The 72,089-nt window shown below is 34.1% G+C and overlaps 1 protein-coding gene across 6 annotated transcripts; it reads right to left on the bottom strand.

Annotated features, from left to right (window-relative positions):
* Nucleotides 1-35,862: 35,862 nt before the first annotated feature.
* LOC123566011 (follistatin-like) lies at nucleotides 35,863-46,809 on the bottom strand. Of its 6 annotated transcripts, XR_008372184.1 has the most exons (9): nucleotides 46,240-46,805; nucleotides 43,589-43,783; nucleotides 43,156-43,374; nucleotides 42,536-42,766; nucleotides 40,850-41,110; nucleotides 39,760-40,184; nucleotides 39,100-39,270; nucleotides 37,772-37,846; nucleotides 35,863-37,038 (listed from the first exon to the last, which is right to left on the bottom strand). XR_008372184.1 is itself a non-coding variant. In XM_053550231.1 (8 exons), exons 1-7 carry the CDS (start codon nucleotides 46,331-46,333, stop codon nucleotides 37,782-37,784), a joined length of 1,236 nt encoding a protein of 411 aa, XP_053406206.1. In that variant the 5' UTR covers nucleotides 46,334-46,803; the 3' UTR covers nucleotides 35,863-37,038; nucleotides 37,772-37,781. The 6 variants fall into 6 exon arrangements, 2 of the variants coding, with proteins under 2 accessions (XP_053406206.1, XP_053406207.1); XR_008372186.1 differs by having other exon boundaries at nucleotides 39,100-40,184; nucleotides 43,152-43,374; nucleotides 43,585-43,783; nucleotides 46,240-46,809; XR_008372183.1 differs by having other exon boundaries at nucleotides 39,100-40,184.
* Nucleotides 46,810-72,089: the final 25,280 nt, after the last annotated feature.

The raw sequence follows: 72,089 nt of genomic DNA, 5'->3' as shown, positions 1-72,089 counted from the left end.
AAAATAAGTGCATTCTCCACTAAAGAATCGAAATATTAAGCTTAACTGAACCTATAAAACAGTATGTATACAGCGGTGTATACGTAACTTTGTTCAGATACTTTTTTTTTCTTTTTTCCAGCCAGTCTCTTGGTGCCAATATTAGGACAGTGTTTTTATTTTGAAAGAACAATAAAGCAGTGGCTTACTTTTAACACGTTTTAAGCAGCTTATAATTACCTATCGTAATTAGCCCAAAGAGACTCCTTTCAAAACAAAAGTTATTTGCCATATATGGATGGCATGCCGTGGTATATATACCATGTGTTACAATTAGGACTACAATTTTAATTTAGTGACCGTAATTAAGCTAGATCTATCAAAAGTTTACAAGACACGCTTGCGGAAGACAGTTATCTTAATCAAAGCCAAAATTCTTGTCATACATGTAACACATTCATACAGGCGCTGCTTTCTAATTAATTTGGCACAGGAGGTTATATTCTTAATTTCTGGCTATAGTTATTTGAAGTGAATGCAGATACTGTTTAGAATAAGGTATTCTTATGATATTATATATGCAGGTTAATTTAAACATAAACGGGCTGTCTACTAGCTTTTAAAAAGCTAAAGTTGCGTGCTTCTGTTCTACAAAAGAGTCAATATTTATAAAATGCACTAACCAAACAATCGACATCGCACCGGTGAGAATTCAATGCACACAATCACATTAAATACCATCAAAAGATCGATGATAACTTTAGTTATCTATCTATACACTCGACTTATAATATAATAAAGAGATAAGATAAATATTATCAAAGAAGTATCAAAATCTAGATTTATAATAGTCCCCTTGATGGTTTTAAGAGTGCTTCTGATGCATCACAAGGCATGTTTAACAAGCACAGTACAAAGAAACAGGAACGACTATAAGCTATACTGTATGCGGATATAATAAGTTCTCAAATAGTTTCCACGATTTGTTAGCTTAATATAACAATAACATCTTAACATAAGTTATGATGAGATTCATTTTAAAGACGGTTTTAGATACTTCACTTTAGACACACTTCACAAAGACAACATAGTTGTTAAGTCATTTAAAACATTATAGTTGCTGTTAATAAATATTGCGTGGTAAATACTCATCGTTATAATATGTTATCAAAGACGGTGTAAGTATATCTGCAGCGCAGTCGTATTGAGATGCATTTTGCTGTTTGAATTCCCGCGGTTTGTAAACCAGCCATTCCTTTTAGAATGCAAGGCAACCGTTAAAAGGCTAAATAAACAGATTGTGTATCAAAAACTGACATGTAATATGATTTTATTTTCTTCTCCCGAAACAAGTTACTGAATTGTTCGATCAAATGCTTTTTTTCTGCCGCTTTACACCACAAATGACAGGATTATATATGATTTACTAGAGCTCTTGTTATACTAAGCTACTAATTTCACAAAAGTGTGGTTTCTATTGAAACAAAAAGAATAGAAATATCATACACTTTCATGCTAGGGTAGAGGCACTATAGAAATATGTATTCATTAAAATGGCAGGACAAACATTTTATGATCGCAGCATCTTCCTGTGGTTTATATTCCGCCGACCAGTTTGTTTTAGGATTTTCATTTTTCAAAATCCAAAGTACAATTTAACAGGTGTGGCTAAATTGGGAAGGTGAACTACATTGGTATGAATATTCAGATCTACGGAAGGTCATTGACATTTAAAAAACAAGTTGTATGAAATCTCTAACTCTCTACATAATCATCATCTCTACGGAACAGACAATCCGATATACAACGTTTTTTTTTTTCACATAAAGACTGTCTATTTTGATTGTAATCATTTACTGTTTATACCCTGGTCACAAGAACGCCACGAGCTCCGTACGAGTAAATTTTCAGTCGAATTTTAGCAAACTCGTACGGCGTCCGTACAGACATCGTTGACTCTTACGAGCGTCGTACGGATTTTTTGAACTCGTAGAGGATTCGGGAACTCGTTTCACCGAGCTACCGAGTTCTCTACGAGCTCGTAGAGATTTTCGAATTACGGGCATCGCACGATGTCCGTGTGTGGATTTGGAAAATTGCGAGGCTTGCCGATTCTAGCACGACTATCGCAGGTGACTGGCCCGGTCAAGGTACGATGTCCGTACGATATTAAGAACACCGTGTGGAGAACGTGCGATGTCCACACGGGGCTCGCAGGGTGTACGATCGCCACACGGGTTCCGTACGACTTCCTTGGTGATTCAAGGTGGTATAAATGGAATTTTTCAGACGACGCCGAACTGATTTAGTCTTGACGCATGGACACCGTGCGGAGACCGTACGAGAGCCGTACGAACCCACGAGCATCGTACGAGGTACAGCCGGTCTCCTAGCGAGGTCCGCACGACTTGTCTGCGTCTGGGTGCAGATATCCTACGATTTCATCCTCTAAATATCGTACGGGGGCCGTAAGTACTGTGACCAGACGCTACGGTTGTACAGAGACCGTAAGAATTCTAAAACTGGTGGACTCGTACGATTTTTTAAAACCGTACGGACATCTTACGGTTTTGTGACTGAGGCATAATGTAGAAACATAAGCGAGTGAGTACAACATGAGAAAACGGAAACTACTACCTTTTTCTGAAATTATACGTGTCTTTAGATAAACAGGTTGTCAATAACTTGCCATAATTTCAAAAATATCAAAGCACACAAAGATATCATTAATAAAAGTGACAAAAGTAGAATTACATACAAAAACCATATTACTTTCTTGAAAAGTTTGAAAATTTTCGAGACAAATGAATAATTTTGGCGAAAAAATAAACTTTCCATGATTTTAATGAACATTTTCACGAAACGTTTATTTGTTCGCGAAATCTTTAAATTTTTGGCAATATTTTTAAATTTTTATGATAAAAGTTTTCATGAAAATAAAAGTTTCCGTGAAGGTAAAATTAGATCATCAAGTTATCCTAAAATTGAAAGAGGAAATTAAAAAACATTTCTTATAAACAAATCATTGATATACAAATGTTCATGTAAGCAGTCATTTCATGAAATGAATGGAAAGATTTGGCGTAAATAACTTGTTATCGTATGCAGTACTTGGCATTTATGTGAATTGTTTTCACCTTATAGCGAGATTGTAGCTTAAGTGAATGAACAAAAGAATGTAGAAACATTTTTACTTGACACGAAAACTGATTACATTTTCGAAAACATATTTTAATTTTCATGAAATCTGACTTTCATGAAATTTGACCAGTTATCAAATCTGACTTAAGAGCTCAATCTAATTAAATGTTAGATCTGATAGCGACCCATCCAAATTAGTCTTTCTGTATAATCAGATTTCCAATATTGCTTTTTTATTTCCACTAACCTATATTTTATTTGAATCTATCAGACGACTTATATCAACAAGCGTTTGGCTTAAAGGGACTGGACTCCAGATATTCGCTGACATTATCTTTCTTTAGAATTGAAGTTTCGTCCTATTATGAACATAAAAACATGAGCTTTTATGTCTAAACTTTCTTAAACAATGCGAAATCAAGAAAAAACCATGCCCAAGTGGGAATTGAACTCGGGCCGCAGCGGCAACAAAAACATTTCCCGCGTTCTTGATCAATACACCACGGAAGAATACGTTCTTCTAAATGATTAAATATAAAGTTTTATAACTAAGGAAGTTTACATCCGGTACACCGTTACCAACGCTTTTAATTTTTGAATGGAAAAATAGAAAATTAGCTTATACTCATAGGTTTCCATGGGATATAATCTTTTTGTTTTATTACCTTATTTCTTTGAAAAGTAAATGGAAGAAAAGTTTAAAAAGGGCGCAGCCATGAGATATAATCAAATATCGAAAACTGGACTCCCAGGTTAAATATAGATGTTTTCAATTTCTACTTTCACGTTCAAAATGTTGAAAGCAAAGCTCTGATTGTCTAGTGGAAAAGTCGTCTGAACCTGACCCTGTATGGGCTGTCTTCAGATCCAGTGCGGATGATTTTAACCAGATTGACCGGTTATCGTACGCAGGAATATGCCATCATAGTTTTTATGTCATTTTATCCCATTATAACGTTTATAGCTGGTTTGTAAATCTTAATATTTAAGTGTATTTTGTGACTTTTCAAAAAAGGGTTGAAGTCATAAAATTAAAAATTCATGTGGTTTCACTTTTGGATTTTGTTGCAATTATGAAACGTTAACTGCAACATAATATTCAGCTAATTTCAGCGGATTAACTACTATCATGCAAAGGATCATTTCTTATTGTTACTGTATACTAAACAGTTACTGAAAAATAAATTATATGCAGTCTATTTACTTATTTCATAACATAATTTCAGTTGAAAATAAAGTTATGATTTTGATTTTTAATACAATACCAAATGGCGGGTAAAGTATGCTTTTCGGCGAAAAACTGGAATATATCGGTGGAATAAAATCCTCATAAAGATATATGCTCTACAACTTCAGATGTAAAAGAAATTTAATATCTTAAATAACTACATTGTATTACTATGACAGTGATGCGTCAAGACACAATGAACATTAGCTGAATAGGTATAATTTGGTTAAAACCATCGAATGTAATCCACTTTTAACTGGTAGTATTCCATTCTTCATATACAAGAATGAGGTTATAGATCAACGGGATTTTTATTGAAAGATGAATACTTTACTCAACGTAAACCAACATTGATACGAAATTTTATATCATCACAACTGATAATCTCCCCATCTTTCTAAGTCTGCATATTGTAAATAAAAAGATCTGGTTTTCACACGCATGTGCAGACATAGTTTTTAGATTCGCTGATCTTTTTACAAATTGATGTGTAAACTGCAACATTGTCTGTGAGAGATTTGGAGCAATATAGAATTCGTTTATCTTCCTAAATATTGTTGTCTACAAGAATAGATATTAAAAAACCTGAACAAATTTATGCGTCTGGCATTTTGGACTTGAATAAAATAATTATTATGTTTAGCGTGAAAGGTCTGGGAACTTGTCCGATGATTTATTTCTCCAACAACTTGCGATGAGGCACACATTTTCCTGGCAGTTATCTAAATCTATATGTTGACATATTTATACGATGGTTACCCTTAGGCTTATTATATAACAGGGGTTCTCATACAAAAGTTGGACGGACTCAGTGCTCCCAAACGATCAGAAAATAAAACAACACTGAATCCACTTACCCTTTAATACTTGTTAAGAATATTCTATCCTTCACTAAGTCTTAAGAAATACAGAAATAAAAGAAAATAATACTTTCTGTTTGATTTTTCATATAGATCTGCTGATGACCTAATCAGTCTCTAAAACACTTATATTCAACCTATTTAAGTAGATTGGGAGGGTGTTAAAAGTGGGAGGCAGTCAATATTTAACTAAACCCAAGGTGCACAGCTTTACATGCTGTACAACATTCCTATAGTAACCGGCAAAATATTATGCAATTAATGTATAACTTTGACTATGAAAAGGGCTATGATTCTAGTCAAGTAGAACAAAATCCAAGTTGCACGACTCTACATGCTGAATAATATCCCTATATGGTTTCATCACTCTAAGTCACATATTACGTTTTGAATATGTGAGACACACATTTATTTTAGGCATTATGTTTACGGAGTCAAGACGATAACGTTCGTCTGAACAAAATCCCAAACAAACCCTCAGATGCACAAATTTAAATGCTGAATAACATGATGTTTTATGACTCATTTCGAGAAATGTACGATGGACATCTGGAAGAACGGACGGTCAGACGTACGGACAGGGAGAATCTAGAACTTTCTTTTTTGCCTCTGTGTGTGTGTGTGGCGTAAGGGGTCACAGAAACCAAGAAGACCTGCTGTTTGAGAAATACCAAACAGTAGATTCATATTCGTCCGAAGCTACAAACCTACATCAGTGATCAGTGTCCCTTTTTGTAAAGTGGCAAAAGACATTGCCTTGAACATTTGTTGTTTACCCGATTTGCCGCTTAGCTTATCACGCAAGACCGGATTAACCCGGGCAATGACGGTAGGCCAAGCGAATGCTTAACCGGTTGCCAGCGGCGAAACGACTTGGCCGCAATTGTGAAACGTGCTGGTCTTAAATATTAAAGGTAGTTAAACTTAAGAGTCATTTTAACACTTCATTTTATTTAGCAAATGCTTCATGCTTTCATATTTAACGTTCATCGACTATAATGTAATTTCGAAAAAAACAACAACAAACAAACAACAAAGTTATTTAACGCCTTTCAATGATCTTAATTTAAGCGCTGTGTGAAAGGATTTGTAACCTCGCTTTCAGTTCTTAAATCAAATGTGAGTTTTTGAAAAATAATCAACGTTAATTACAATAAAATGAGGTTAAGAAAATGGTATACGTACCTTAACGTAGAAGCATCGAACTTGAAAATCTGAAAGAAAAGTTATTAGTATATAAAAGGCAAATGCCATAAACTCATAATTATTATGATAATGGCACCATCACAATAAAATTATTGCATCATATCAAGAGCAAATAAAATGATATTAGTAAAACGGTATGAACTATAAAAGAAGTTATGTTCTACCAGTTTATCAACTTTAAATAGTTTAGCTTCACACTTAATTAAGGCCCTTACAATGCCACAAAGATATTCCAAGTAGATCTATTGTAAGGGTAATAAACACCGTGAGAAATTCTCACATGAAATTTGATGCTTTTCTAATAGCTTTGGCAATACCTAGAAGTGCATTCTGATTTTCCTCTAAGATATGTTAATGATAGAAATATATTTACCTACATGCTACGTGGGTATATTTGATACATGAGCATTATTTAATATAATATATCTCATAAGCAATTTACCAAACAGTTATTAATTAACATGCAAGCAGCCTATACAAATCCTTGTAGCAACATCATAGTAGACTAGAGAATTAGATAATTGTAAACACAATTTTGTTCTTTGGACAAATTTGTATTTATAATGGGATAGATTTATTAAGAAATAGTTTTAACTGGGGGCTCCGTTTTACATGTATATATATATATATATATATATATATATATATATATATATATATATATATATATATATATATATATATATATATATATATATATACATTTGTAATATTAAAGGATTAGGTGACGGAATAAAAAATGTCCCCAATGATCAAATATCATTTAATTTTGATATGCAAGATATGTTTTTGCTTAAAAGTTTCAGCAAAACAAAACCATTCAAATATCATTTGAAGTGTTCCGTAAGAATTCAAAGCGTACTGTATGCGTAATTGACCCCAGATGGATCTAAACAAAGTTTAAGTTAGCAAAACTCCATTAACTATATCTGATAAGAGTGTCCGGTATCTTTTATCGTATTTGTATTTAAACATAACAGTAATCACTTCTTAGGAATATATATAGTTATTTCAACATATATCTATATTTGTACAACTGAACTTCCGTTTTATTATTTAGAAACAACGTACTAAATTTAAAGAAAATGTTAGGCAAAATTTAGATGGAAGACTTTTGATAATGCTTGAATCAAATATACCAAATAATGAGACAACTTTTTGAAAACATAGAACGCAGCAAAGCAAAATAATAGCAGACTCAGTTTACTCGAGTCTGTTCATGACAGGTAATGATTAATATCCCTCACTCCCCATAGTACCGACTGAACCTGAATCCTATTATTGTAAAATTAAATGTACTCCACGATCCAAAAGGACCAAATACCGGTACATAAAATAGTAATAGATAATTTCACTTATAAGCACAGCTTAATCGGTTATGATTATGTTGACAAATCTCTTTTCGGAAAGATAGCGAAAATCTAATAAAGCAATGAAACAATTTCTGATATTTTAATTTAAACCAATAAGTACATTTCAGTGGCATAAAAGACATTTGTGCAATGTCGATCAGCTCATTGTTCCGAAAAAAAAAATAACCATTAAACTGTCACCTATAATTACCTTCCTCATTTTTGTGCTGTAATTATGTACAGATACTGTGGCCCGAGATGAAACAAGTGACCGAGTATTGCAGTGGCAATACAGTAGTCCCCGAACGGTGGAAAACTTTCAATAGTGACCTTGGACTTTGACCGACAAGCATAGATCATGTGTTGACATGGGGACTATTTCTGTGTAGCACTAAGATAATCCATCAGTGCATATAAGTTATGGAGCGGAATCAATTTTTACTTGATCTTCAATAGTAACCTTGACCTTTGACATACAAGCATAAGTCATAAACGTGCATAATTTATATATTGCCCTCTATTCACATACCAAGTTTTATGAACCTAGCTTGAAAACTTTTTGAGTAATTGCAGGGTCCTGATTTGCGGGCGGACGGATGAACGGATGGCATTCCTATAGTTCCCTCCGGTGTAATCGGTAGGGGACTAATAAACCAGGCGATAGTCCAGGAAAAAGTTAAAAAGTTTCCCGTTACTTCAGTTCAGTGTTGTTATATTTTCTCCTTCTTTTGGGAACAAGGAGTTCATTCACTTTTACCGTAATAGAATTACATTAAAGCCAATGTTTGGGGCGGGAGGAATGCTTCACATTTAATTTCATCCTCTCATGAACAGACGCAGTATAACGGAATCTACTATTATATTTTTTGCTTGCAATTTATGCTTCCAAAGGATATTCTTACAATTTTATTGTTAGATTTATCTGTGAAAAGGAAAATCTTTTCAAAATAATGTGTAGCCCAATGGATATGGACGGACAATTATTAAGATTACTAGACTAACAGGTTGGGACTATATTTCAATAAAAACGTTAGTCCCCTTGCTTGGAAAAACAGACAGAATACTTTAAATATAAATGGCAAAGGTATTGTCTTCTGAGGCGGGATTATAAACGTGTTATTGAAACTAATCTGATTAAAAGTGCATCCTTCTAGAGTATAGTGTATACTACTTTACGGTATTTTATGCCTAACAGCAGTTTCCTTCATGTAGAATTTCGTATTAAGTTTTATATAGTCATTTATGTTAGCAAGTAACCATGCATTCAGCTATCAAAAATACATTTCCGTTGTCTACTGAACTAGCGGATTCAGGGTGGAAGGGGGTGAGGGAGCGTATTCAAGATGAACTGCAATTGATACACAAATACCCACTCCATATATTCTGAAGACAGACAAAATATGTTAAAATCACATATCAAAAGCCTCAACAATAAAGATGAACAAAGTACGTGATGGTTCATAATTATAATAGTTGTATTATCTTCTATCAGCGAAAAGTTCGATTCGTTTATTTCTCTCAATTCATGATAACATAACATTATGAGGTACAATACAATATTTATAATATATAACTATAACGAGGCATTTGCATGGAATTTGTCAAGACAGCAGGTATAATACTAGCACTAAGTTCCATAATAATAATATTTTTGATGTTTATGTTCTTGCGGGAGAGTAACAATTTTGCAACAGTACACAATACAAATATCACTTAATTAAGTTAACAGATCCGCACATTTTATCCAAATTTATAGCATTAAACAATATAATTATGACTTTTCGGTGAGACAGAAAGCTATCAAAAGTTTTCAAACATTACATATATTAATTTTTATCATAATCTACTTAAACCTCTGGATGATATTTTTTAACAAAGATACATATTTTTTTATATTCTATAGTATTGCAATTCATATTCATGACATATTAAAAATATAAAATATTTGGAAATCTATGAAACTTTGGTTTTATATACTTCGTTCTTTCATCAGCAAGTGTTGGACATTCCTAAAGATAGTGGAATTCGTCACCAATATTTGAGTTACACAATATACAAGTTTTATGATTAAACGGTACTCCATTCCAATTACCAGTTTCAACAGGTAATTTATGGTTTCTTGTTCTGAATTTAATCATGAATTTTAAAAAGTTATGTTGACTATTAACTAAATATTGTTACAAACCAAAAGTACGCTTAAATAGTCTATAGTTCCTACAGTTGCTGGAGTTCTCTAACAAAGAAAACCATTCATTAATAAATAAATCTGACAATTTCTGTTTAACACTCATGGTAAGCCATTTTGTATTGGGAAATTCGTGCGTTTCCCATACATTGACAAGTCCGTAGGAAAGAAGGATATTTTTAACATTTACAATCCATGAAAAATTATTTGGGTTACTATGTTTAAAATGACTAAGCAAAATAGCATGGATACTACTTGTTAGTTTCATTCCTATAGGTTGGATAAGTTTTGCCCAAAAAGATACAATTCTTGTTTTAATATCAAAAGACAATGGTTAAACACTTGTTTCTTCATATATCATACAATTCGAAGTACAACTTTTTAGATTTAAAATGTGTTTTTAGAATTTTAATTGAACTCTTTTTATAACATCTATATCCAGCGAAAAGGTGCGTGGCATGTCTACATCAATAAGAATGTATTTTGTAAATTAATTATCGACAAGTGCAAATTGAATGGCTAAAGAGGATGTTGACCATTATGCGCATCAGTATCCTTTCTATATAAACACTAAAACAATTAAAACACTTTCACACAAAAGCAATATCAAATTTGTATGTAAATTACCCTTGGTTTAAAATTATAGGTGTTGTGTAAGTTTCCATATGGCTTGTTCTATTGTCGTGAGAATGACAACATCGACTGACGAATACAAGATAAAAAGCCGTCATCGATATCAAAGTTAATGGATTTTTGCAGATACAGACTAACCTGTTTATAGTGGTCATAGGAAGGACTGAATGAAAGCGACCTCTATAGACAGGTGACCATTATATCCAGGTTTTCGATATAGGACACCAACACTGGTTTAAAACAATATATCATTTCAGCTTAATATGTAAATAATATATTGTTTATTATAGTGTACACATTCTTTTATTACGTTGCGCATAAAATCCTTGTTATGTCAGATACATCGTTATGGTATAATTAACAAATAATCAAGGTCTTCGAGTTGTTTATCGTCTGATTAACCACGGTTCAGAGTTCAGATGCGTAGGAAATGAACTGGTTATACTGGAAATGGTTAAATACTGAAGCATCTGAACGATGAACCGTGGTAAATTAGACGATAAATCACAAGAAGACCTTGATTGTTTTCATTCTGACATGCTCATTGATATATTCCAATAAATATTATGCTGGACTTCATTTACGCGAGGAGTAATGTATCGGACGTCATGCTGCAATTTGACGTCATAATTGACGTGATAATGCTCTCTTACCGGTCCGGCTCTCTTACCTGTGAAATCAAGCTCTGTATATTCTGCGATAAACAACGGTTGACGCGCGGACCGTAAGAGAGCACTATGACGTCAATTATGACGTCAAATTGCCGTATGATGTCCGATGATCGTTCAGATGCTTCAGTATTTAACCACTCGGGCTAACGCCCTCGTGGTTCAATTCCTACGCATCTGAACTCTGAATCATGATAAATTAGACGATAAACCACTCGAAGGCCTTGATTATTTGTTAAATATACAGAGCTTGAATTTTCTTCTTTGTTTAACTGGAAATCAAATCGAACCATGTTAGAATACAATATATAACACGCAACTGATGGGAGCAATTTCTTAAATTATATAATGGCTTCCTCTTTTCTTTCTTCAGTAATTGATTTAATTTCGTAAACGATGATCATATCTTTCAACTAAAAAACTGACATTTGTTTTAAGCATGGTTTGCTTTCAATTTTTGCATAGGTTTTTCATTGTGAATTAAATTTAAAAAGAGACAAAAGGAAGGTAAGAATTTGACTTCGTTTGTATCGGTGAATCAGATGAATATCTATACGTACATGTACAAAATGTTTGTGGGTAATTATATTAATTAATCTTGACGTGATTTATCGTAATAATTACATTCACTTTATATGGAAAGAAAAAAGTGCTTACTTTCGTATAAACATACGAATGTATGTAACATGCGCAATCTGACGTCATTCACAAATACTGTAAACACAATGGCGTCGTTCGAAAGGTTCATCATAATTAGACACCAACATTTCAAAAAGAACACTGAATTTTTAAATTAATTTTCCTGACGGTAAAGATCAAGAGTAAATGGACAAAATATGATTTTTCACTGGATTTAAAGATATTTTAAATTAAAAAAAGAGCTGTATTTTCATCGGAAGGCGAATAACAACTGAAGGCGTTTGGGTCTCTGACTGTTCTATTTAGATGTTGAAAAGACCGATATCTTGAAATTTATTTTGATTTTCTGATACTCATGAAAATCAAACCACTCATTTTCGAAGCAGGCTAACTTAAAAATGTAATACTAGAATTGAATGGGTTTTTTTTTGTATGTTTATACGAGTATAAAATAAGAAAGTGGAAACTTAAATGCTCGCTCAACATGACAAAAATGAAAATATTGCAGACTCGGTTTGATAGAGCCCATGGAAATGCAATGCTACCGTTCAGGCCCTCTAGCCCCGGGTTAAGCAGAACTAAATATTTACAATGGAACCTTGAGTGTGCGATTCATAAATCTGCACGAAGTCGCAATTTTGTTTACATCCGAATAAATATTTAAGTGCTTCAAAAATTAAGAGGATATCTGCGTTTATGATGTAGCATTGTATTGCTTTGATGTTGATTCAAACGTAATAATATAATAACAGGATATAAATAAAACATAAACGATATAAACTCATGTAGCAGATATGCATTTCTTAAAACATTGAAAGAGATAGTAACAGATGTGTAGGCAGATAATTATTATTAGATTTATTATCATGTACGCCAGACACGCAAATTCGCTGGGAGTATAGCTCTGACACAATGTAATCAAATTTAAATATTACTAAGACTGTGACTCAATGCAGACTTGGAGCGCCGGTATAAATTACAGACTTCGGTACATACCGGATTAACTAAATTGGAACGAAAATATCTTAAATGTATATATTTTGTAACCATGGTGATACTAACCCTAACCTTTAGTCAGTATTTTATGCATATGGTACACTAAATGCATGCGGACATGCAAAAATATGCATATATTTGCCGTGGGCTACAATTGATAATCACTTTCGGGCATGCACAGAAGACCGCTCCAAGTCTGCAATGAGTTACATCGTATTACTAAACGTTAATACTTCTATATATTTACCGTGATTTTGTTTCTAAAGGAAATTATATCTTACCTATTATCTTGCAAATATTGTTATTTGTAGGAAGATATCGATTTCTTGCATTCCAGATGGGGATTTCCGGTATTTTTACCGGTGCTGGAAAAATCCATCTTACACCCCGGGGTGTAAGATGACTCTCGTGCTTTAAATGACGTATTACAAACTACATATATGTAGAAGATTTATGTAGTAGAAGATTTATGTAGTTATTTATGTTTTATTTCGAAAAAGGGAATATCCAGTACCTTGACAGTTCCTCTTTGTTCCTGATAGTATATTTCTCGGTTCAAAACACGTTATTTTATCAAACATTCATAACGTTACGCTGCAATTGATAAAACAAAACCGGAACTAAACATTGTTATGTCTTTGAAACGTCATGACGTTTTTCCTGTTTACGAACGTTGGTTTCCTGCGTTTTGTTTAAATACGCTGCTATAAGAAATAGTCCTAAAAAGAAAGCCGTTCGCCTGATTTTATTTTTATTATTATATCTTGATATCGCTGTGCAAGAAAAAGATTCTGTCACTGGTTATAGGTGCAGATGGGAATATCCGGCTCTCGGGTAGCTGTTTAGGCGGTAACTCGGTAGGAACCTCGTTACCGCCTAAACAGTTACCCTCGAGGCCGGAAATTCCCATCTGCACCTATAACTAGTGAAAGAATCTTATAATCACATTGTCCATCTGGAAGTCACTTAATTGATTGTTTGTAGTTATAACATCTTCATACATTTTAAAGGGGAATTTTCACAGGAGACTAAGCTTGTTAACAAAGAAAGCACAAAACCTTTGACGTAAACATTTTAAGGCCTTATAATTCGTAATGAAAACATTTATGCTAATTCCAATACAGCTGCTTTACGTATGAATATTCGCTGTGAGATTTCCCCCCCCCCCCCCCCAGATCTTATTCGTGCTTCATATAAATGCAGTCAGACAGGTTCTGTACTCATAGATAAGCCAAATTTAGCCTAAGCTCATTAAAAATTAGTTTAGTTATTTTTAGCATCAGTCTTGGTGTTTTGATATGCAATATAATGAAGCTTGGCAATGTGTACGTCACATTGGGATTATTTCTTAATTATCAACGTTTTACTCTTATGGTTCTATTCTTTTAGAACTAGACGGCATCACTGGATAAGTCATAAATAGATTCTCTGCGGAAATGACATCCACAATGCTGTACTAATTGTAGTTTTGGTCATTGAGAAAAACTGCACAACCTAATAAAGGAGTTATTGGAGCCGAAAAAAAGACCATTGATCCGTTACAAGTTATTGTAGGCTAAGGAGACTAGTTAGTTTTCATCACGTGTCTTATTGAACAACTGCTTAATATATTTTTAACCGTTTGTACTTTCTATATTTATCATTTATTGTGATCCTGATATAGTAGTCGCAACTTGACCGCGAAGGTTGACCTTCGGTTGATTATTCCTGTCGAATATTCCATTGTAGAAATAAAGGGTGATTAGGATAGCCATTTATATCTATATGGAGCTAGTTTGTTTACAGTGCAGTATCAAAGTATGTATACTTACATTTGATCAGTTAAAACTTTCCAATACACTAATTTATAATTACAAAAATTTACAACCATCGGGTTTAAGTTGAGTCCACTATATCCGATATAGAAAATAAATCTTCATAATGATATTTAAGGGAGAATTATGTCCGTTTATGTAAAGAGCAATAAGTGAAATGTTCTACCGTGCAATCTTTATTTATTAAGCGTATATTAAATCGATCAGACTTTAATAGATTTTCTAAGACATTTCGTCCAAGTCTACGTCTATTATTAGATGATAAGCCTAATACCGACATCAGTCTATTTCTGATGATGTCTTTAACACGACAAGGTTTCATAATTTTGACTTGTCTCTAGAGATTTCTTTTAATTAGAATGATGCTGGCTGGTATGATCCTCTTTCCAGTAATAATATATAATTAATTTATTCACAATAACAAGACGGGACTTCCGTCAACAGTTTCATCTCGATGACGCAGACAAATTTCTAAGGGTCGAAAATAGAAAGCAATAACTGGATTTCATTAGCTGCTGTATAAACTAAACCCAAACTTGTTTTAACGCTACAGATAACCTGATCAATCCATTTAATCTGGTGGACAATTTAGGACTAACTTTTAGTGATCATTAAGTATGCGCCAACACTGCAAACAGTAATTTAGTATATAGGTTATAAACGCACTAGAAAGCTGACCTTCTTTATATAATATATTTTAAAGCATTCATTAGGACCGTTTTTTAAATGTATGTGGCTTATATTTTCAAATGCCCAGTCTCCCTATTCAGTATTTGTAAAACCATAGAATAATTTTCTAAGATAGGGCCTTTTATATTCCAAACGTACTTACAGTCATAAATCATGGACATATACTATGTTTTAACTGTTTTAACAGATTACTTACTTATACTGTTCAATATGTCAAATCTCATCTCTTAATTCAAGAAATAAGCCATATATAGGCTGTGAAAATGTAGCCATATGTAATACATACAAAGCAGTGAAATAAATGTGATACTGTTTTATTCTTTTTAACAGCAATATTGCAGCACAGCTGTCATTTTTTGTACCCTATTCTAATCAACATAAGCAAGTTCCGTCCTCATTTGGCCAGGTTAAAGAAACACTTTGTTAAATGAGCCCAAGATCATAACCAAAAATTTTTGGATGTGTTTGACTTGAGTTTCAAAGACAATATGACATATTCTGTTATTATATACTGTGTTGCAATTATTTCATGATGAAACTGGTGCATTAGTAATACTTAAAGACTTGTTAGTCAAAGTTCCAGCAACAGAAGGCAATGAAGTTATGGCAAAGGCACAACGAGTACTACTGGGATCCACTTTTTAATATATGCATTTTTTGTTTGTTTCATTTTCCTATTTCCTATCTACTGTCTGTAAACTGTATGTAATCACACTTTTACAGATCAATCGTTCAAAATGATAATTCAGGTATAGCTGAAAGGGGGCTGTTGATATAAAACCCCAATCTCACTGTGACATATTCAGAGCAGGTATCAGTACGTTTCCCACATCTATGGATTGCCAAATGTTTCTCCGTTTTTGGAATATCAGGTTTAACCTATGGCTGTAGTAAGTTTCAACTACGTAGTTTCCGGTGTGACATGCAGCAGATCAGCAGCAAAGCGGCTAAAAGTCACGCTTTCACTACGTATGAATGCGTTTTACTAGACGTCTGCTACGATTCGTTACGTTTTTATTACGTTTCAGTACGTTTTACTATGAATTATCAGGTAGAATCAAGAACCAAAAACGTAGTTAAGTGTAGCTGCTTGCAGTAATACATATTAATACGACGTGATATCTACCAAACAAGCAAAGGCGAAACGTATCTGCTCATAGTAAAATGCGGATTTATACGAAGAGATACCAAACAATACCAGTCAAAACCTAACAAAACGTAGAATAAAAGGTAGCAAGACGTTGTAGAGACGTATTAAAGTATAGATAATACGTAGTATTACGTGAAACGTAGTCCGGTTCGGCTATACGTTGTTCGTTTCTACTACGATTTAGTGTGTTTTAACTCATTTTACTACCTTATAGTTGGTATGTGCTACGTATATCGAAATCCAATGTTTTTTTAGTGCGGTTGCGTGTATAGCCGTATTAATGACCGGAGCTTTAAGTATTTCAGTTCCTGTATCTCTAACAAATTATTTTGATATCTGGTTTAGCATAAGATCCAGATTTTGGGCATTACATTGTTCCTGTCTGGCCTTTCTTACACATCTTTTACATCATCGTCTCGGTTAATCTTGAAGTTGGTTAGTTTTATTAAGTGTACGTGGAAATGAATCAGCTTCAGACGTGTATGATATTTTGGGATTTTCGTAGGACAATTACTGAAGTACGTGATGGTTATCAACTAGTCTAGACATTTATTGACACGACGGATTACTCACAAAAGTGTTCTCATCAATACGGAGACGTGGTGCATCTTTTCACAGACATAAACAAACTGAACTGCAGCAGCTAAACCACCAGTCGTTTGTAATGCCATGTTGTTTTTTTTTGTCAAGGTTTTCGTGCAGGTATTGGCTTGAAAATATGTCACAGCTGTTGCAGTCTATTTTAGATATCAAACGTTTTACATTTTAACACAAAGTAGCCTCTCTTTAAAACAAATCAGTACTTTAATCGGACCAGCGATTCGTTTAATTATTTTGTATTTAGAATAATCTAAAAATGATGACTAAAATAACAAACTGACGAAACGTGTCACATGCTTTGAACATATATATTATGCCTAAAACCCTATTATAACAACTGTTATTACAGCATGCAGCGAACCGCCTCGATATCCTAGTCGTAGAGCATCCACTTCAATTGCGGGAGGTCGTGGGTTAACACTGCCTATTCACTTCATACCAAAGACGTAAAAAATCATCGCTTAGCGCTAAGAATTAATACGATAGTACAAGGACTGGTCAGCCCGGTGTCTGTATACTGTGAATGGGTGGGGTATCATGTCACGTGTCTACGGCGTGATATTTCTTTGAGACAACACTATGAACTCGGACATTACGCTCACAGGTTAAAGTGAACACCGTCGTTTATTTGACTGGAAAATAGTTGGAAAAGACGCGCTAAGACTGGTCCTTGAGTATGCTTGTTGTTTGGAAACTTGCTCACGTCTTGCACCGTTTTTATCTTTATAAATTTATGCTGAAAGATCCTGTACTTGCATTTCTGTGTTATTGTTTTCTGTTATGAGCTAATTGGATAATATCGTTATTTTAGTCAATATCTGGTAATATCATCCGTGCATTTCACTGACCACCATTATCCACAATATCTTTCGTTGGTGAATACTGTCAGGAGTTCTAAGACATTGAAAAGTTATCATTCTTATCTACATCTACAAAGAATATATTTCTCAGTTTCTTCACATTTTCCACCGATTGTTTCTCACTTAATTAATTGTTTTATTCTCCTCTTATCTATTTAGTCGTGTATAATTTATATGAAAATTCTGAACAGACTTTTGCCTCATGTTTCATGTAATTTTTCTTTTTTCCTGTTTTATTTCTTTTTTTTCTGTATAATCTATATCTGTTAATAAAAATGTTTAATTTCGTACAGACATAGTAACAATATTATTGCTTTTTAAATGTAATCCAAAGCTTTCCCGTATTTTTTTCTAATAATAGATTTTTTAACTACTTCTTCATAATTTAATCTTCTGATATTGCCTAGTTTTTAAACTCTTTTCCTTGTACTATCATACTGTTTATGCCACTAAAATAATAGGTAAGGCTAGATTTCTCGGAAGCACAGAGCACCACAAACACAGCCTCAGAGCCATGCATTTGCAAAGTAGGCCCGCAACAAAAAGAATCTGTAACGGAAAAGCATTATAGACGGGTTGCTTAAAAAAATGCAACAAGTACATATCAATTTTAAGGATTAATTTGTTCACAATACGTCATTATGCTAGACTGGCTATAGCCAAATATGTTATCCTCTTTAAATAAAGTTATTATTATTATTTTAATCTCAGTAAGGTAATTTGAGACCTGTTTATATAAAAAAGCAAAAATGTACATACTTACATGGTCTCAGTTAATATAATGCTTTTCTACAAATACGAAGAACAAATCAAGACGAAAGCTTACTAAGATAAGCGTAATTGATAGAGAATAACAGGCTCTTGTCATTTGACATCTTTGTCTTATATGGACCGGAAGAACCTCATCCCTTTTGCACATATCTACCGAGCCTGATAACATTGATATCAAAAGACAGTAGTCTGTTATTCTGTTTATTAAATGATTCACATAACCTGCCTAGAACATCATATTTCCCTATCTTATTTCGTAAAATTTGATTTTTGGAGAAAAATAACACATAAATTCTTTTTTTTTCGGATTTCCAAATTCATCCGGCCCTGAAACATCTGAATGAAACAATACGGCAGCCATGCTGAATTTAAATTCATTCTCTTATACAAAGCTAACAGTAAAAAAAACTGCTAAAATTTAATCCATCCGCTTGAATATACCAGAACATTTCCACAATGTTTAAACATTTGACTCAGACTGCGCTGAAAGTTTTGCTTCCATGCTCAGTAAGAGAAACTTTAATTTCTAAATTTACAATGTTCCAAGAATACCCTTTTTTATCAAAAATAAATGCCTTAAATTAGCATCAAGGATTCACAAAAACTATATTGTCTGAAATGTATTTCGTTTTCCCAAGAATTATTCCATGTAAACATTGTGATGTCATGTTTAGGAAATTAGAATTTGCCCGTATTTCACACTAAGCTATTTCAGCATAAGATAATAATTTAAACATAGACAATCCTGTTAAAATGCATGCAACATAACTATCTATATATGTATATGTCAATTAACTGTTTTTGTAGTGCTGCAATCACAATTAAAAGTTATCATGTTACATCAGTTTTTTTTTTTTATTACATATTGGTACCGTGCTTACATATACATGTGTAATCATACAGTACTGTTTATACACTCAAACCGTTTTAGATACTGTTTGGGAGTAAATTGCATATATTTTTAGATACAAAGTTTGAGCATGCTATATTTTAAATTAAAAAAAGGATCGTACTGCTACGTCGAATACGAAACTTGTCTTTGATGATACAATATAAAGCCATACCACATGAAACAATCTTACAGATCTGGTGGAGTAAAGAGTAGGTACCCGCAATCGTATTTAACTATGTCACCTACATCACTTAAACTCTGACAAAATGTCTACCATAAATTAGACATAGGGGACCGTTACAAACCGAACTTTTGATGCTATTTAAACACTGTTTGTTTAACCTTTTATTTCAATAGTAATCTGTGTGCATAAATAAACAAATGAAATTCTTTGATGATAAGTTAAAGTATGATTATGCACAATTAATTCTAACCAACAACCTGTTAATTGTTTGGGTTGTGCAAAATCTAAATATTTACTTCTTTTTAGAATAAAAGGATAAAAGAAAAACATTTATGGCCCTATCAAAGGTTTCATTGTCAATTTCTGTATTGATGGCAGTGCTTTTGAAAAGAAAATGAACTTATTGTTTGCTTTTGACAGCATTGAAGCTACAAATAAGACTTTACTTCAAAATCTGTTGAATTGAGGAAGATTAAGGTCGAATACTTGCCAATACAAAAATCCTCATACAACTGTTATTTGGTATTGTTCAGTATTTTGTAGAGATCAAATAATAACTTTATAGATGAAAGTTTGTCATATTTCTCACAGGCCTTAGTTTGCTTATTATCAGAAAATGGATTTAGGAGACAGGTTGTGTTCTTCGGTATACTCATACTACTGCAGCATGGGCGGGAATGTTCATCCAATCAAGGCACTATTCAATACACTTTTTTACAATATGGCAGAAAATAATGTTTGATTCAACATATATTTTCATACATGTTAACGCTAGAAAATATAAACACAATTTTGATTTTCCAAATCTGTCTGGTTGTAAAGTATGAAGGCGTTTTGTATATGCTGCATGTTCAGCGGAGTTATTCTTCGTTCAACAACTTCTTTTCATGGTTTGTCAGATCAAGGTGCAGTTCGTATATTAAGCAAACTTTATTTAACATACAGTGAAACACCGCTCGCTCGAGCATCGATGACTCGAGCACCCGGGATCGCTCGAGCAATTCTTTTAGTCCCGGCCGATTTCCTTCTATTTTCTATGTAAAATTATCATGGCTGGGTCGAGTATCGATAACCCGATCGCTCGATCATGACATCTGTATGACTTTGCGTGACATAGCTGTTTTTGCGTAAGATTATTTGATATTTTGGTTTTCTATTGTTTTTTTTTAGTTTGTGGAGACATTTTCATTCATATCGATTTAAACGAGACTATCAATACAGTCAAGTAAATTATAAGGATATATCAGTTTTCAACTGTAGGGATATAAGAATAAATCCCTAAGCGACAGAGGGATGGATACTGATTGCAAATATGATAGGTAGAATGTTTTGCAAACAAAATCGTATTCCGACCTTGCATGAGTAATGCAGTCAAACAATTAATCACTTAAATTATAGGTTATTTAATGCATTTATAGAACGACCACACTTGAGAAATGGTGATATCAATTGTGTTGCGTACGGTACATCTTAAGCGGGTAGAAGATAGTCAAATTCCACAAAAATGCATAGATAGCAGTGCGAGAAAAGTAATTCAAATACAATTTTAAGCAATGTCAGGGGAGAGAAGAGCAAATGTGTAACATAAACTTAATACTTCGCCCGGAGGCATTTTCATTCTGCTAATTTTGTTGTTGCACCGTTAACCGGTTCCCCATCACACCAAGCTAGTTCTCAAAACGTCCCAACTCGTCCTAAAGTATTATAAAACGGGCAGCGATCTGGCTAGAACGTTTGTACTTTGGCCGGAATATATCAATAGTGCGATCGTAGTTAGTTCATAAACAGTTCTCGATACGTCCATCGCGTCTTTATCCCGTCTGAAGTCCGTTTATAGTAAGTTCTGTTCGGACAAAAATACCCGTTAACCTCATGTGGACACCGTTTTTAGACAGTCAAAGTCCGTATGTAGTCAGATTAAAGAAGTTCGTTACTAGTCCTACCTCGTTTCGAGTACGTCGAAATACGTCATAACTAGTTGTTAACTCGACCAACTCGTTCGCAGACGGTTTAACTCATTCTGAGTACGTCCTCATCTCTCCCTTGTACGTTCAGAACGTAAATTGCAATCACGTTCTGGCCCGACGGCTCTTAAAAGCCATCGCGTTTCGCCCAGTTCTCATGCTCGTTTGTCTCTTCAACCTCTCAAGACACACAAAAATCCACAGCAATAGGCAAGTATCAAAGTGACTCCATAGAAAAGTGAAGTTAAAACAGTAAAAGACCAATGTCTCACAGAAGCCGATACACAGTCTCCTGAGTGAGCCACTGAACGTGAAAGTCGAGAGGATTTGCTTCGTAATTTATTCCCTGCAACTTCTGACGACTCTGTCTCCAAGTCCGAAGATGAAGGTTGACAGAGTAAGAAACAAACAAAAAAGCAAAGGCATAAACTTGGCTAAACCTTGTGCCTAAATCTTGAACCTGTACGGCAACGTCATGTATTTATACCCTAACTTGTATAATTGTACTGAGTCGAGATCGACGTTGTAGGAACTGTGAATAGTCGTAATAAACGTACTAAAAACGTGCGGAGCGTACTGAGAACGTATCGTAAACTCTTAGAACTATTTTGAAACGTATTGCAAAGTTAGTATTTTATTTTGATTGTATTCAGGCGGAATAACGACGCATTCAGAATGTAATGCGGTCGAGTTGAGTCTTTCTGTGAACGGGGTAAACGAGCTACAAACGGATCCGCTCGATGTTCACACACACTGAAATTGACTCCCGATCGCATTATGTCATACCACGTATCTGGTACGATCGAAGTACGGCAGTTCAGTTCTTAGTACGTCCATCTCGTTTTAAGTACGTTGTCAGTCCGTCTAACTGTAGGACGAAATGATCGGCAGAAAGATTTGAGTAGGCTCAAAGTTCAGGAGCACCATTCCCGTTCAACCCAGTCCGAGACAGTCCATAAAATTCTTAGACAGACTGTAGAACGTCGCTACTACGTCTGTTGCGTTGCCACATAGTTTGAGCCCGTTCGGCTACATTTTTTAGAACGTACTGAAAACGGGCTTGGTGTGATGGAGGTATTAAGTTCCCCAGTTGACCGTTCCAAGGCGGTGCCCCACTGTTTATTTGTTCGTTTTGTCGTAGTGTGTTTGCTTTGTGTGAGAGCGTGTGTGTTGGTCTTATGCGCGTCCGCGTGCTAGGCAAACATTTGGGGAGGCTGCGTTTTTGGAACCTGACTTTCCCTGTTGGATATTTATCCTCGTTTTTTTTTGTGATAAAAACATGTAATCAATCGGTTTATGGCGTAAGGTTAAACGTAGATAAAATACATTCTTTTGCAAATCTGAGCCGAATCTAAATGGATGGATAAACTGACTTCTGTTACATTAGGTAAGTTCATTGACCTGCCAATCTTTTAAAAGCTAGGGAAATCAAATCAAGCATTATAGTTCTCAGACTAAAACACACACAAGTTCCCTCTTAAGATGACAACTTCATACATTACGGTGTTAAAAGTAAACAGTCAAGAATTTAATTAACTTAAATTTTTAAAGCATACTATTCTACAAAATACATGTTACATCATGTGTTTCATATATATTTAAAGTGCCTATTTTCTTTATTTTCCTATAGGTTATGGTATTCTTACAATTATACTGTATCGCTGTAAGTGTTGATCAATAGTGCCGATCTTTTTGTACGATTGGTGTCAATATAATATTCCATTATCAGTTTGGGCGGTTCTGTTTTGCGATTGACAGTTTATAAATATCGAACTTCAAATCCTATGACTAAGCTTTGTGCGTAGGTAAGCTTTTATGATGTTAAAACCGAGCACGCACGACAATTGTCGTTTCATTTTTAAACCTTCTTACTTAGTTAAACAGTAGAACTTTCACCATGTGCGTGTTACTTATTAACTCAAAATTTCGAGATGATAGCTCGCAGTAGGCAGTTAGTCAATCAAATTTCGAGATATATATCTAAAACAACGGCTCTATATCTTACTAACTAGCTCAAAATTTGACTAAGGTGCTCGAAAATTTGAGATAAATAACTCGAATTTCCGAATTTCGACTTTTTGACTATCGTAATGGAAGTAGATATGTAGGTCCTGACCTAGATCAGGTACTTTTGGAGGTCTTCTGACTTAAAGTATAAACATATCGCATTGTTACTATATCATTTTAAAGGTTGCACATACCTTGCTATTTGTGTATCTAGCACATTATTTTTATCAGTTGAAACAATGTCACGAGAAGAGATTTATAACTTTTAGAACACCCCTCGTTACGCATCAAGTCACTTTTGTAGTCTAAATTTCAGTGGATATCTACAGATTTATCGGATGAATATGGCAAAATATTAGCTAAATTTGTAGCTGTTGTGGACAGCAGATTAAGGAACACCCACCCGGTTTATGTTTCTCCAAGACAATTTTACTAGATGTGAAATTGTTAATAACGTTGTCTAGCACGCTTTGCTTTTACTAAAGGATGTGTAACATTACATCGGAGAAAGAATTAATGTGTCTAGCAGTGTTTGGATATTACATAGAAATTCTGGAAAATCTCGTCTTGTTCTGACGAGTCAAGGTTATAGATGATTTATTGACCTTCTAAAGAAGTCTGCGGTAACGAAGCACATGGAACATACAGTATTTATCTCGTATATTCCTGAAATTGGATATTTAGACGATGATATTACATACCCTTTCACAGAACTCTTGTTTCAAAATTCATAAACCTGTTTTTGGACGATAATTGAAACACATTCCAGCTTTATACTTATATGTATCAGAGCCGTCCACAATCGTTCTACTAGTAGATAAATTATGCGTGCACTCAATTGTTTTAATGCATTTATTATAAATCCTTAATTTCTGAGTATAGAGAACTCTTCCTGCAATATTACATATATGTTTGTCTTAGTTTTTCTTTTTTACAGATCTTGGCTGGCCTATTTATTGTGTGCTGTTTTGCTTATTTCACCATTTTTACTTTTGTCGGGTAGGGCGAGCTTTCATCTTTCTACTTTAAGGACTATTTAAAGTATTGATTTTTAAACTTGAAATGAAAGCATGTGATGATGATACGCTGGGCAAGGCACACACAGTTTGTTGGTAGATTGAAAATTAAAGTGATAAATCGACAACGAAGAACAGATCAGACGTGATGTTTTGTATTCGAAGCATACCTTAAAAACTAGTCAAAGTACTGCCGCCGTTCAAAATCTAACCATTTGCCTCAAACCCCATACCTACCCGCCCGCCACATTATCATCCCCACCTCCCCAGCTCTACCCCGCCACACAAGGTTTGCTGAATTGGCTGATATATAAGTACGATAAAATTCACTATGAGTACTGATTGGAGGAGTGATATTATTTCACATGTGTGTTTAACTAATTGGTCAAATTCACTTTAAGCTCGTATTTTAACTTAACTTCGACTGGATTGGCTGTATTCATATGGTGGCACTCGACCTTCGTTGATCTGAAACTTCGAGCATATATTGTTTGTTTTTAGGAGCCCCTTTTGTTCAATTATCAGATAATACATAAAAGTAAATGAATTTATATTTCATTTTGCAGAAGGCAAAATCTTTGCAAAGCAAACGTTTAATTTTATTTTTTGATCCTTTCGGATCGTGTATTTTTGCTATGATAGAGTTCCGCTTAAGCCAATGCTAGGGCTGCGAGGAGTGTTTCACATTTCATTACCTCTCATAAATTGAATCAGTAAAACCTAGTCTGCTAATATTTTGCTTAATTGCATTCTATGCTTCCAAAGAATCTAGAACCTTATAGATTTTTGACAGCGCCTGTCTACTAAGTCAGGCTTTTCCAAAAATAGTGAATTGTAAAACACGAGCATAAAAGCGTACTCTATGAGAGAAACATGTTGCAAAATACTATTAAACAGCAGCAGCTTCTCTTTGTATTTCGTCCAAATCTATAAAACATCTCTTAATCATTTATCATTTGATCAGAAAAGATACCAGACAAGTCTTTCTAAATGTAATTTATAGATTTATATAAAAACGGTAAGTTTAAAATAAACCAAACTCGCTTTAACATCCCTTGTGCTGATATAGCTGTTAAACTGAAACAGCATGTAAAGGAACAACCATTCAAAAACTCGAAGTGCACTGTTAGAAAAGAGATAAGTTTCTTCGTCATCGACCAAAGTCAGTAACCGAAAAGAACGGTTTAAATAAACGTAAGTTTAGCTCTTAATTTTGGTGTATATTCTCTATGTCAAAATTTAAGGAAATAAGTTGTCTAGCACTCATAATAAAGTGCCGTAGCAGTGATAATTACCAAAATTCCAGAATAAGATACAAATCGCAATTGTGGATTCTAAAGAAAAAATGTCAAAAAGACCGTGGACGCACGCCCCCCATATACCTTTACATTTGTTAAATGTACCTTAGACATATGAATATGAAAGTACGCTAGTTTTTATGCGACTAAACAAGTTTGAACAAACTTTTAGAGAAACATCCGATGTTACCTTAGTCCGACAAAGCCTTGTTCGAAACATCAATAGACTTGTAGGTAAAAAAATATGCCATGTTTGTGGAAACACAAATGGTTATGGACAGTTTACAGGGGCAACGCAGGTTGTCTTTGCTCTCGATTCACCTAGAGGGTATAAATGTTTATACACTGTCGTGTGACTTTGAAGCATGGTTGTGGTAAGAGTGAGGCTATATGTACCAGAAACCAGTTTAAGCTTCCCACTGGTGGTTTTGCCAGACAATTTCAAGGAGGTACCCCACTGTGTTTCTTTACTTGTTCGGTTTATCCGCATGTGTTTGCTTTATCTTTGTGCGTATCTGCAGGCTGTGGGATGCGCTTTGGGGAGGGAACGTTTTTTGAACATTGCTATCGATTTTGGATATTCATCCTTGTTTCTTACAGCTGATTAAAACCTTCTACAAATAAATGCAGATGTTTCTATTAAAACAAAATTATGTTTTGTAATCATGATAATTCAATATTCGAATATCGTTCAAACCTTGAACTTGTCGGAAGAAGAAATGCTATCTTAACTGCGCTCAATACTTCACAAAAACATGTGTGATATAATCTTTTAATCGTGACTTAAACCCTGGTATCAAATGTCTAATCACTGGCTTAATATAATACTATCATTTATACCTCTAATTCAGCATTATAAAATTGTACAAGATTTACCAACATAAGTTTTGATTACGTATTGAGCAGTAGGGATAAATCAAAAGATAATATATTATGGCATTGTCATATTGTCTGCCGTGCACTTTAACTATGTTCGTAACCGAATTTCAAAAGAGTTTCAAATAATACCTGAATACAAACAAAGACTTGAAGACCCTCCTGCAATGTTAATGACCTTGCTCTAAATTGAAGTTATTAAGTCATTTTAAACGGCTCACAGAACGCTAAAAACTACAGCATTTTCAAAATTAGCAGAATGAACAATAATAAAAATGATCAAACCCTTGTAGTGGCACGTGTTTCACACAAAATAAACGATAGGAATGTGTAATATATTTTGTGTCTACATAAACCTTGTAAATAAAACAAAATAAAACATAAAGACCACAGGAAAATGCATTCGGGTACAGGAGTTCTAGCACTGACACGCTTCCAGGACGAGTTTTCACTAGGTCCAAACAAAAGGACTAACATACTGGTTAAGTTTGTTCACTTTGTTCTCTACGAAAGACCGGTAGTGACTTCACACTTCAAACTTCATACTTCACACTTCAGACTTCAAACTTCAGACTTCACACTTCACACATACACCTTGTAAATAAAACAAAATAAAACATGAAGACCACAGGAAAATGCATTCGGGTACAGGAGGTCTAGCACTGACACGCTTCCAGGACGAGTTTTCACTAGGTCCAAACAAAAGGACTAACATACTGGTTAAGTTTGTTCACTTTGTTCTTACTTAATGTATGCCTGACTTCAAATATGAACAAAATAGATAGATACAAGTGTGCTTTAATAGCAATATATGTTGAGATAAGAACATGACATGTTTCGTTTCAGAAGTGTAATAGGCTACTTCATTAAGTTTAACAGTACCTGAAGAAAAATAGCTTTATAACATTATGTCAAACAGGGGCGAGATTTATTTTTTTTTCATATAACTTTTTATTCAATTTGTACGCGGTAAAAACACAAATACCACAGGGATCCATAAGTGAACATGGGTTTACGGAGATGTTTTGTCAAAATCGTTCATAAGGCCCTTTTTGATGTTGTCTAGAAGTATCAGTCTATGCCTCAGGTCTCAATTGTTTCTGTATTTGAGAGCGATAATTGACCTAGACATTTAAGACTTCCGTGAAAGCCCCATCACGTTATTTACGTTAAAGAAGTGGGAAGGATTTATAAAACTATAATGTAATGGGAATTTGATTTTGTTGATATGGACAAACCAGGAGCCAGAGACATTTTTAGTTTTATCTTTTTTTTTTCTTTTTAAATATTTTAGCCCTTGCTCGTATTCCTATGCGTTTGTTTTTCTAAATTCCATGTTTGAGCAAAATACAAACTGACTGGAAGGGGCTAGTATATATTTATCTGAACTGCTTTATTACGTTGAACTTTGTCAATTTTCGTCCAACGTTCTGCAGAAAATACATTTAAACAATTAACCGTTTCAAAACAACACGGTCTCTTGTACAGTTTTATAGCCTTTTAAGAAAGTTTTGAAGTTTTGGAATAGTAGAATTTGGATTATTCAATGACAGAAGGTGATTAGGGAATATCAACACTTTTATTGGTAAATAAAAACAAAAACAGCGCAAATGCTTTGGAATTATTGCTATTTTAAAAAAATAATTTGCTCCTTTAGGCCATGTACATTTTACATTTATTTCCCTGAAACGTGAAGAGACATTTCTATGTACAGAAAAGGAAACAACTTTTATATGATTTTTTTATACTTTAATCATTTCAATAGATTACCTTCCGTCCTGACGTTATGCTGTTTAGACGTTATATTTAGATTTCGTTAACCGATTTACAAACTGAAGTGTAACACGTTAATTTACCAGACTGTGGTTTGGTTAAATGCCAAGGAGAGTAAAATTCATTCATCAGCTGGTTGTGAAATCGTAAATAATTTGGTCTAGCAGGGAGATAGTCTGAATGAAATAATTGATGTTCTATTATATCAGCTGCTAGCAACTTCGGAAATCATATGTCATGATTTTGCACCTCGATGAAACACTTCTTTTCAACAATATTTTTTTAAAAGCTAGACACAATGAATGCAGTGCATTATGTTTACCTTTTGAATGAAAGATTTAACTTTAACTTTGAAGTCACCTTTAACATTTTTGTCTATTAGTTTTATAATGGACTAAGGCAAGAATTTTCTGCAGAAAAAAAGCTCTTGGGATCTGGTGCTTAATATATATACATATATTATGCATTCTCATAAAATTAGCTTTTGAGATTAAGTTGTCACAAATTCATACTTCTTATTAATGCAGTCAAAACTAATATACTTAGATACAGCTCTTTTCGAAGATATTTTAGATCTGTAGACAGTAGACTAATAACTTCCCATCTGAAATTATTTTTTCAATTCCAACAGGTTTACCCACACGGCTTTATCCTTTGAAGATTGGATTGAATTCATTGATTATGTCATGAGCAGATTTTCTAAGCGGATATCGCCCATATTGATGTCCTACTGTGAATTTGTTCATTGAGAAAAACTGTTCCGTTTTAATAAATATATCGTATTCAACTGTCAAAATACCAAAAAATTGCATGTCGTAATACAAACGTTAGATTTTATATTCACAGGCATAGGTATTACTTTAACACTCATTTTTATTTAAGTTCTATAAATGGGTTTGGGTTCAAGGATTTCCATTACATTAGGCAAACCTTAGTTTATAACGATTTTAACCTATTTAGGATAGATATTGATTATACATAAAGCTATATAGGACTTTATGAAAAAACCTGTGTACTATTTACTTTAATATCTTTGTTTTACATATGGTGGAACAGAAATCATTTTCTTGCATTGTTTTAATCATACTCTGGGTAATTACTACTAAAACTGCATGTAGGCCTAGCCCGTCCGCTTGAAAAAAGCGTAAACCCTAAACAAACAAACAAACAAACAAACAAAAACACAGCAAATAGGCCATGGTACACGGTTTAATCGTACATTTGGTCTCATTTAAACAATTTTTCCAGTCTGACATATGGATGTTTTCTGTTGCAAGTTATATAATATCCCTGTAAATATGTATATGAACGGTGATTTGAAAGTTAACAAGAGCTGTCCCTAAGACAGCGTGCTCCACCATTCGGCGATTTGACAGTAAAGTGAATTTATGTCTCATTAAGAGACCTCTACTTTAAAAGGAAGATACACCAAGATATAAAGTTACATCCAGAAAGCAAAAATTGCCAAAAGCTGCAAGTATGAAAGTGGCATAGTTCTGTCAAAAATACAATTAGAGTTATGGGGATTGTAACCACACATGCAGATGATGATTATAAAGGAATAATTTTAATTTCAAGTCATTACCTTTTAAAGTACCAAAGATATGTCTATAAACGAAACTTTCGAAAAAAAAAATTAACATGAAAATAATTCCAAGTATAACAACTTGGTGAACTTGACCTTTGGTATAAAAGGCTCAGCCTCTGCACATACTTTGTTTGTATGCTGGACAATGTTTATTTGAGCTTACAGTAAGATATAAGCAATAGTAACAAAGATATGACAGAAAAACAAAGGTTGCCGAAAAACCTAAGAATAACATCTTGGTGACCTTGACCTTCTGTATAATGGGCCCAGCCCCTGCACATACTTTGTTTGCATGCTGAACAATGTAAGTGTGAAGTTACAGTAAGATATATGCAATAGTAGCAAAGAAAAACAAAGGTTGCCGAAAAACCAAGAAAGCTCACGCCGACGCCGACGCCGGGGCGAGTAGAATAGCACCCCTATTCTTCGAATAGTGGAGCTAAAAATGTAATGTAGGATTGTTGAATATTAACTAAACAGGAGCCTTTAAAACAGCTTTTGTCAAGTTTGATAAAACAACGACTCCGGTACGTTAAATATACTCCATCTGCAGGTTTGCATTAGTATGTTTTACGCTAACTTGTCCAGGTTCGAATGCATGTCCTCTGTAACTATCATTCTAAGCTTCCTCTCCCAATTTATATCACATCTGACAATTGATTGCACCAAAGCATCAAAGCACTATTGTGCAAAAAAGACTTTAACCAATTATTTCAAATTGCAATTATCTTTTCTTGCCCATCCCTGTATAATAGCTCAGTTTTATCTATAATGCGCATTATGCAGACATTATCCATACCCAGACAATCAACGGGAATTGTAATATAACGTTGGACCGACATACAGATATTTGACAGTTTGAAAATGTTTTACTGCCAGCAAAATGTTTTTGGTTTTAGAAGCGAGTGTTGTTAAAAACATCGGAAAAGAAGAAGAGAAATAGAACAACAATGGTGTTAATACGTCAGGACACATCACATGGAGTTTTAAGGGCTTTTGTTAAAACTATGTAGTAGGGGTGAAGTAGTAGCATAAAACTTAGATATGAAGCTGTAAATGGTTGTCGGTATTAAAACTATATAGAAAAAAATGAATTATTAAGTGTACTTTTAATTGAGAAATCACCATGTAACAATAGTGGTTATTTGTCTAATTGTTGAGGAGATCTGTGCATTCCCTTTGATATATGGGACAGCTGAAGAAGAAATATTATGTATTTTCTACCTCAACACAAATAGTGTTTACAATATTAAAAGAGATGTCCATTGAGAGGGCTATAGTAAGTTTTACGTCTGTGTTAGAAAAAATTGTATATTTGATATATTGATAACGTTATAAGTAAGCACAGATAGTGCTTGACTCCCTTTTCATGCTATCATTGTTATAATTATTGTTGAATTGCTGTTAATAATAGAATTTGGGTCATTTATGAACGATTTAGGTTAATTACAGTGTTTTGCTATATACAATAGTTAAAGGGAACCAGATACTTGTTAGAGCAAGTACTCGTCGTAAAATACTACGTATAAATTTGTACCAATCAGAAACAAGTTCTATAAATAGCACCAATCAAAGCTCACGTCTTGATGACAGAGAGATCATTCTGTATCCAGTGATAGAAGAAGATACACCGAGGAATTCAACTAAAAATTTATCCCAGTACCTTGATGAGGAAGTTATTGCAACTACACTGTCAGAACGGATAAATTATTAAAAAGAAAACGTTTGAAATCCATAGACTAAAGAAGAGTTGCAGAATTTCAACAAGGTTTCGAGCTATAGGGCCAGAGCATAGGAGTTTTACCTTAACCTTTAGCCTGCTGGCGGCAAGTAATTCTGCCTTTACGACCAGTGCAGACCAAGATCAGCCTGCACTTCCGTGCAGTCTTATCATGGTTTGCACTGTTCGCTATTCAATCAGTGAATTTTCAGTAAACACCCCTTCGAATAATAAATGGTATTGCCCAAATTGAATGATGGACCAGTCCATTTTAGAAATTTAGCAGGGTAAGGATTAAGGGTAGTTGAATGCTATAGACGATAACAAATATAGGCTGAGCATAGGAAAGCTGAGACAGAGACATAGTGTTTGGTAATCTACTGAGACAGTAGCAGAGTTTCAGCTTATAGACGAGGTTCAGCTTTATTGCCGAAATACAGCCAAGGCATCGGGGTTATACCTATATGGTAGTTGAATGATATAAGTGATAGCATATAGGCACTGAGCATCCAGGAGTCAGGGCAATCTTGTTGAGTTGCAGCTTTAATTAAGAGAATATAGGCTGAGCTTCTATGCGATAGGACTCGTACGTTGTTGTTCAAAGTCATTGTCTGAAGGGAACTTCGACACAAAGACCAGTGAAGTATAGTATCTCCAGCCTATAGGAGTTTAAGCTGCTGATTTTGAGTTGAAGGTTGATAGTTGAAACATTGAATGATTTTTGCCTGATCCCTGAAATTATCTAGCTCATAATTGAAATCATTTACAAATCATTGGTACACGAATCATTTAGGCAAGGTAGCCAGGGAAAAAATTCATATACGAGGTATTTGGTCTCACCAGCTATAGATACGTTTTAACAAAGGACATTCTACATCGTTTGTCAGCTAGTCTAAGACATAGTCACCTTAGCGATTGGTGATCATTATTCAAGATACTAAAAGCGTTGGCACTTCCCTGGGTCATACATATAACTCGTATCCTGACAGTCTGCCATGAATTTACGTTCACCAGCAAAATAGTGATACGGGACTTTACAGAGTAAATCCGCCTTTTGGAAATGCTTGAAGTGGGAGAATTCCTGTGATGTTTCGATGGCAGAAAGGTGTTAGCAAACAGTTTAGCGTGACAATGCAGGTTTCTAGAATCACTGGCATCTCTAATTGAGTGTTTCTGCTGCAGTGACCGGGTTGTCGACATAAGCTGCGAGTTTGTGTCATTGGAAAAGAGTCTGATAGTTGCATTGATATTGATGACAATGTTATTAATAAAGACGATGAAAAGAAGGGAAAAATAGAGCCTTGATGCACACCTGCTGAGATATAAACTGTATGTGAAGAACCTCCAGGAAGGACCAGTTTCCGCTTTTTATCGAATAAATAGTTACGAAACTAATTTAACAGGCAACCAGATCAGATCGATAGACTCCAGCTTGAACAAAATACCTTATGTTTTACTTTTATTCATTGACTAAATGATAAACGATAAACGTGGTTTAAATAATTTTGTAAATACTCAAGTGACCAAGAATCTAGTTGAATCATTTAATTGGTTATCGTAGGAATGTTCGACGTGGAAATAATAAGAGTTACACAAAAAGCTTTTATGTTGAAACAACGTGGCTTTCAAATTCGTTTGACAACATTAGGGCTAATTCTATAATTATCTAGGGGGTGATTTTCGACAGAAATATATCTTTCAAGGTTGTTGATAAAAACTGGAAACAAAAGATTCAAGTTTGTGTGGCATATTAATTGAAAGACCTATAATCTAAAATCCAGTAGTCTTTTAGCTTAAATATTTTTGCAACATTTGTTATCATCATATTAGAGTAACTAGCTATTACATTTGGCTTCTTATAGTATTTGCTGTCTGTCGGAGTATTAAAGTTTACACCTACATATAAACTTGTTTGTTTGATACAAATTCCTAGCAGACACATCATAAAGTTGATTTAAATTTTCATAAACTATCTTCAAACACACCTTTCACAATTTCGATACGGAAATTAGATATGTGTTTCTTTAATTTTTAAGTTAAACCATATTATGTTAATGCGAAGCCTTGTATTTATTAACAAAGCATATCATTACATTCTTTATACTCTCATAACAGGAAGTGCCTTATTTGAGTGAAGTAATGCACCACTATAATGTGCAAATTACAGTAGGTTTAAAGTCACAATGGTACAATTATAAGTTACATGGCGACTCTAGTTTGTCCCTGTGGTAATTATTTCAGGAACAGTCGGGCAAACTAATAAAACCACAGACATTCCGTAAACCAGCCGGATGACTTCCTCTTGTGCAAGAACTCAATACCTTAGCTATGTTTAGAAACCGCAGTGGTGAGAGGCAAGTGATTTGAAGGCAGAGACCGTATAACCACTTGGCCACGTTATCACATTTAAAGCTAGAAGTCGCGTTTTTTTAAGGAAATTGCTGAAAGAGAAATAGCTATAATTGTTTATCCGCGTAGACTCCACATACCAGTCTTGGAATGATGAAAAAGCAGTACTTGCCTTAAAGAAAATGCAATGAACTAACTATTGATGAAGATAACAACTCCATCGCAATAAATCATAGTGATTTGATACATAATTTCAAAGCATAATGGTTTAATACAAATCTACGCTTGATTTGTGTTGAGAGATCGTTTCCTGTTATGAGCAATTAACAGTAACAGTAAGACTGTTGACTCACAGACGGACTTTAATACTGACCATCCTGCATCAGCAGGCGCCGATAATTCTTAATGTGTGAAAACATAGCCAGGTATCGTTATGCAGGTGCTTCCAGCTTTATACCAGTGTTCTGGTGGGAGGTAACAGTCATATTCTAGCCCGCATATCCTGACATCTAACAAAGAAGAAACTCTTTGTTCTACTGTTTAACATGTTTATAAATTGTACCGATTTCGGCTGTAGCAACCTTTATTACAGTAGGAATATAACTTGAACTCTTGCCCGAAGAATTTATTTTAATTAAAAGAAGCTTATTTACTACGGACGAAAACATAAATTTTCATGATAATATGCACTTTATAATTTCGCCCTTTGAATTTTTAAATGTTCCTTGATTTGAGTATTGTTAGACTGGTCCTACTTTTTGGAAACAAATACAGTAATGATGCTATAGAAAAGCTGTAAGCTATACCCTAGTGGTGTTCTAGCCTCATCGTAGACCTTGAAATACGTATCACTACGTATAAACTGTTTAATTCAGTAACATTTTGGCTTATGTTTGTTTATGGAAGCACTGCAAGTTATATTCCTCATGATAGTAAAGTACTATCCTTGACACATTTTTATTTTAATACCAGTGGAACGACTGTTTGTGAAAACTATTCTACTTACGTTTCAATCTGACTCATACATCATGAAACAAACAACGACTTTAATAATCAAGTGTCTGTCACCTTCGGATATAAACGTCACTAAATTCAATCACCGATATGCGTCTCCAACAATAAGAAGCAGACATTTGTAGGAGTGCTGGCGTATTTGTCGAAAAATATTGTTGCAGATACCAGAACGCTACTGAGGACTGTTTGAAAAACCAAAATGTCATTACGTTCTTTTTTGTTGTTGATGAGTTTCATTGATTACTGTCAAGATAAAGGAACAGGACTTTTAGAAAGATATAACAGGAGACATGAATTATTTGAAATAAGGTAAGATTGAAAATATATCCTTTGAAGACAAAACAATAACTGACTCATTTTTCTACCAGTGTACTGTTAAGTGAAACAAAAAAATAACCATTACACAATGCACATTATGTTTATTTATTTTATAATAACACATATGTAAACATTGGCTCACAAGACATTTGTGTAGAACTAGCAGCAATTTTATTGCCACAACTGAAAGGATTTTCCATATGATTTGCCATACAATAATAGCAGAACACAATGTTATAAATGGCAATAAAACCCTTTAAGTTAGATACAAAATGTATGTTCTAACATTACAAGATATCTTTCCATTTATTAATATGAGACATGACAACAGGAGAGAAGCTTATACAGCTCCACTATCTGTTCTTTACACATACTGAGTCATATTTCGTGAGATAAAGCGGTCAGTTAGAAAACATTTACGAAACTTCGTTATACACATGACGGCTCTTCCGCAAACTAAGTCTGTAACATCTTATGCCTGCCAATATATTTCAGGTTAAATCAAATGGATACGCTCAAATGGATACGCTCCACTTTAAAGTTGAGTTGCCATCGGAATAATTTCACGAGGGCGGGAAATAAAACACCCTTTTGAATAACTTACGTGTGCGTAGACGTCTAGTGAGATATTCTACGCGCCTAATAATCGAAACAGTGTGTTAAATAAGCATATTACCGTTGTGTTATATGATTTCGATTTTGAAACGTCTTTTATGTAAACTGGTAGATTAAATGTGGTAGCACTCTTTCACTGAGTTGGTACGTCTGCTAATAATGTGTCAACCCTTGCCTCGTTTTTGACAACTACCCATAAATCATTACATTCATAGTTATGGTGGTTGTGAACAAGTTTAAAAATATCAATATGAATTTACAAGTATACATTTTATTTACAACTTAAATGAAGTAAATGTTTAAGTGCATGTATATTAATGTATTTGATGCGATTCTTTTGAATTGTCATCCAAATGGAAAATATTTGATGAAAAATAAAGTAGAATGGATTCCGATGAATCTAACAATGTCAGTGACACATCTGGCTGTCAACATGTTGTGTCTACCGATTCTGCAATAAATGTTTAGTATGCAATAATCATTAGCAAAGATAGCTTTCCCATTTCCTCGAAGAACATCTCACGGTATTCAATATCACACGGTTAAGTGTATCATTGTATTCTATGTTTAGTTTCATTTCCTATAACAAATGTAAGTGATGATAGATCTTCGCTTAACTCTGTCACAGTTTCCTCGTGAAAATGCCTGCGATCTGAAATCAAACGAAGAAAGTTTGAGTCTTTTTCGGATGACTATCCAAAACATAGACAATTTTAAATGATTTTTTAAGTCAAGAAGTCAACAGTTTAACTTAAATCTCTGGGATAATATTAAAAATTAGCTAAGAGTGATAACGTAAGACATATCAAAACTTAAAAATTATTAATGACAGCCAAGTCGACATAAGTCATCGCATGTTATAAATACACCGAGACAAATCATCGCAAGAAATCCGTTAACATAATTATTCTAGGAAGGCTTGTCTAGGCGGAAGCAAGTACATTTACTTCAGTAGTGGGACGGACACTTAGAATGCTAACAGTTCTTGAACGTTAAAGCACTAATTGTGAATATTTCACAAACAACAGTTTACAGAGAAATTATGCATCTTATTTTCATTATCAAATGACGCACTAGTATTTCTTTATCACAATTGCACTTTATCAAGTAATATTTTGTGTATGGTATGAACCTTTTTTAAGCCAGTTTCTATAAACGACTCACCATCCTAACTCCTATAACAGATATCGTGTCTGTCAACGGAGACCATTAAATACACAAGTAATAAGCAGTATTGAAACTTGGAATTTAACACACTGTTGTTACTAAATATCAGGTTCTCAATTTAAATGGGATTGCACCGTATGTTTAAAATCTGTATTCTGCATTCATAATATTGACTTCATTTATAGTGAATGACCAAATGTCAACTTGATTATGTTTACCCGGACACAGTCATGATGCGGTCCTTGTTACTTCGAAACCTTCCCGTCTACCAAAATGCCTGTTTTTTCTTTTATCTGTAAAATAAAAATAGCCACTTGAACATTTACATGTCTTGATGATCAGGTTATTCATGGGTCATCTTCAAATCATATAGTGACATATACTTAAAGCAAAGCTTTTTATGGCGTCATTTCGCAATATACAGGAATTACACTTTGTTCCGAAACTACATGCATATTTATATTTTGCATGTATTGCTTACTTACTTACTTATGAATTTATTTACTTACTTACTAACCAAATCAATTATTTCATTATATTTCAAAATTCCGTGCTTCTAAAGTAGTAATATTGTATTGTTTAATCAAAGTTTCAACCAAAACTATAAATGATGACACATAAATAACTTAATCAATTTTGGTAAACACTAATTATAGACATTCATTAAAAAACAACATATATTATCTATTTCAATTTAAGCACATCAGAAGTTTATGGTAGCACAATTAAAGTTTCAAAGAAAAGAAGATCCTCTGAGATAATGAAGTCCACTAATGTATCTGAATGAAATAATGCCGCTTAGAATAGAGAAGTAACTGCAATATACGACGATCGTAAACCCTCGGGCGTCTTCTTTAGCGGAACTCTGTTAAGCAGATATACCATGAATGGATTTCATGCCCCGAAAATACCACAAAACATTACAATACGGAGTTATATGTGCTCTGTTTTCAAATGAACTATAGGGGCCTCCGGGCCTAAGTGCTAAAGGTCAATGACTTCGAATCACTTGCCCCGCACCGCGATTGTATAGAAAAATCTTTTGCGGTGTGGAGTTCTTTCCGATTATATTATAGTTTAAGGAAGGTCGGCTGTTCTACCTTGCCCGCCCATGTCCGATATAAGGAGCAGTACCTGGAGCGTCATCTGGTCCCAATTTCACGAAAACATTTAAGTAATTGCTAAGCTAAGTTTGTTATTTCAAATGCTTGTTTTTGCCTTTTATGTGTCTTCAATGTTGACTTTTTCATCTATAGCAGAATCATATATGACTATTTTATGGATCAAAACACAACAATTCTGAATTTTACAGAAAACAAAGTATAGAAATAAGAACTATACTTAGGCAAATATTTAAGTTCGTTCTATCGTGCTTAAATAGAAATATTATATCTGCGTGACTGAAATAAGACAAATAATACTAAACATAGTATAATTTACCTATAAATGCACTGTTATAGAAAACAAAACAACTTTAGATAACAATAATTTAAGCAATATTGCCTACTTCTGTATTAATGTGTATTACTAATAGAACATGTCTTACCATATAAAGTATTAGTTTTATATGAAACAGTGTTATGATTTTTTTCTTTTTTCTTTTGTTTGCGACGTTTGCTCTTTCTGCGATGCCGTCTATTTCTCTTATGCCGTCTATGCCGCCGTCGTATTCGCTTTTTCACATTTCTTTTATTCGTTTCAAAAGTATTTAGTTTACCTGAAAATAAGTTCAAAACAGATTAATTGAAATGAGGACTAAACAAACTGAGTTTAATTGCGATCCCTGCTTTATTCAATGCATATATTCTAATTTAGATCGAATGCAACATATTTTGAATTTCAACAGCTGAAACAGCAAAAAATATTCGAGAAGTAAGTTATGGCATCGAATAAAATGTTGGCACAAAATTACTGCATTTTTATGTTCATTGCATAAAATCGTTCTGGAAGCCACGAGTACACTGTTCCTCTTTTCATGGTGGCTGATTTCTGCCATTTCATTCTGACGTGTTGGCACGTTTGAAAAGCGCCAACACGTAAGAACAACAAACTATCGCGCTTATTTGTCGGTTTGGCTTATTGACGCGTTTGGAGGGCACCGACATGCCAGAACGAAAAGGCAGAAATCACAGTTTCGATATGCATATAAGAATGAAATGTCAAACTGCGCATGTCCAGCTAAGAAATCTGAAAAACATTCGTTTACATCTATCACAAAAGTCCACATAGATCACGGCGCATGGCCTTATTCAATTTCATTTTGACTTTTGCAATGGCCTTTTCACCGATATCCCTGCCAATCAGATCAACAGACTTCAGAGAGTGCAAAACCAAGCAGCTAGTATTGTTACCAATGCTCGAGATGGTCATCCTACAACAGAAATTCTAAAATCTCTTCATCGGCTGCCTGTAAGGCCTAGAATTATGTTCAACATTCTTGTTTTTGTTTTTTGTACTGTGAAAGGAAAAGCTCCAACTTATCTGAGTGTTTTGTTAAAGTGTGCTAAAGCAAAATACAGATAAAGATCTTCAAATGACATTCAGTTTACTGTCCAAAGAACAAGAACGAAACTCGCTGATAGATCCTCGGCTGTTGTTGGACCAAAATGGTTGAATAATCTTCCTAGTGTCCTTAAACATATGAAAAATGAACAATCTTTCAGAAAAAGACTAGACACTCACCTCTTTAGAATGTTTTATGGTTGAACTGCTTAAATGTCTTTATGTCATGGAATGGAATTTGTAAATACACTGTAACCTATGACTGTGTGAAGCGCAATATAATATTTTTGAAGTATTTTTGCGCTATACAAATGTATTTGTATTTGTATGATATACAACAACTGGTTCGTAAACAACACAAAATAGAACTAAAAAGTATTCTCCATAGGAGAGATTTGTGTTAGCAGAATTACTTTCTGCTCTATAGAAGTTATTTGTGTGAGCAAAATTAACGTCTATTCCATAGTGAAAAATTGTGTTAGCAGTGATGATTATTATTTGTAACAGCAAAGTTACTTTCTATTCCATAGTGGATATTTATAACAGTAAGAATACTTTTTGTTCCATACTGGATATTTGTGTAAGTAACATTACTGTTTTGTCGAGTGTACACGTGTATTAATTGAAAACGCAATTCAAGGTCACCTGAAATTGCCGATAACAGATGGATATAATTAGTAACATGTTGTAAAAAGGCCATACTTTTAACCATTTCTGTGCATTAATGATTCAGGTCGTCCAAATGTATACCGATATACACTATTTATACTATTTTCATTCTAATTAAAAGTTACCTTTTGATAACTTTTTTCGTTTCTGGTGTCGTCTACAAGGACCTCTGCGTAGAGTTGACACAAAAACACCTGAACGACAGCCCGACTTCAGCATTCTACAATAACTAGAGTATGTCTTTTTATCTGTTCCACAAATCGGGACGTTTGTATGTAAACAACTTGCGTTTCGATAACAGTTCATACAAACAGGTTTACCGCTTACTGCACTGACCAAACATGTTGTCCCACGCGGACACGCCAATGTTTTACAATTCTCATGAGCTGGAAAGAAAATATGGTTTTGCCTTTTATTATGTTTTCTTTCAATATTAATACAAAATATTTAGTTATCTTCAATAGAAATGATTTGTGTCAGTAAAGAAAGGTCCGATATCACATGCATCTTAACTCTGGATGTTTTGCTGATCATATAAAGTATGTTTAGCACTTGATCACTTGCGGAATATGTCATTTTATCCAATTGCTTTTTTCCTTAGAAATAAGTAGAATGAAATTTTAAACATTCAAAGGAACTATGCAGGAAAAGTTAAAAAAATGTTTACACTTTAAAGATGGCTTACTTTGTTTACACTTGTAATTAAACGCGAAATTATGCGAAAAATAAATGTAAGAAATGTAATCAATTAATACAAAGACAGTTATTTGCTCGTAGAGGGATGTTCGAAAATAAATGCTAACAATCTTTGCATTTGTTAACTTCTTTTTCTGTTTTATTATTATTATTATTGTTTTGTATTTCTTTTGTTTTAGGGTTTATTTCCGGTCTTCAACAGTATTTCAATGGTGACAACCTAACAAATATCACTGAATTCTGTACCAGAACTAACCTATTCTACGCAGGTAACTGCCACCTTTCCAACACGAATCAAAGGTGGAGGATGAATGGTCTTTTATAAAATACGCTTCGCCTGGGACAGAATACACGAGCCCGCGATTAAATAAAGAATTGGAAGACAATTGTCAAAATTGTCATTTTAGTACACCGGAATTAAATAAAAATTAATTTTGTTTCGTAGTTTGATTAGCGAACTATTATGTACTTAAATCCCTGTAAATCAATTTGGAATTGTCCGCATGTTCACGAAGAACAAGACCCACTCGAAACTGACAATGACACAAACATGGTCATCTAATGGTACAAACAGATATGAAAAAAACCCAACATCAATTAACGTACGAAAAGAAATATGAATGAAAAATTATCTAGTAATAATTACACCATTTGAAAAAAATACTACCGATTAAATTCGATTTTAGACCTTCCGCGAAGACTGAAATGGTTAATTTTTTTAATTAGTGAAATTAAGATAGAATACGATACTGACTATATTGAAATACAAATTAATGCAACAAGTTAATGGAGGAAATAACAAACACCTCAACCAAAAATTAACATTTTCAAAAGAAGATATATATCTCAATTCGTTTTAGTACATATCAAAAAATCCTAAAACGCTTTAGAAATTCCGAATATTTTTGTCTTTTTCTGAATTTCCACTCAGTTACATTTAAGTATACCCGAGACTACTTTTAGCTGAAGTATTGAGTAGTTACTAACGAATAGACAATTGAAATAAACAGGGATATTTTTACAAAATGAGCATAGTTTTTAAAATAAAAATTCCAGCTGCATCACTGTTCGAACACCCCATGTATCATACTGTATATACTGTAAATGTTTATTACCAGTACACTTTCCAGAATGAGATATTCGTATACTTCTCCCAGTTTTACATATATCAGCTTTTAGTTCACATGTGCTTCTGTATGTTTTTCCGTTTTCGCCGCACATGTAATCTTCTGGGTTGTTGGGCGTGATCGAGTCACAATGTTCATGACACGGTATACAATGTGGAGCCCCATTCTGGTCCTGTAAGCAATGCTTTCCTGTCTCACACTCGACTCGTTTACAAGAATCTAAATGGATATTAAACAACTTAAGACCAATCGTTTTGGGTATCTTTAGCAATTTAGTATTACCACAATGTATATACATGAAGATTTCGCAGGATTTAAATACGAATGTTACGTTTTATTTTCTTGATTTTCAAAAATATATGCATATAAATCCCTTGTAGTTTAAGAAATTTAATTAACAGGATGTCGAGAAGATTTATAAAGTATGAGCTGAGTGCAGTCATGATTGTTATAGAAACAAACTCTCAGTTGTTGGAAAAGTCAGGTAAGAGTTCACTTTCAAACAGAGGATCAATTTCACTACATTTTATGTCCTTTGGACCACTAGAGACAGACGAAAAGTACATTTAAATGAATAAAGACTGTTTGACATATAAGTACTTACTTACTTCGACATTTTCCGAAATATTCAACTGATATTTGTCGCTCTGCTACACAGTTGTATCTTTGTAGAGCACAATAATGCCTGTACTTTTGTCCGTCCGTACCGCACAATGCACCTCGTGATTTTAAAGTTTTATCACACTGAGGTTTGCAAATACAAATCGGAAGCCCGTTTACCATACGGCAAGCCTTTCCTTGTTCACATACAAGTGAAGAACAATTTTCTGAAAAATGAATACATCACAATTGTACCTTTTTTCGTATGGGATTTTGCAAAAACACCAAAAAGTAACACCAAAACCACGGTTAATAAAACCATTCAAATGAACATAATATATCCGATTTTACTCAACAGTAAAACAAGATTATAAACAATTTAGAGGTCTGTGTCCCCAATATACATTTAAAATAAAAGAAAACCAAAGATAACTCACTCACTATGGCACCTTTGGCACATGCTTGCCCCCTTAGACAGGAAGTTCCAATAGAAGATATCGCTAGATATGTCGTGAGGGGACCACGAGACCGTCGCTAGTCCTTTAACTCCGCAACACTCCTCGAAAGTCATATTTAATCCGAATGTCTTTTTACAAAGATGAGTTGTATTGTCGATATACTTCCAGCATGCACCACCTACAAAATAGTTTTACATTTTATATAAATATTTATATGAATGCAAATATTCTGAAAAAAAATTATACCAGATACACTTTCGACCGTGTTCATTGTAACATTGATGTATTTATACTCTCAAACACAACCAGTGTTTCGGATTAAAGATTATGTGATAGTGAACTGACAATTAAGTAGAAAAGTGTCCTACAAAAATATGAAAAAAAAGCACAGAAATATGAATCAACTGATTTAACAAATACACGCAACGAAAATAAAAATAAATATAAGCAATTCAATTACAAAAGAAATCCATGTGTAGCAGAAAGTATAACATTTACAAACGTTCCTGCCAAAATCTGCCGATTAACAGCTGATTGTTTATGTCTGAACAAATGGACAAGGGGAAAGGACATGGAATAATCTGGGATCTTACCTGATCATTAAACTGGAAACATTTTAACTTGAGGACATTCCTGACAGCAAATGGAGGATTTTACAATTCCCGCCAGACGTGAAATAAATGTTACATAGTAAACCAAAAAGTAATGTTTTTATTTTTTAAACGGTTAGCTAAAACTTAAACCTAAATATATGATAGTTTTCAAGGTCATATGACTTTGCTGTAAGAATATACTCCATTGGCCAGTATGACAGGTGTAAATGACTTCTATAATATAAATTAATGTAATGAATTAAGTAACTGAGAGAGTGAAAGCATTTAATGCCGGATTTCATATCTTTTTTACCCGATGCGTTTGATCTTGGGTTTACTTATAGTGGTTTTATTCAATTTAATCAAAGAGTGGGGAATTTTGTCCTGGAATGGGAATTTGTTCTTACGTCAGGTGTTACAGTTCAGGAATCAACGAGAAATATTTTAATGCTCATCTTTTTTTACGACCCAGAATGCGTATTATGATATTGTTTTTATTTTTCTCTGCACACGCACATCTCGGTCATTATTTGTGTGTAGAATTGAAAATACGCAAATATGTCTAATAATTACTCCAAATTTGTCGTCGCTTAAATCCAAATGGGATGAAATAGCTTCACGTCTGTATTTAATTTTCCAGAGTTTTTGGTGATTTCAGTGGTTATTATTTCGTCTAGACATTCACTTTTCATACTCTTTCAACATGCATAAAAGAATGTAATTACAGGCGGCTACAGCACGCCACCATTGTGATTGAACAGGACTTTCACCTGTCATGACAATATAAGATCCGGACAAGATAGACGTCAGACATTGTTATATTTGTGGCTGGTCTTAAAATACTTAATCGAAATGTGTTGTAATATAAGTAGAAATCTATTATTTGAATGGAAACGAAGCTTGATATAAAGTATGCAGTTTCAATGCAAGTGGACTGTCTTTTTGACAGTCACAAATGGACGTAAATTAATCATATATTTCGCAACAAGAACAAAAATAATTTTTGAGAGATATTTTTTTTTTTACCTTGACGTTTTTGTTTTTAATTCTTAATTATGTTTAGTAGTTTATTCGCGATATTCAGAATAATAAAGAAACTTTTCAAGAGGTTCAAGTATTCACAGGTACTAGTACGTCATCAGCATGTTTTGCGTACGAACAATTATGTCCCAAGTCTTAAACAGTAGACGCTGGCGTCCGTTACAAATCGAACTTTCGATACCTTTTGAATAATGTTAGTTTTATCTCTCTATTCCATTGTAATTCGTGTGCATAAATAAACAAATTAAAGTCCTTAATGATACACTGAAGTATGTTTATGTGCAATTAATTCTAACCGACGTGGTATTCATTGTTTAACTTGTACAAAGCATGAATATTTACTCCTTATAAGAATCAAAAGAGAAATGTAAAACATTTATAGACCCCTTCGAAGGTTTGGTTATATATTTATGTTTTAATTCCGCGTCGGTTTTGTTAAAATGTACTTATGGTTCTTTCTTTTGAAGCGTTGACAATACGAATAAAGGTTTATTTCAAAACGTTTTAAGTGGGGAAACTATTAAGATCGAATGTTAGACGAACAATTGAAATCTGTTTGATCATTAAAAATCGTTGATTGTTTACCTTTCATTCACAGGGTTTTATTTATTTAACGTGCGTGCGTCATTTTGCACTATTTCCCTTACTGACCTAAGAGCAGAACAGAAAAAATGCAGAACACAACACAACACAACACAACACAACACAGAATGATACAAGATCATGTGGTCAATGGTAGGGTGTATATTATGCGTTTTCATAAACAGCTGAAAAAAGTTAAATATTTTCTATGATAAAGTGTGTGCGATAATCTACTGATTATAAGAAACCAAAACACTTATCTGACATCATTGCGTTACGTTACATGACTGTTCTACTGATTAATGTAAGAAAGTAGTTTAGATTAAGTTCAATAAAACAAACCATGAATGAAATAGTGGTATGTCTTATTTACGTTGTGATATCAAATTGCAATTGTATATAAAAATAAATCACTCACCGACAGACGGATGGACGCAAACTGCAATAATGAGGTAGAAGGTATTGCATAAAAGTTTACTCCAACGTTGCATGAGTACTCCAAGTCTTATCATTATGGACAGTTACTCACATGTACGTTATTCCATGCTTTTCTAGCACGGTGACATTATAAAATTGGCCGATGAGCACATAATAATAATGCTTTTAAATAATATTATGCTGAAAGTCATTCATTTTAATGCATCTACATAGGAAACGATAATTAATCAGTTTGACTTTTCAGTATTAAACATCGTCATTTAAAACACACACTTGCTAAAATCCTCTTAACATGACAACTTTAAATTTTGTTAAATTTTCTGTATTACCCAATAGGGTGTTTAATACAACGCAGTTGTTTAAAACGTTATTCTTCAAAATTAACAGGCATAAAATCCAACTACATATATTTATATGTAATAATGCTTAATTTTGCACGATTTTAATACCTACACCTTCTGTGAAAACGTGAAATATCGCGAAAAGCTACCGAACTGTAGCGTTTCACAATAACATTTCATCAATAGTGCCGATCTCTGTGTACGGTCGGTTTATATACAATATATACTGTTTATATCATACCCTTCTATTATCGGTTTTGGGCGTATTTGTCGACTGATTGACAGCGTAATAATACCGAAAATATTGAGGAATGTAGCACCTTGTTTATTCCGTATTCACGGTGAGGATGCGTACATCGGATATTGCCATTTTGTGATAAGGTATTTTCCGAAAAATGATTGACTTTTGTCAACAAGGTAAATAAAAATCTAATTTACTGCTCTATTTTACCACTATGGAAAAAGGATTTTATTTTAGAAACCGGCTACTGTGTATGTGCTCTTACATGCGTAAAATGAGTAAGTCTTATGAAGAAACGCTAAAATTCGTGATAAAATGACAACTTTATCATTTGATAAATGCAAATCGGGGACACATTTCTCCCGATGTAGTCACCTATTATCTTGTGATGAAAATTCTGAATCGTAAGATTTATTTAGTTACATACAAAGAAAAAGTGTGCAAAATTTCAGCTCTGTAAATGTTAAAATGACGGAGAAACCGGTCATAAATGAGCGTCGATGGTGTACTGTGTATTGAAAATATGTGTACTGTGTATTGACCGGTATCAAATTTTACTGTACTGTGTAATGTGGACATTATCACTAAGTTTTATAGGATAAATCTTACAAAATGTACATTATCATTTCCTTTTCAAAGTACAAAAATGTAATGTCTTTAGCCCTGAAGATACGTGATTATTATTATTATTATTATGCATTATTATATCTAACTTATATAGCACTCTTTTCATACAAAATACGTACGTTCGAAAGTGCTTTACAAAAACATAAAGAACACATACATACACATACATACATGAAAATATATTGGTAAAAGATTAAAATGAATAGTAATTAAAACAAGATCATCCATAAATTATGTTCAACGTTAAATTACATTACGAGACCAATCCCTTTCTCAACACGAAACAAACCTTTCATGATTTTTGGTTTAACGCCATTTTCAACAGTATTTCAGATTTTGTTATTTATTGATAACACATGTGAATGTGATCTGGTTTAACGCCATTTTCAACAGTATTTCAGATTTTGTTATTTATCTATAACATATTATGTGAAAGAGATGCGTTTTCAAAGATATTTTTAAATGCGGACAGTGAGCTTGAATCTCTGATGCTTGCTTGGAGGGCATTCCAAAGCTTTGGAGCTGCATGCGTGAAACTTCTGTCACCATACTTTACTGTTCGACTCCTCGGTACAACCAAAGACACAGGGCCATTTGCCGACCTTAAGTCTCTACGAGGCTTGTACATGTCCAGCATATCGACAATGTACTTAGGCGATTCATTGTGCATGGCTTTGTATGTAAGTGTCAAGATTTTGAACTCAGTGCGGTGCTGAACCGGAAGCCAATACAACTCCTTCAAGACCCGCGTGATGTGTTCATATCTATGAGTCCTGGTTATGATGCGGGCCGCTGTGTTTTGTACATTGAAGTTTTTGCAGTGAGTCCTGGAAATTCCATACAGCAGCGAGTTACAGTAATCTTCTTTCGATGTAACCAGAGAGTTTACAAGAGACTTGGTAGCATCAGCAGTGATGTACTGCCTGATGTGGCCAATTTGCCGAAGTTGTGCATAACTAGCTCTACAGAGAGTGTTAACATGCTGTGTCATGACCATGTTTGAATCCATTCTAGCACCGAGATTCTTCACACAAATTGATGGTTTAATCTGAGAGGGTCCTACTTTCACGCAGATTTTTGTGTGATTTGTGTGAAACAAAATGACCTCAGTTTTGTCAGTATTGAGCTTCAGCATGTTCTGATGCATCCAAGAGACTATGTCGTTGAGACAGATTTCAATCCGAGACAGGGTTTCATGTTGGTGGGAAATATTTTTTGGCTTAAACGATAAGTATAGTTGTGAGTCATCGGCATAAAAGTGATGAATCAGTCCATGGCTTCTGCAGATTGAACCAACGGGTTTTGTGTACATGATATAGATTTTCGGTCCTAGGACAGATCCTTGTGGTACACGGTATTCATGTGGACTGAAGTAGATAGTTTGCCATTTACTGAGACTGTTTGGTAGCGGTCATTCAGATAAGAAGTCATCCATTGTAGTAGTTTGCCAATGATCCTGATGTCCTTTTCCAAGCGTTTAAGCAACGTTTCATGGTCGATAATATCAAAGGCAGCTGATAAGTCAAGCATTACCAAGATTGTAATTTCATTTTGATCCAGGGATTGAAGAATGTCATTTTGAACTTTGAGAAGTGCAGTTTCTGTCGAGTGATGCTTTCTGTATGCAGACTGATGCTGTTCATGTAGGTTCTTCGAAGTCAGGTGGCACTCAGTGCGTTTATCTACTACTTTTTCCAGTACTTTTGAGACAAAGGTAGGTTTGAAACAGGCTTGTAGTTCTTTAGTTCATTGGAATCAATGCCTGTTTTTTTTTCAGAAGAGGTCTAACGTGAGACGTTTTAAATTCTCGCGGTTCATACGCGGTTTCCAGTGATGTGTTGATAATTTTTGTCAAAGCCGGAAGGATCTCCTCAAGGCATGTCTTTAAAAGCCAAGTTGGTATTGGGACTAATTCACACGACTTACATGGAGATGCCTGAATAATATTCTTCACTTCTTCTGGTGTTGCTGGAGTAAAACAGTTTAGGCAGTGATGTTTTTACATTGATATTTTTAACGTTTACTTTGTTGTAATTTATGTAATATGTAATATAATAAGGTATAAATCGTAACTCACAGTCACAATAGTACAACAGTGGGCAATAAATTTTTGTTATGTTTACAAGTTGTAAATGTATATTCTATTCTTACGCTATGTGTTGTTGAGCATTGTTTAAGTTGACATTACATAAATTATCTCAAAAACAGTTAAAGGTATCTTTTTAATTTGGCATTGGTATGTCACTAAAGTCTTATTCTCAATATCTTGCAGAAAGCCCAGCCCTAATTATAAATACTATACTCTGATTGTTTTCCTTGCAGATTCAACTTGCTTGTGTGTGTTTATAGCTTGACGAACGAGTTTAAGGTCATTGTATATCATTTGTTAAACATCACCCAAATGACGAAAATAATATAGTACGTTAACGACCAAAACCGCCAAAACAGTAAATTACAAGATAACACCAGAAATATGCAGAGAAAAAAACAACAAAATATACATATTTCAAAATGGAACCCACTTATTAAAGGAACCAATTTCCAAAAGAAAAACCCCTTCAGAAAGGTACTAAAGACAAATTTAATTAGGGCAAATTGTGAGGAGCCTGTTCATGGACAGCAGTGGAAATGCATGCTACCTACCACGCCCTCTAGCAGAAATCAACATTTACACATGCTACCAGTACCAAAATATAATTTAGAGACACCCACAGATGTAGTCATATACAGCGGTGTACATGGAACCTTCAGTGATACACCATGGACTGACGGGGTTTTAGAAGAGTATACACTTTTATACAGGCTTTGGAAGAATGTGACAATATAGATTAATGAATACATAGGCCTTAATCAGTTTGTTTGCCAAAGATAGTTTCCTTTAAATGATATAGATTTCTGTAGTTCTTGACGTAGCAAGATGTTTTCCATCGACAGCTTGGTTAATATTAGGTATAGTGAAGAATGCAAGTTGTTTCTAAGAACAGGTTTAAAACTCTTCCGATGATTTAACAATTATACAATTACTTGCATAGCAGAGACCACATTTCTACGCTTAATTAAGACTTATTGACATTAAGAGAAGCAGCTAGTTACTACATAAATGTAATGTGAGAGTACATTACTCCCACTTAAAAGACTGGGCATTGATACTGAAATAGGTTCTGTTGTGACAAATTTATTTTATTATTTGACAAGGAATATTTTAAAAGCCATGTTTTACTTTGATAAAGAACAAATAGTCATGATCATATTACTTCGAAAACTCAACAAACAGTACACCATCTACGCTCATTTATGACCGATTTCTCCGTTATTTGAAAATTTTCAGAGCTAAAACTTTGCACATGTATTCTTTGTATTTAACTAAATAAATCGTACGATTCAGAATTTTCCCCACAGTGCAAAGAGGTGATGGTATCAGGAGAAATGTGTTCACGGCATGCATTGATCAAATGATAAAATTGTCATTTTATCACAAATTTTAGCGTTTCTACTTACTGCCAGTAAGATTGACTCATTTGACGTTTGTGAGAGCATATACACAGTATCTGGTTATTAGAAATAATGCTCTTTTCTTCTATAGTACTTAGTATAATACAAAAGTAAATCAGGGTTTTACTTACCTTGTTGACGAAAACTTATCACGTTTTCGGAAAATATCTTATCACTAAATGGCAATATCCGGTGTACGCATCCTCACCGTGCGTTTTTCCCTTTAACAATTGCGGGATACTGGGATCCATTTATGACAGTAATGAACCAAAATCGAAAAATAAAAGTACCCAAATCCAATTAATTACAGTAATTCAACAACAAATATAGCAATGATAAGATATAAATGGTATTGAGCAAACTAAAATATCACGTTAAAATACATCAAAAATACAAATCATTCTGACAGTGAGTTGCGTAGTTTAAACATGATTGGCTCCCATTAATATATGTCAAATTACCATCTAGCATAGGTTTGTGGATGGTGAACGAGTAAGAGTGAGTAAAGAACAATTTATGCATCTTCCATCAGTTATTAAATGGGTTATTACGACTTACCTGTTAGAACAAATGTTCACCTAAACTCATTCAATAAAAATAATTTAATTTTGAAATATAAAAAGATTTATATTGTCATTATATGACAATTAAATGATCTTGTTTAACAAGGACCTTGAAAGATTTGTCTGATTTAAATAACTTCATTGTCAAATACATGCATAATGTCTTCTATCGGGCGTGTCTTAAACCCTACTATCGTTTTATTAATCAGCAACTTAATATAGTCATATTGATAGGTGAACTTAATTGGAGCAATTAAGTCCTGATCAGGTGACACATTGAGAATATACTGGAACATATGATACCATTGTGGGTTGAGACATTATCATATTGTCTCTTGTATTGATTTGGGCGTGAGGTGTCAAAGGGTTCGTCACCGAATTTCTGTTCTATTGCGCACGAACAAACTCTCTTTTGACATACAGATAAGGGTACGTAATACAACCTACTACTAATTTAAATCTATATCATGCTGGATTATAATTCAAAACGACATTGAAGATGTTAGATAATAACAAAAAAATAGACAATAGCAGAAGTATGAAAAAACAACAACAACTAAACAAACATAATGCTCTCTGTCTGTACCTCACATAGGATGGAATGAGAAAATAAGAAAAATAAGGTGATTATACAACAATTAAGTTGAAGTTCTCTTTAATTCAGGGATGAATATCATGACATTGTGCAAACTATTTCTGGATTTAACCACATGGTAAGATAAAACTTGCTCCAGATGTTGTCAGATCTTTCAAAATTCAGAAAACACGTTCGCTTGTCCATGTACAAATGTATCAATTTGTTTCTTTCTACTAGTCATACATAGAAATATGACAATACAGAATCAAGAAGAGATTTTTGTCGAGGACTCTACTCTGTTAAAATTTAGTTTGGTTTATAAAACATATCACTATATCAGAATTTGGCAACTCAATCTTAAGAGTTGTCGTAATAAGAGATCATAATCTGCACTGTTCGCTATTCAGCCTGTATAGTTTTGGTAAGCAACCCTTTTAACAGTTACTGGTACTGTCCACATTGGAAGATGGACAAATTTATTATAGAAATTTAGCAAGGTAATGGTTAAAGATTCAGGATAGCGTTTGGATACCGGTTTGAAACGAGATACTAGGACATTACTATCTGTGTCGTAAAGTCACCCCTTATGTGACCTGAGTTGGCAAAAAGTTGACATTACCCGTGTTTATGTTCTTTTAAAGAAAACCATTTTAGAACCAACAGTTAAGGTAGTTCTGATCGTTCGATAAACCAGAAGTAATTGCGTAACGTCATTTATCCGGATTATGTTTATTTAAGCCTGGACTCGGCATACGGAAACGAAAATTATTTAATGAATAAATGGCAACATGTAAGTAAAATTATTAAAATGGCAACGTAACTATCTTCCAAGAGATAAAATATGATGTTAATAAGTTTGACACGTTAAATAATTTCAAATAATATCTCAAAATCAAATTAAATGTGCGAATCTTTATAATGATGGCTAGATATCTTAAAAACAAGCTCGCGTACCTTAACATATCAATTCACCATATTATCATGTGTTAGTTTATAACTGTGAGAAGTTTCATTAGAATCTACTTTACAGAAAAAAATCATTTCGCGAAAATGTCATTAAACTTGATACTTTCCCATAGACTCCCATTGTCACAACTTGTACTGATTCCAAATTGTTCCGATTACTCTGACATAAAACCATACACACGACCGCTTTATACTTTTTATTTGCATATTTTTCAAAGTACATTTAAAGTTTTAAAAATCAGGGTTTAATCAATACCTAGTGTAGACAAAATTTTGCAAAACTACCTTAAAGGAGAAGATATTGTTTTCATTATTTACCTCATCTTTCGCATCAGCTTTTTAGCAGACCGGGAACGTGACATAACCAAAAATCACTTACATCGTTTCCACGTATGTATTTTCAAAATTAAACATCAGAAAATATACTTTAAAGGTTACCAGATATATTACCCTAAATACGCACACTAATTTTGACAGAACGTCAGAACGCTTTGCGTTTTTGAAACGGTTGAGTGTAAAACGATATAATGTAATGTTCCAAAATCATGTATGTTGTACAGCAAAACAGCAAAGAGTAGATTTTGATCTATTCAAAAACCATAAATTTAAGTTCCCATGTCCAGTTTCTGATACAACAAACAAGTTTGTGTGATAACGACTGATAGAACGCTTTATGATGTCCTTGAAATGTACCAACGATGTTAGGTATTTTGGTTGTAATGGCTCATTGTTTCAAAACAGCGGATGAGAATCGTTATTTAGTAAATCTGATATTGTTCTTGCAAGAGACTATATCTAAATATATTGATCTATCATCAACAGACTAAAAGTAAACTAAAATATATCGGCCTAGGCGAAAAGTAACGCAATATGTATACCATGTAAATCCGGATAATTAATTCTCACTATGTACACGTTGAATCCTAAGTTGCACATGTATGTACATATATAATAACACATAGATTCACAACATGCAAGACAGTAGTTATAGAATCGTTTCAAAGAATTAAACAAGTTCATCTATTCCGTCAGGAGTGGAAACTTTTTATATAAAGTCTGTAACTAAGAATGTAGAAAAGCAGATCATCATCATTTCACGGTAAGAACGTTGATGTCATGCTGCACCAATTTAGACATTTTTGCTTACGAATTTTATTGCAATTGAATTAAAAGAAGTTGGGTAAAACTATGATGTAAACTAATTAAGTATGTTACGCTGTCTTATGCTGAAATATATATGCGTATATTTTCAAAGGATGTGACACAGTGATATTTAGAAAAGCCGTTATTGTAGAGGATCGTCATCTGATATTTTGAAAACCAAGAAAACTACTCTTTTTATCTTTCGATAATTTTACAATCACATCATGTGGTACTACGGTGTTTGCTAAACAAAATAGGTAGGTTAGTGTATGAAATGCTAATTGAATTTAAAACATTCGATTACAAATACGCAAAATCTCCCGAAGCGTAGAGGTAACCAGCAGCATATGTCGCTTATAGTCAGATTGTTGGATATAGGCTCGAACCTTGAATTAGACATTTTTTATGCTCGAGATTTAATGTTACATTTTCCCGTGTATATGATTTATAGCCTAGATTAGATTAGAATTGACAAAACTTTCTAGTCATACTTTTGAGACTAGACACTAGGGTTTCTGAATCTACTCGTATCGTTTTCAAAAGACATAGCAAAAGAAAAAGATGAAACAACGATGCATTGAAAGTTTTTCTGGATGGCTTCGACAGACGTAGATCACAGAAACAGCAGCTATAAAGACATAAAAGCATCCCAGCCACGAAGAAGTGACAAACTAGCCGAGTGTGTTTCTTGTATCCTGTTATAGTTTTTATGTCATTTCCTTTTAGACATGGCTTCTAAAGGTATATTTGATGTGTGCAATATTAGTTTTAAAATTCAAAACGATGAATTGTTTCCTTTTCATAGACAAGGTAAATATTTGCGACCCTGATAAGTTAATGAACACGTTCATCACATATGATTATTACAAGATAATTGTAATTTATCGCAATGACAAAGTTTAAATTTTTAAAGTGTTTTAATTCCAAGACAAACATTTTAATGTGTTTTCTCTATCTCTATTTCGATCTATTCAGGGTTCTGTTTTTAGGAAGTACAGGTTACTTTAAAAATCCAACGGAAGTGATTATAGCAGAACGTATGGCAAACATTCACCTTCATGAAACTGATAAAGTCATTCGCATGAGATGTCTAATACTTATAATAAAATCCCTTGGCATTTTAAATAGCTGTGAAAACACACCTGAAAGAATTTAAAGTTTCAAGTTTATTTATTTTCTTCCAGAAGGTTTGAGACCTATGTGGCAATACAAAAATACATATAAATATGGTGACATAAGTCATAATTCCAGCCAGATTTAAGAAATCATGTATAGAAAACCCATGTTTTAACGTTATTAATACACGGAAAGAGGCTATACGTCCGCGGAATAATTTCACTAGGGCGTAGCCCAAGTGAATTATTCTGGCGACGTATAACCGATTTTGAGTGTATTACGTGACGTCATTTTAGCGTAGGCATGTTTTAACAGAAACAAGCATATTAAAATAAATGATCTAACACTACCATGCCTTGTATTCTCTACACGTGTGTCAAGACTCGTGATCCGAACGACAATCATTTCAGAAAATTGAACAGTCCTTTTACAATGAACAAATCCAAAAATAGGACCAAATATTGTGGGCGATATGCCTCTAGAAAATCTGCTCATGACATACGCAATAATTCAATCCAATCCTGAATGGATAAAACCTTGTTCGAAAACATTTGGGAATTGCAAAATAATTCCTGAGTGAGGTATTAATCAAAACAGCTAGACTAGTGTCTAAAGAACTAAAATATCTCTTTATTACCTAACAAAAATATTTCCGAATGCATTTACAGAAAGTATGAATGAGTCTTCTGACAACTTAATCTCTTAAAGTAATTACCGCAGAATTGAAATAAAGCAGTTATAATTCATTCTCGTCAGTAATAATTTTAAAACAGACAAATTAGTCTAAACAGACCAAAAACACAACATGACAGTTTATTTTGATAATGGAAAATGTTTTTAATGCTCATAGTTCTAAAATACGTTTATAACATGATCTTCTTTCTGTACGGCAGTTTAAGCAGCAGATAGAATAATATCTGTTATGTATCAAAACAAACCTAATGATTCGATGACCATGATAAAACTATACTTAAAACACATGTCTCACTTTGGAGTATGTCAGAGCCACATTTAATGTTACTTACAAATTATTAACAAAGGTGAGTATTATATTCAGTTATTATAGTAAAAATATCCGAAAATGTATCTAAGAATAGTTTTAAAGTGACACGTTATAGCTGCTTTTTAATATGCACCTGGATACGTGTATTGAAATATTGAACTAAACTCTGTAGTAAATTGTAGCCAGGTTGACGAGAGTTTTCTAAATGTAATTTCCCCGCTATATAAACATGTTCAAAAACAGGGGAATAGGACGTAAATTGTGTCTTTCGGTGGCTTTAGTGACAAAATTGTGTCTATCTGGTAAATATGGCGGATTTTGTTGACAAATCATTACACTAGGGCGGATATTTTCAGTATCTCACGGGCAACTTTGAAACAATTTGGTCTCTATTCGGGTCACTCTGTACTGTGTTAGAGTTACTAGTAGGATACCGTTCTAATATACATGTTCAAGGAAAGTCATTACAAAACATTTCGATAGCCGCCGAACCGATTTCAGTTGTGACAGTTTATATTTGCAAGCTAGCAGTTCATAAGTTACTTTAACAGAGGATGATTTATTTTATTGTGTTGTATTGAATTACATAAAGTTTGCGTAAATGAGTAACCCGAATAGAGACCAGATTGTTTTAAAGTTCCCCGTAAGATACTGAAATCGGCTTAAACAAGAAAAAATCGGCAATAAAAGGTTCTTGCATTTATGCTATGCAGTCGAAAGTAAGAATTAATAATTATAAAGCCTTGCCTGTCATAAATTTGATCGAACTTGTACTGATTTCTTACAAAAAATCATTTGAAAAGTGGCCTTGAGCAGGACTTGAACTATTTATCTCCATATAAAGCGTTCAATGACTTTTTTTTACGGCGTCAGGTACTGATTTGGAGGAGATAAATAGCGTGGTCACAGAATGCATGTATGCAATGTTTCCAAAGTAAAAGAAAAACTCACATACTTGGCAAAATATCCGCCCTAGGGTGATGATTTGTCAACAAAATTCGCCATATTTACCCGCTAGACACAATTTTCTCACTTAAACCACCTGCAAAAGCCCCGCAAAACTCAACACGAATGGTTCGACGATGACTGTGAGTCAAAATTAGATTTTTTCTACCGCTGTCTAAAATATTAGAATTGTAATATCTTAATATGTGCAGGGCACGGTTTCACTATAAATATGTATTAAGAAGTAAACGCTTTAAATACGAGATATTTTAAACAAAGCAAAGGCTAAGCAGTATACGTTAATGGAACATCTTGTAATTATTCCAAGTCTCTCTAAACGTACATTTTGCTAGATATTTTGAAGTCATAAATAACCCGAAGGATATAGTTAAAAATGGAAAGAAAATTATAATCTTTATAAAAAAGAAATCTATTTCCAAATTGCATTCCAATCATATTACATGTAGTTGGTTTCGTAGTGTAAAAAAATTTACTGTCAAGGTTAGGTGTTTATGAAGTCTGGTTAGATCAAGATGTTGATGATCCAATTGTACTTTAAACATCTTAAAGGTACGATTGTACGATGGTTGGCAACAAAATTCGGAAGCAAACTTTGGGGTTTAATATTAATAATAATGTCTCCAACCACACAGTGGTGTGGGAGACGTATTGATTTACTCCAGTGTGTGTGTGTGTGTGTGTATCCGTGTGTGTGTGTGTGTGTCACAAATCTTGTCCGCACTCTAAGTCGAACATTTCTCATCCGATCTTCACCAAACTTGAACAAAAAGTGGTTGACCATAAGACCTCGGTCAAGTTCGATAACTGGCCAAATTGGTCCAGGCACTTCGGAGTTATGGCCCTTAAATTACCAAACATTGGCCTTTTTACTCTTGTCCGCGCTCTAAGTGGAACATTTCTTATCCGATTATCACCAAACTTGAACAAAATATGTTTGATCATAAGACCTCGGCCAAGTTCGATAACTAGCCAAATTGGTCCAGGCACTTTAGAATTATGGCCCTTGAATTACCGAAAATCGGCCTTTTTACTCTTGTCTGCGCTCTGAGTCGAACATTTCTCATCCGATCTTCACCAAACTTGAATCAAATGTTTTTGACCAGAACTCCTCGGCCAAGTTCATTAACTAGCCAAATCGCCCGAGGAACTTCAGAATTATGGCTCTTGAATTACCCAAAATCAGCCTTTTTACTCTTCAAAGGTATATTTGTAGTGATTAAACAGTATATAAAGACTGACTCACTATTTAGATGATTAGGCAGTTGTGGGGGACATGCGCTTTTCTCAAAAGCAGCTCTAGTTATCTAAATGACGTCATGGTTGAAAAACATGTATATACAAATTCTGAGTTGATTCTAATTTCATAAAATTTCATGAATTAAATAAAGCCTCAAATGTTACTGATATGAGCCGTGCCATGGGAAAACCAACATAGTGGGTGTGCGACCAGCATGGATCCAGACCAGCCTGCGCATCCGCGCAGTCTGGTCAGGATCCATGCTGTTCGCTAACAGTTTCTCCAATTCCAATAGGCTTTAAAAGCGAACAGCATGGAGCCTGACCAGACTGTGCGGATGCTGGTCGCACACCCACTATGTTGGTTTTCCCATGGCACGGCTCATATAAGGAAGTTAACACCTTATTTATGCAAGGTATTTGGGGGAAAAAAGGCAAAAACCTCTTTGCTGTTTAGTATAATCTTGTGATAAGTGTTAATAAAGTTTGGATACATAGCTGTCACAAGTTGTAGTAACATACAATATATATCATTTAGAGGAAGTACTGTTTCCCCTTCGAACATAGATAACACCTGCATTTATATGTTATAACAGTTATTTCTGCCATCGCTACCACATGCATTATGTATATTAGCCATAAAAGGGCGGGAAGAAAATAATGTTATCTACTTTCTTATTTAACCTATGAGGAGTTGTTGTAAAGTCTTCTGGATCCAATGATATTAGAATCAAATTATCCGTGATTCCCGAATATATTATCTATAATCATAAAGCACATATTGGTTATTTTATCAGACCATAAATGTATACAATAACTGGGTTACGTCTGTATTTCTGATTCACGTTGATTGCTTTATACCCTCTTCGTTCTATCTATGTCTGCGGTCATCATGTATTGGAGCCCTCCAAAAATGTGCATATCTTCCTAGCCGTATCATAATTTTTAGCAGAATATTACTTTGAATTCTTGGTAATATTTTCTAAGTGTTTGAGAAAAAATCCTGGAATATCTACAGGTGAATTTTTTTATCAGCCGAATGTCATACAGAATGTCTTTAACGTGACATAGTGTAAGACCAATAAACACCATGGACGTTATAGTAAAACGTATTTAGGTAGAAGCTAGCATTCCTTTTAGATAGTAATACATATATATGACATGATAAAAATACCATTCCTTTTGGATCAAAATACAGAGTAAAATGTTCGGAGTATCAAGGAGGCAGTAAACAGTTGTCAGAGCTTCACGGACTACAGTCGCCTACTTTACTTTCAAAACCTTACACAAAAGTATGTAACCACACGCCTGAAATAAAAAAAAATTGCATTATAAACATGAATGTATGTGTCTCATTACAAACCGTCATCAATATATGTCTAAAATCTAGTTTTCAGTTTATAAGCCCTGAATTTTGTGCTCTTCCGGTCTCGAAATGTGATGACGAGAAAAGCTTTATTTGCCAGTTTTCAAATCGCTGCAATTTATAGAACCAATTGCTACACGGGTTTTTTACTCCAGTAACACTGAAAAATCTGAAAATAAGCTCAAATATGTACCATCCGTACCATTTTTTCACTATTCTAATTTACCCGAGGCTCCTGTCAAAATGACAGCTCCACTTAAAGTTAGCTCAACGAAGGCAGGTATTCACATGTGCAAGTGGCCAAATCTGGCTGAAAATCGATTCTTGCCAATGCAATTTAAATTCCAGCAATCAATGTTATTTTAAAGTACCATTATGCACTTCAATTCGTAAATTGCCCTTTATTTGTAAAATCGACCAGGGCCTATTCGACACTAAAAGCTGAAAAATGTTTACTGCCTCCGAAGTACTTATAAGCCATGTTTAAAGTTGTAATTTGATTAGATCACCGATATGGGTTCGAGCGAGGTTCGAGTTCTTGCTTGGGGCGTAGAATTCTTCATGTCAGGAAGCTAACCAGCTGGCTTATGGAAAGTCGATGGTTCAACCTAGGTGCTCGCCCGTGATTACGTAATGCCCGGAGGGGTACGAGTGGTCCTTCTGTACTAGCAAAACCTCGAAAGTCGCCGTATGGCCCATAAATGTGTCGGTAAGTCGTTCAGCCAACAAAAATACATTGATAACATGATGTAGATTTACATATATATCACCTTTATCCTAGAGTAAATGTTGATATATACACAGGCGCTTGAAGCTCTATCAGTAGGCCTAGATATATGCATTATCATATCCCACGCACCTAATATACTATGAAATAGTACAGGTTGGCAAGTAAATCGCGTATTTTATAGTCATTTTATACCAGCTGATAACTCGGACAGCATCTCAATTATCAATGTAAACAAACTTTCAGTTGAAAGAAAAAACATTCATCCTATGTTACGCTGAGCACAATTAACAAAAAGATATTAAAGCCGTTCAATTAACCAGCTAACTAACGCTATCAAAATCGCCGTTCTGGTAGTCCGCCATATCTTATCTAGCTTCCGGTTGTAAAATCCGAGGTAAATCGCTTTCGAAAAAAAAACATTGATTCATTCCAAAAAACAAACGTGATTGAACAATTGAATAATGACTACATGCAAACATCCCGAGCCGATTACAGCGAGACGTCACATACTGCAATAACCCACTTGTTGTTACTTACTAACAAAACAGCTGTCTTACTATATCTTAATTTTATTAATCTTATATGATGCCTGATCTTTTGTTTAATGCTTCATGTTTTTATTCACAATGATATTTATGCTCATTAAGGTCATATGTCATTTAAAATGTCTTAATTTTTGTGGTATTTTTTATGTATTTGTAAAACACCATTAAATATGTTTTACTTAAAATTGGCGTTTAATCAAATAAACAGTTTCAGTTTCAGTTTCAGAGAAAGAACTTTTGTTTACTTTGGAAAACCTAAACGGTTTCAAGAATTGTGACGTATTATTCGTGACGTCATTACAGCTTGAAGATGGTTTATGAAACAAAGTGAGTGATCGCTTTGATTGTTTTTCGACTTTCTCGACACGCCTTATTTTGATGATAGAATGCTGAAACTAAAATCTAATTTTGTGGGGTTTCAAATTAAAAGATCTTTATTAAAATCTGTCAAGGGACAGCTTAATTTCATTACTTATATTTCAGGTACATGTAGTTTCTGGTGAATTGTTTTAATCAATGAAGCATATCTTTCACGATATATGAAATTATACTAACTGTACTGGTTGTTCGTTTCAGATATTATTTTCCTACGATAGTGTTACTACACAGCTGAATAAATACGCTTACACGTAAGTGAAACGTATGACGAGATATTACCCGTAAGATTTGTGTCATACCTACGTTATTAATATATCGGCAGTATTGCTATTTGTGCCGCCGGAATCTTTTTAATGGCATGATAGAATAGCCCCGAATCTCACGCTTTGCGACTTGAAGTGTACCCACGGTTTACCCAAATGCTGTTTGCTGTCGCAAACAAACATAAGCATTTTTTGGGCGGGAAAAGTGCACGTACGTTTCATGGCATTTTAAAGTTACGGTGTTTTATTAAATAAAAAAGAGAGATATACATATTTCTTCTGTATATGCAGAAATCAAAGTGACAGGGCTTATTTTAATTATTAGTAAACGATGGCAAAATTCAAGAACAACACGTGAATATTTATCTTTTATCAACGTTTCGGCGCTTACGCCTTCATCAGGATAAATACATAATAAAACAACGGACGTGACGTCATGAAGTAAACGTTACGTTGAATGGCAGAAAAACGTATACTGTTTTTTTTAAAATATTACATAAATTAATGTGAATAACAGATAGCAAGTTTAGTACATTACGGATATAAGAATACAGGATTTCCTATAGCAGTATATATAAAAAACCATAAATAGGAAAAAACGCAATAGTACTAAACAAACACATATACATGTAAAATTCATTACACATTAAACAATGTTTTTGAATTAAGTCCATCCTGATTGAGTGTTTTTAACTTATGAATCCAGAATGTTTCCTTGCATAACCGGTTAATTTGATTATTTACCACATCAATAGGCATAATTGTGAAGTCATCAATACTATGGTCATCTTGATTAAAATGACCAGCAACCAACGTGGAATATGCAGGATCTGTAAAATTAGATATGTCAAATTTATGGCTATTCATACGCCGTGAAACCTGTTGCATAGTCTGCCCAACATATTGCATCTTTTACACGTTATACAACATCTTTAGATTGACAGTTTGTATCATATCGTAAAGAAAATGTTTCTCCTGTAACTGCACTGCTAAATGAGGATCCAGAGTTGATTCGTAGACAGTGGGAACATCGTTTCCTGTTACATTTCTGCTTGATGTATGTTTCAGTGTTCAATTTGAAGTCGGAACTTACTAAGTAGTCGCTTAAATTTCTTGTACGTCTGTACGCCACTATAGGTTTGTATTCGTCATGAACAAATTTAACATTTGTATTCTTTGCAATGTTCAGAAGATCCCAATACTTGTGAATTGTTCCACCTATATTTGGTAATGATGGATTATATTATACGGTGAATGGAATAACACTTGTTTTATTTTTATCTGAAGGCATCAGGGCTTCGTATTGTGATTGAATGCACTGTCTATCACAGGACACGGAAAATTTCTATCTTTGAAGTAGCTCCGTAAATCATTAAGAGATGAGTTGAATTTTTCGTCATTAGAAATAATTCTCCTGTACCGCTTTGCCTGACTATATGGGATTCCATCTTTGCATTGTTTCGGATGACAAGAGATGTAATCTAGGTATTGATGGGTATTTGTTTCTTTCACGTAAATATCAGTGTCAGTTCCTAGTGATTTGTTTTTGGATACTTGTACATCTAAGAACGAAACAGTACTTTCTGATATTGTAGTAGTAAATTTGATATTTGGATGAAATTTGTTAAGATCGTCGATAAAGGACTCTAACTCTTCTAACGAGTGGTTCCAAATCATAAAAATGTAATCTAGAAACCGTAACCACAGAGATGGCTTAACTCCCCTTGAGTGTAGGAAATCCTGTTCAAGTTTTTCCATGAAGAGAGATGCATATGATGGTGCCATGGAACCCCCCATTGCTGTACCCATCTTTTGTAAATAAAACTGTTCACAGAATTTGAAGTAGTTATTTTCAAGTATAAGTCGTATTAAACGGGCGATTTCATCAGTTGATAAATTTCTACCATGTATATTTTGTTGTAAAAATGACTTACAGGCGTTTATACCGTCATCATGAGGGATGTTTGTATAAAGTGATGTAACATCACTTTCGTCGAAGTATTCCCACTCCAAGACCCAACTCCGAGCCCAGCCAGTTGTGTTCCAACTTCCATCCAATTTGTTATGCTATGCAGCTTCTAGATCAATATTTCCTAGCTATTTCTATTGAATCCATGATGATATTTAATTCTGCAGCTTGATTTTCCAAGGACTTACGCATATTCCACAGTTGTTTAGATTTTTCTTGTTGTTTTTTTATTCTGACCTTCAGCGTGTGTTTTGGTAAACAAAGCAAGCTTCCGGTCATTCAACGAACTGACGGTTTGACCCGAAAAGTTTTAAATATGCTTCTACTTAACTACCAGCATTTGTCAATGTCTCTGTTAGCCGCGGACTGTGTATTTTACACAAAATATTTAAATGCAGTTTTTGTTTTTAAAAACAAAATGGCGTCGTGTTGATTTAATGAACCTAATCGCCAATATTCGATATTAATGTGCCTAAGTTTCCATGGTAATTTAGCGGATGTATCATATGTAACACGGTAGCTTAAATAAATCTGAATTTCGTCATGAAATATTGGATTTATATGAATATTTATGCACGTAATAAACAGAAAATTCGTTGATCTTCACAAACTAGCATAAAATAAAAAGAAAATTTGTTTGTTTGCAGTGAGATATCGAAATATATCATCACCGATAAGGGAGACAATTCTGATATTTTCTCTCAGGCTCCGCCTTCGTGAAAATATTCAATTGTCTCCCTTATCGGTGGGATCGTTTGTACATTTTTCGTAATATTTATCATTATTCAATTGTCGCAATACCTCGTTTTTATAATCTTCAGTGTTCATAATTACAATTGTATTTGATTTATCTGCTTTTTTGATCACAATAGTTTTAATTATTAGTAAACGCATTTAGACCGATCAACTGGAGAAAAATCTCGAGTAAAGTTTTGGAAAATGCACTGACGGTATTGGCGTCCTGAAAACTGGTGTGTAAAAACTTACGGATTTGACTAAGAGACATACACATGTTAAGTAATCGTAACACCTTTCATTGGATAATACAGTTATGTACAAAAACACTTGGACGGGCCTCTTTTTTCATTTAACTTCTGACGTAAATTATAGCAAATGACGTCACATACTACTTGTAAAAGTCAGTGGTTGCAGCATTGTTTACACATCGTAGGCTAAATGTAGAAATATCAGTTCTGTCAGCGTGTGTAAAATATATTCATTAAACAATTCACCACTTGGGTACCAGTATTAAGATTCAAGGATTGTTTGTAGATTCTATAAGGTACATTTTATAGAATTTTATTTCTCTTTCGTTTTTTGTTTTGTTTTTTTGTTTTTTGTTTGTTTGATTTTTGCACCATGAATGACACTTCCCACTTCGTAATTTTGGATCGACTGAACAATTACTATGTTTGCCCATAACTTATTTTATGCAAAAATTCCTAAATTGTTGCTAAGCAATGCCTACGGATCATTCACTCCTGACAGACCGGAAGCTGAACACGGAATGGCCGAATACCAAAACTGCCCATGTAAATTTTAGATAAAATATGTAAATTTTAGATAGAATTATGACCCATTTTGTAAGTGCCTTTGAAAATTAAATTTCAGCCTTTCAAATGGTATTTAGCTGTCTGCAATCCGTCATCATTTGCCTTCAAAATCGCGGTTCTTAAAATCGAACCGAGGCGCGAAGTTGCCAACCTGGATCTCTTTCACAGAGTCTACGATCTCTTCAAGAGATCTAACCTGCATATACTTTTTTATTGATTGAGCTTCAAACACCTGTGATCTATATACTTACTCATCCGTAGACTTGTTAACATGTGCGATCAATGATTCAAGAAATACCTATCAGCCTTGTGAGTATATTTAGCTCATTTTGCACGTGTTATTCCATGTTCTGTGGCATTAAGCTAAACTGGAGCACATATCAAAAGTTACAAATAGCGAAAACGCCCATAGATTAAAACATTCCACGTATCATACTTTAGGTGTTTAATATTTGGTGTGTTTTTCATGAAGTTTGAGAAACATACATGTATAATAACCCTGTAACGCATAGTTTTAAGCCACAAATGCCGTGTATAAAGTTGTTACTAAAGCAAAACGTTTTCTTTTTTCCGACCAGTAAATTTAACAGACTGTTTATTTACATTTTTATGACCTTTCGGCAAAGATTGTACTCAAATTTATCGGACATTGATTATATTGAGCAGTAGGCAGACCGCGTGTTATACAGGATGAGTGGTTATATTGATACACATATAGAAACATCTTCACCCCTCAGCACCCCTCAGCTCCTTACTTACAGGTAAATGATCGTTGTGGGACCCTTGCGACTCGCAAGCTTTTGATGGAAGCCACTTGAATAGCTTTTTCACATGAAAGAATTCTGTGTATCCTAAATGAAGTTTTCGAAACCCACGGCGGTGAGGGACAAGTAGTTAGCGACCTAAACCACTCAGACGTATATACCCCTTTTTATTTAGTAGTGTGTTTTATGACTTTTGCGAAATACTACAACCCTGACCCGATCGGTCGTGGCGGCATAATTTGCCAGGTTTTTTATAAAAAGTAAGACCCAAGTTAACTGTGCAGTACTTGGTGTAAAGCTTCAGGAAATATTTTCATTGGGTAACGTGATTTTCCAGTTTTTACATCGACAGTTACCAGACATATTAACCCCTGCTCTGATATATAACAGCTTCACTTCCTTCGTTCATATTTTCAATTATGCTGTCGCATTGTCACCTGTTATAAAACGAATTATATAATAACAGACCATATTTGGCAATTCTCCAAATTATCGCAGATTCGATTTGATTGTTTTTGAGAAGTAATGAAATGTGCATCACCTCGCATGCCCCTTAGCACAAGATTAAGCAGTTTTCTGTTATGATTAACGTTGAATGGACTGCATAATCTCAAAGGAACGAAATTAATAACATTTAGTCTGTTTATTGTCTTTTATTGTTTGACTTATACCTGCCACCTAACGCTAGTCCTGTGTAAAAAGACGTAATTAAAGAAGAAACATTGTATTTTGAGTAATTATTTAACCTCTTTAAAATGAAGCCGGAAAAGATAGGCGTAAAGCTAAAAATATACTCATAAATGCATATTTGACGTTCAAGTAGAGACACACGAATGTTTGTGTTCCTTATTCTTAATGAGACTGACCTTCAGATCGTATGACAAAAAAAAAGAAGACAATTTTAAAATATCAGAAAATTATCAATATATTTCTTTAGATGGTCTTAAAACCTAGTTACTGATAGATAATATGATACGAAAACTCATGAGAATAAGTTACTTGTACTAACTGCATCTTGCTATTTATATTTAAGAAAATGATAAAAATCATGCTTTATATTCGATAATTCTTAACTTTGGGATTAGGTTGTATACATTTGCGTACAATATCTCGTATAAGACGCATTCAGATCTAGTTGTCAGTTTATTCTCTAAACAGAAGTCAGATTTTCTTGATAGATGGTATAATTGAAGTAATTAAAGCATTCAAATGTTAATACCACATTGGACAAGTTGAACACTCCCACTGAAGATGTGATTGAATCACTAGATATGTCTTAAACATACTCTCTAGAGACAAAAACGTTCATTTTGGTGAATCAAGAATCATGTCTTTGAGTAAAAATAGATAATTCTGAATGAATGGAATTTTCAGCTTCGGTACAACAAGTACCATTAGTAATTTCGGTTAGCTGACATGTAATGAGCATACAACTTCAATCATTGTTTCAAATGGGCATTTAGCTACATAGAACTTTTGTACAAGAGTGTTTCAATGTATTAAACCCTGTTATTTAATCTTATGCAAGCTCTATGAGACATTTTAATTAGTTATAATAAATGAAATTATGTGTCTGCCTTTCATAGTTCGTCTCGCAGAGCATATACTAGGTTGGGGACTCCTGGCGTCTACTTGAGTGATTCTAAGGACGCCGCAACGTGTCCTACATAGTTAAACCGTAATTAGGGGTCCATAATTATTATGCACCGACACCACAAACTACCGTCTTCCGGTACAGAATTAGTAAGGAAGGGTTGAAATATATTATTGATGTAATTTAATGGACCATGAAATGAAACACCTCTGATGCTGCAATAGTTTAGATATTATTTCTTTCTCTCGCACTGTCCCTCTGACAGGATCGCTCTGTGGCTGTACTAGTAGAGGATGACTTGGGGCCCGGAGTGGCTGCTTTTGTATGTAAAGCTCCTTTAAACGCATTTCTCATTAAACTAGTGCGATATCAACCTGGTGTAATATAAACTAACACTTTTTAAGCTAACGATTTAATAGCCAAATCGCTCGTGTCTTCTATGTATGAGCGGAATTTAAAAATTTATGAGGCTAATGCGCTTCTGTAGAAACTATTACAGGTACAAGCACGATTTTTTAATGGTAAGTGTTTTTATTAAGGTAAAATCTAGAGTTCATGATCTACCTCTTGTAGGGCACCCTGAAACTTCAGCATCCTTTCATAACATTGCTGCTGTAGCAGCCATTATAGCAGAAATCTCGAAATATACAGTTGCCCAAGTAGCTGCTTCAGTGTGCATTTCATCGGGAAGTTTTTATGAAATTCTGACCAAGTATTTGAAATTATCGAAGGTGTGTGCAAGGTGGGTACCCCATCCTTTCACCAAAAAAGCTAAATACCCAAAGGCTGAAAAGTTTGTAATCTTCTAAATATCTATACAAATGCAGATGAAAGGAGAATTAATGAACTTCTCGCATGGGATGAGACATGAGTATATCATTTCGAACCTCAAAAGATAGGGCAAGAACGACTAGTTATCGCAAAATGAACCCAAAGTTGCAAACTTGTTTAATTCCAAAGGCCCTTGTGTGCAAATACTCAGTGCACCAGGCAGATCTATTACTGGAAAATTTTACAGAGACAAGGTTCTAACCTCAGTTAGAAAGCATTGTGTTAAACGTCGCCCACAAACTGGTTTATGGGGCATCTGCCTTATTCATTACAATGCATCTTCACACAAGAGCAATATTGTACAGCAGTACTTACAGAATCAGCAGGTCAAGCAATTGCCACACCTTCCATATCCGAGTGATTTCTTTCTCATTACTTTGCTAAAAAATTGCCGACTGGGCATAACTACAATTCCAGAAGCGTCCTTCGAAGCGAGTGTATCAGTGTTTGTATAGTATACAAATGACAGACAACTCTGTGACTTTCATGTCATGGATAGCACGGATTAAAAAAAATGCGTTTATGCTAAATACAGGTTTTTCTATATTCCGCATGGACAGTCCCTAAATTTTATGAGTTCCCCTCGTATAAAGCATCGGTGTCAAGTTAGGAAATTTTTTCTTTTTAATTTTAATTTACATGTGATATACAGTCACAGGATCGCTTAATTCAATTTTATTAAACTCACTAAAACTCATAAAATTTAGCACGGAAACTCTGTTGTATATTATTCATTGTTATCAAGTTACAGCTCTAAGAAAAAGGCTAGGGCGCACTTTATTTCGAAATATTTACATTCACTTTACATTTTGTATGGAAAGAAAAAGCGTTTATTTTCGTATAAACAACATTTGCGTATTACTATTAAAGACGGCCCCTTACGTGAGATTGCACGTGCAGTTTGACGTCATTCACCAAAAATAATGAACAAAATGGCGTCGTTAAAAAAAATCTTTCGAACTCCTATGCCAAAATTTCAAAAAGAACATTTAATTATAGCTTAACCTATTTTTTTCTGACGTTAAAGATGAAAATTGAATCGACGGTATGATTTTTCACTGGATTTATCGATGTTTTAAATAAAAAAGCAGGAACTGTATATTTATCGAAAGGCGAATTTCAGTCGAACGTTGGCGGGTCTTTTTGGCTGTTCTATTTAGATATTGAAAAGCTGTTATATTTCGATCTTCTCAGATCGTTCAGCACGACTTTTATGCCTTGTTATTGGTACTGTTTAGTTTCTCAGCATGACCATTTCGACCTGGGTGGTTCCAATACTCCCGCTATTATAGCTTTGGGTATTGTATAATCACCCCTTGGATATGGTGCCTGCTTTTTAATTTTGTCTTTTGGCAGTTCCTGTGATATGCAGGCTCCATAACCTCAGTTCCCCTTTCTAAATTCCAGTTTGTTAAGTTCTGCCCATTGTTTTCTCGTTTAGGGCAAACCCATTATTTTATCTGGGGACCAAACGCCGCTTTTCATGGAATACTAGCTAGTGTATCATTGAATGTTCCACGTGCACCGCCGTATGAACACATCTGCGGATGTCTCGAAATTGTTTTTGTGTACTTTTAGCATGTGTAAATGTTGAGTTCTGCTCAACCCGATGCTAGAATGCCCTTTTTGTGCGTTTGTACGGGCATAAACAACATTGGAACTTCCTGCAAATCATCCAAGAATATTGCTTTGTAAGAAGTCCCAATGTGATTTTTACGCGTATAAACGCACAAAAATAGCAGTTAATTCTTAAACATTATGAGGGTATATCAAAAGGCCAATGCAGCTGTACCAAAGCATATTGAAAGGGACTGGTATAATATTAGACACTATTGTAACGCTATAATGTTTCGTCGTATTGATTTGATATAATGTATTCTTAATGAATCATCATCTGAGCAGATAATGAGGTCAAATCTTGTATCTTTATTTACGTAATAATGTATTAACTGGCGACAAAGAATTTTATGTATTACGCATGTTTGTTACAAGATAATGGACGCTGATGGAGATACCAACAAGTCGTGATATTATATTATCATAACGGCAATTTAATCTTGTTTTCATTGCCAGCAGAATTTGTATTCTTTATTGCATGCGCTAAGGTGAACATCTGTTTTTGACGAGAATGTGTTAATATCTTGTTCAATAACTTCAATTTAACGCATGTGTTTCTTATTCACTTATGTTCGGTGATGTTTACATCAGCTCGCTCGTACTAACAATGTTGCTCTACCGCTTTTGGCTTGACTTTCCATTCTTTATTCAGAACATTATTCGATGAATATCCGTATCGTTAGATGACAAACTGGCTAGATTATATGGGTGTTTAGCATGGTTATGTCGGATGTGTAGATGTCTTCTGAATTCTTTCTGAATGTAACCGGTCCTGGGTTCCTTCTGCATATTTTCTTCAAAATCTGTAAAGTAGCAGATGCCATTTTCAGACATTTCTCTAGATATTACTTGAACATAGAGACAAGAAAGAAGAACAACATATAGCAATTATATATTTGGTTTCGAATGAATATCTGCCATTTCAAAGATTGTAGTCTAAACAAAGCTAATATTGTAATCTCGATTCACAAAAAGGGACAATTTAGCATAACAAAACTGCCCATGTCCACTTTTTAGTACTTTGTGCTACATAAGGCTTCTGTTGTTTACACATCCGCATTGGCAGTCGGCATTTGTAGTTTCGTTTGACCGACTTCATGGCATTAATTATATTAATGTTAGCTGAATGCTTGTCAGAAGTTTTGAAAATCCCCATTCAAAAGTATCGCAGCATGAAACGCTGCACTGAATATTATTTTGGCAGAAAAGCTTGGTCTTCAGGTTTTATCCTGACCTGTATTTTAAAAATTTTAACCCAGGCTAGTTCATATTTGAAGCTTGAAACTACCAACTGTTGTCTTAAATGTGGTTACTGTTTTTATTTCAAGACATTATATGCACTCTTCTAGTTCCGTAGCGATAAACCACCCAGCTATCTAGTTTTAACAATATATACTTTGAATGTAATAATAAAAGATAAGACTGTTCTTTTAAAGTTTCACATTACAAAACAAAAACAGTAATGAGAATATCCGTACTATTGGTTATTTTGACATGACAATAACAAGATTGGAAATATATTAAGGGATTCTGAAAAGCTATTCTGTATGAATAGTTATTGTTATTGCTCTTCATTAAGAACAAATATATACGTCACACAGATAGCATTAGATAATTAGTTCTTTTATTTTCAACCTTAGCACGTCAAGGCGTGAGATTCATTACAAATAAATACAAACGCTTGTAAAGAGCAGCCTGATGTATCTAATGATTATATGATAAAGATACTTATCACTTAAGAGTTTTATAGATTTGAACGAAAAGTGCAAAGAATGGAGATGCTGTTTAATATCGTTTCCAGCACGTTTTCCCCGACAGTTTCTTTTATATTTTTATGCTCGTAAGTTATTTTCGTGTTGTATGAATAAATAATTCCTTACTATTATTCGAAAATATTACATACATGTACGTCTAGACAGGTACGAAAATGTCAGAATTTAAATGAAAGA

This window comes from Mercenaria mercenaria, chromosome 8 (assembly GCF_021730395.1).
Source record: "Mercenaria mercenaria strain notata chromosome 8, MADL_Memer_1, whole genome shotgun sequence".
Classification (NCBI taxonomy): Eukaryota; Metazoa; Mollusca; class Bivalvia; order Venerida; family Veneridae; genus Mercenaria; species Mercenaria mercenaria.
This window is presented reverse-complemented; position numbering and strand designations above follow the sequence as displayed.

Excerpts from the sequence above, each read along its gene's own strand:
- LOC123566011 (XM_053550231.1), bottom strand. The coding sequence starts at position 46,333 with ATGATAAGACTTGGAGTACTCATGCAACGTTGGAGTAAACTTTTATGC. Across the intron at positions 42,767-43,155 it reads ATATTTCGGAAAATGTCGAA|ATTCTTGTAAACGAGTCGAG; the intron begins GTAAGTAAGTAC and ends ATATCCATTTAG. Across the intron at positions 37,847-39,099 it reads TAAAACTAATACTTTATATG|ATAAAAGAAAAAACAGGCAT; the intron begins GTAAGACATGTT and ends TTTATTTTACAG.